The sequence below is a fragment of the Pinus tabuliformis genome, chromosome 3_1 (assembly GCF_031772625.1).
Source record: "Pinus tabuliformis cultivar Carrire ecotype Pingquan chromosome 3_1, CPIR1, whole genome shotgun sequence".
NCBI lineage: Eukaryota > Viridiplantae > Streptophyta > Pinopsida > Pinales > Pinaceae > Pinus > Pinus tabuliformis.
In genome coordinates, this window is record NC_142301.1 from 922,742,992 (window position 1) to 922,815,080 (window position 72,089).

The window sequence follows — 72,089 nt, forward strand, 5'->3', positions numbered from 1 at the left end:
ATAAAACACATAATGACATCAACACAAGAATTTAGGGTGTATAATTGCATACATGATAGATTTTTCTTTTTAATCAAATTTTTAATGTAATCCCTACTAAAAGGATAATAACACATCAGTAGAATTACCTTTTTGTAATATTTCAAAGAAATCCTAACCCTGGATAACTAGAAGTTTAAAGAGAGAGAGAAAAAAATATTTATAGAAGAGGGATTGATCACCACATCCTAGACTAGTGCCTTGGTCTAAATGGGAAATTGAGTTACCTAGGGAAAATCTAATGGTATTTCCTTGATGAGAGGGTGAGAGGGGTAAATCCTTTTCTTATTAACCTTATCAAATTCCTTAAGAGGGAGATTTTAAAGTCAAGAGATGCACAATTCATAGTACTCTTGAAGGATTAAGGAAAGCAATGTCACATGGCATAAGGAATCAATATTCAAGATAAAATAGAAATTTTAACTATGGAATATTTCAAAACCTTGATTCACATAATATAACATGCAAAATATAGAAGAAGGGCAATAAACTTACAAAATTTCCACATGAATCTCTTCAAACAATCACAAGAAACCTTCCTGAAGCAAAAATCCTTCTCCATGATAGAATCACATTGTCGCCAAGTAGAATAGAAGACAAGAGTTATCATACACTTCTAAAGAGATAGGAGTGTGGTGATGTAAGGAGGAGCAATCATGGTGGCACGAGTTACCCTTTCCTCGACTTACTTTTTCCAGCCTCTAGTGTACCTTTTACTTTAATGATTTATCTTTAGTTGGTGCATAACTTAGGAGCCCAAACTTGCTTTATGATTTTCCAATACCCATGTAAGATGTAACATTTTTCCCTCATTAGGGTTGGGAAATTCAAGAGTTCCTTTATTTAAATGGAGCATTAAATTCTTTGAGAAACTGGATGATGGCTAATGAGGGGGTAGAGATCATGCTATGATTTTTCCCAAGTGCTAAAAATTGTCCGTCCATATTTTGCATTTTACATTATCTTCCATTGTGTATTTATATGTTTTTAATGTTTTCTTAGCTACATCAACCTCCAAATCTAAGTTCCATGCCCTTACTCAAGGATGTCGATATAAGGTGTCAATCCCAATGACCAATGACTACCACCTAAGAAACGGGGTTGGATAACTGGGAGAGATGGATAGGGGTAAGTATGGGTTATATTGGACATGCTATATCAATTAGTGGCTCCCTAATAGTGTGATTATTAAGTCCCAAGGCCTCAAAGGAGGTCCTATTGCCTCAAAATCTAGCAAGCTTAGAAGAAAGATACCCTACTAGGCTTAAACTGGACCTAGGGACAACAATGGAGTAATGGCCCACTGTCACAACACAACTAAAGCCCCCCAACTATTTATGGATTTTCACCAATGGGAGAGGTCTCGGTATGTGGAAGGCCACCTAATACTAATATGTATACTCATTGGTGATTGTCATAGCTTGTTATTTATTTGATGCTTATGCACTATATCAAAATCAAATAAAGGATGTTTAGATCTGGCTTTTTTATCTTGATCATTTTATTCAAGTCCAACAAAGTGTTATTTTTTATTTCTCTCATGGTTTTGCTTTAGTTTAGTAGTCTTTGAGTTGTATTTCCCCCTTGAAATGAATGACTTTTTTTTATTTTCATGGACCTTTATTCTCTTACCGAACACAACAAAATATCCTTGGAGTTCTAGAGCAGTGACAGATTGATGGAGGCTTTTTTAGGACCAGATTATTGAATGGCATGAGCAGGAAGGAAACCATAGAACATACCTTGTTTGGGCTCCATACATGGCACGTGGTAGGGAAATATCTAGAGGAGAAAAACACCCTACCTAGAGGGAGACCCGAGGATTACAGTTGGCAAGGAAAGCACCAATGGAGGAACAACCTAACTTGGATCATTATTTTGGTCAAAGAAGATCATTTGATGATGAGGATTCCATTTCAAGGGAGAATCGAGGCTGCTTGATCAATATCTACCCTTGCAAATGGGAAATTTTATATAAAAGGGATTACAAGCATGAAAAAATGACTTATGGGATATTATAAATTATTCAAATGCATATTCCACAAATTTGCAAGCATGTTCCCAATTGAGGAGAACTTTGGGGGCAATAACACATTATTCCAATTTTAATCCATTTTCACATATTTGAAGGCATATTTCACCTTTCATGATATTTGGGGGTAAGGACACATTGTTTGAGGCATTTTCTACATATTTGGAGTGTTTCACACTTGAGAGGGGATTTATAGTGAGAAACACTTTGTTCAAGACATTTTTACATAATTGAAGGAAATATATTTGCATGAGGAGATGTCATGTGGCATTTTTGACCCTCAAATGAATAATATAAACATGTTTTAAAGGATCTCAAGAAACATAAGATGACAAGTGGCAATATGGACCCATTTTATTCATTCATAAGGCTTGTGAGTTTGAAATTGGCCACATATGAGTTTCCATCATCACAATGTACAAGCTTATGATTGTGATTGTAGTGGTTATGATGATTGGTGCATTCTAAATCACCCCCCATTAAAAGGATCTAATAAGGTTTCTTGAGAAAAGGGGAGGGGAGTGGATAGTAAAGCCCATTGCCTAGCCTCCGCCTATGTTGAAGGGAAATACCTACTTGGTTGGGCACTGGCTGATTGGTTTATTTTCATGACTTGTTTTTATGGAATCTATTGAGATCGATTTAGGGCTTGTACTGCAAACTTACACTTGGTAAAGGTCCACTAAGGCAAACTAAGCTGATCCCCTGCCAGTCAACTTTAGGCTCATATTTTGTTGTTTTTTAAAAGGTAAAATTCTATGGACGATTTATTTTGTGGCAATAAATTACAACAACTATATACATCATACTCACAACTATGAATTAGAGATCCTTATTTTAATTTTTCCTTGCAATATGTTCTTATTGTAATTTAAATGTAATATATCATTTTCTTATTTGGACAATGATCATAATTATCCTATTTAAATTTGTAAACACTTGTATGTTTTAATAGAACAAAATAGTCACGTATCCATGTAGGGATAGTGAATCAACACCCCTGTGTTTGAATATTTTCAAAGGGTTTTCTGTTACATGTCAATTTGTCGCCATGACACTTGACCAATTTATGGGTCTTTTTACCATTCGTGAACATGTTTGAATGTACTCCCTTAGTAGTCAAACAACCCAAAATATCTTGAAGCAGATGAGAAATTTGGGGAAAATAGCTGTCACACTTTGTTAAGTTTCACATGTGCTGATTTTTCGAGATTTTCTCGCGCATTCGCTAGAATGAACTTTGAGAACAGCGCAGAGCTGTGCTCTGTCTTCCACTATAAACCTGCGTAGGTGAATTCAAGAAAATAAAAATAAAAAGTACATTCTAGAAACATAGTTGGTCGAATATTTCCCAACTGAAAGCTTCCAAGTGATGGCTATTCAAACTATAACCCTCAGATGATGCATCTTAATCCCTTTTCTCATGGAAACCTAATCCCTCAATTAAGGAGTCTCATCATCCTCTTTTGGATCTGAAACTTCTTCCTCTTGGTCTATAAAATGACTAGTGGGCAGGGGGATTGGGGAGGTCAGAACTCAAAGAAGATAAAATTATGTTGTTGGTTTGAGATTGGAAAGCTTTTCATCTAAGGAGGAGATTGAAGGAATTTGGGAGGGACCTCATGACATCAAGGTGAATTTTGTAAGGCTCCTCTTTATCTTTGATCAATAGAAATGAACACTTTCTCCCATTAATTTGTCTTATTGGAATGATGAATAGTTTATAATTATCTACAATGTTTATTAAGGCAAGTTCAATTCCTATTTTCCTTGATCATTAGGTTAAGTTATGTTTGAATTATTATATCACATGTGCTTTTGATCCTTTTATGGTCTATGATTGAAGGTCTTATCAAGCATTGAGGAGATGCATCAAATCACAACAAGGGATCTTCATCGAGCATTTCGTGAGATAGGTAAGAGGCTCATCCATTAGGCTTAATTCTTATAATTCAAACAAGTCCAACTTAGGGAAAGATTCAGTTCAATTGGCTTGCTTGTTTCTAGTTTCTGTCAAGGATACAGGGAGATCGCTCTTGTCCACAAGAGGGATTTGTCTGGTGTAACAAATTGGCGACTCCGCTGGGGAACGTCTCTGTTCTTGTCTTTTTCCTTAGTCTTGCTTTCTCATTCTTCTGATTTATCTTGACATGACCCTTTATGAATTAATGACCTTTCAGATCTGTATGGTTGGTTCCTTTAATTTTTATTTTTTCTTGGGTTTATGATACCTGCGCTGTTATTGTTTGCTAACAGAGTGCAGTCCCGCACCAGTTTCCCCTTAGCAATCGGGCACATGCACTCTATTTTGTATTGCTTACCTGTGCAAAACTTGCGAATTTTTGAAAATTTGGCTTTTTCTTCAGCCCAAACCTGAGTTTTTTTTTCTTTTTCTTTTGGAAGTGTCATTATCTTTGTTTGGACTGTGTTATGTCTCTTCTGAACTCATTTGAGTGCTTTGTTAATAATTTTTTAGAATTAGGTCTCTTTGGATACACTGGTTATGGTTTTGCCTGGTTGGTTTACTGATTGATCAAAACAAGATAGGTTTTCCTTCTGCTTGTGGTATTCTTACTTTTTTATGTCAAATACACCAGTTAACCTTAATTTTTTGCTTATTTGTGATCATACTCATGTTGAATTGAAAATTAGAGTTTCTTGAGACCTAGTGCTTTTGTGAAGCAATTGTGGTCATTTTTGTTTGATAAAAGTACAATGTTGTTTTCAATTTTGGGAGTTTCTCACAATTACACCGTTGTTAACATTAAATCAAAGCATTCATAGGGAAAATGTGTTTTTCTCCAATCCTCTTGATTGATCTCTATGTACTTGAAAGTTTTGAGTGATAAAAGATAAAGAGTATTTTGATTTATTTGATATTTAGGGAGATCTGGAACTTGGTTTGTTTTCTGCATTTTCATTGCATTAAGATGAAATTGGTTGTCTTAGAAAGATTGAAACGTTGTGAGTTTTGCATTTCATTTCGGAAAAATCAAAGGAGCTCTTTATTTCCTCTAAATAGGATTTCATTGAATTTGAAAGTTGCCATTGCATTTTTGAGTGCATTAAGATTTTGATTAGTGTCATAACATCATGTGATTCACCTTCATTACCTATTGAGTAAAGAACAACTTAATAATACAGTGTTAATTAAAATTCATCTAGAATTTTACAATTTTTAGGGCTCTTTCCACCTACAATAGCTTAAGTGTAGGGCTTTGGAATAGGGAAGGAAGTAAACTTTCCAATGCCACAAACAAACAATAGAATCTTGAGTTAGGGAGAGAAAATCCAATTATTTCCATTTTTCTCTGGGAAGCTCTTCTTCTTCATGAGTTAAGAACAAGACCATGTCAAATCTGGTGAAGTGATCGTACCCACTTCATCGACCTAGATATAGTGATTTGCACGTATTACAATGGTACCAAAAGGTACGTGGGGTCATTTGAAAGTAAACCTCCAATTGATCATGTGGAGGAGCCTTCAAGGGGAATGAGCTTGTTACTCTGCCCTTGTGTGTTTGTTCGATCTGTTAGTTTCCCCCCCAGGTAAAATTGTTGTATTTGATGAACTTAGTGACTATTATCCTAGGGGTCTACCTAAGGTGACGACAGAGGGAAGGTCCCGCTGTACTTGGAACAAACATTGACTAGAATGACTTAGACTTTTTGGAGGGTAATCTTTGATCGAGATGGTTTATAGAAAAGTTACTTACACCGGACTGTTTCATTAAGCAGGTTGTCAGGGTAATTGGTTCCAAACGCTCATTTCTATAAATATTTTCACCTTGGTCACTGCGACGTTGGATTTCATCACCAACTAGTAATTATTGATCTCTGTGAAGAGTCAGTTTGTATGGTTTGAACTCTTAGATTTTTAGCGTGTGTTACTTTCTGTGTTTTTTACTTTTTTTTTAGCTTTTTTGAGATTTAATTTAATTTATTAATTTTTTTTCATTGTGGAGGAATTACAAAGACAATCATGTAGGATACTCAGGGACCCCCTGGGTATACACCGAGTCAATCAGAAAAGATAAAAGCCGAAAAATCTAAACCATCAGGATTCGGAACTGCAGCAGACACTAAAACTTCTACTATTATAGACTCTGATGTAAAAGGAATCGAAGTTAACCAACCATAAACATCTACTATCTTAGGCCTTGAAGTGACAGAATCTAAAATTGATCAAAACAGAAATTAGTATCACACTCAGGAGGAATTGATTTACAAATTACTGAACTCTTTCAAACCAAATCAGATACTGGAGACTTTTTAGATACAAATCCCATTTCTGAACCAGATATTGATGAACTTGAGTCTCATATTTTTGAACTTGAGTGTTATACGCCTTCTACAATGCATATTATAGATCCTCCACACTCATCGTGTGTGAAACTTATTATTACTAATAGTCTCCCTCCTGGTCTCATTAGCATCGAAGAACTTGTTTCAGACGAAGAGGAAGAACCAATAATTTCTACAAGTGAATTGTCAGATATCTTAGATCTTTTGTTTAGATATCTTCACCTTGACCCTTGGTATTTCACACCCTTTAACTTTTTAGGACAAGGGATTCCGCGATACACAACTCCTTACTCTACCGTACCAGGTTTTGACTAGTCTATGATGGATTCTAGAAGTACCTCATCGGATACATCTTTGTTTTCTACTTCTCTGGAGTCAACATTATATGGTGGTTTTCTACCGCCTGGATATCAGTCTTTTGCTGGAGCTTATTCAGGAGCATCTTTCTCAAATTCATCTTCAAACATGTCAACTAGTGTAATTAATCCTAGCAATGAAGGTTTGACATTCGAACAATTTATTAATATGCTTTCCGGTAATGTTGGTAATCCTTAAATCAACCTAATAGGTGGTTATTACGTGCCTGGGGGGAACTATAGTATCCTCCAGGTGGAGGACAACCTTTGGGTTGATCTTACCCTACAGTTGGGGGGAAACCCCCAGCTGTAAATTATCTTAATTATGCTCAAATTCCTCAAATAGGTTTTGGTCAACCTGTTAAGCTTCAATCCGCCGTTGGAATGCCTTACCCTGGAATGAATACAATCTGGAACCCATGGTTAAATCAATAGTAAATTCCAGTTGCTTCTCAAGTGCCCATGTATCAACCTATTCAACCTATTGGACAACCTATACAACAATTAAATTTTCAAGGTATGCCTTTTCAAGTCCAACCAACTGCCAAGGTTAATCCATCGACACCTACCCAACAACCACTCCAGCATCATGTCCTAAGTACTCCTCAAACCTTGGTTCAGTTTGTTGTACCAACAACTGTTCAGAATCCAGGTTCAAGTTCACCTCAAACTCCCATTCCAGGAGTATCGCAGGTAACTGTCCCACTTACATCACAAGTAACAATGCAACCCCTTGTTCAGTCTATCCCTTAGGTATCTGGTGTTCAATCTATTCCTACAATTCTTTCCATGCCCAAAATACTTGTTGTACAACCTAAATTCCCATATGTGCAAGTATCGTTTCAAGGGAAACCTTTCCAAGGTCAACCCTAGAGTCAGTTTGGTCAAGGTCCACCTTTTCAAACTCAATTTCTACAAGGTCGACCTTTGCGAAATCAACCGTTCCAAGGAGTCTGAGTCTTCCGTTTCAGAATCAACCATACCTAGGTCATATGTTTCAAGTACCTATGCAGCCACAATACAGTATGGCTCATCCTGGATATCTAGGAGGTATGCAGATTCCAACTGCTTAGGCTATTCTAGGATATCCTGGGTATCCTCCTCCCGATACAGGACTCGTCCCTCAGGGTTATCAATATCCATATCAGGATCCTAACCACCAGTTGCCTTTCATTGCAACTTTGGATTTTCCTGACCTCTCTCGGTCAATTGATCCTCTTATTTATTTACCATTTTGGCTAGCCATTCCTACTAAGTTTCCCAGTGACATTCTTAAGTTTTAAAGTAAGTCGGGCGAAGATCCATTAGACCATGTTATGACCTATCATCTTTGGTGCACGTCCAACTCATTAATCGACGATTCTATTAGATTACGACTTTTTCAATGAACCTTAATTGGTTTAGCATTCAAATGGTATGTAGAATTTTTGCGCGCTTCCTTCAGTACATTTAATGCCCTTACTACAACTTTTTTCACCCATTTCCAATTTCCCATTTGATATGGTAATGGAACCAAACTTTTAACCTCTTTAAAATAGTCAACGTCAACCCATATGTTAGATCACATTCATGAATGGAGACGAAGACATCGCGTGGTTAAAGTTTACATTCTAGACCAGATTTTGGCCGAATGGTTCATAAAATATCTTTTACCAGTACTAATTGAAGATGTTGCCAAAGGAGGTGTTGTAATTGAGGAGCAAGTAATTTCTCGTTCTCAATACCTTGATCTTGTTTATACTCAGTGCGGTACTTTGTATGAAAAGATCCCAGATTTACCTCGCCCTGGTCAAACTAATCCAACCTTTACATGATCACATGCCGCTAATAGTATGATTGGTTATGTAAACCAAAAATCTAAGAATAAAAAGAAAAATTCTACGAAAACTCATATTTTGTCTCTATCTAATTCACCTAAAGAAGATCCCTCTACCGAAATTACTTCAGAAATTAACGTCATAGAATCATTTACCGGCAAAGGTAAGCAATCTAGAAGTAAGAAAAAGGGAAAAGGGAAAGATAAACAAGACACTCATTCTAAGGATAAATCAAACAAGAACAAACCGTCTGATGAAAAGAAGAAACCTCATTATCCTTGCCTAATTTGTGATGAAGATCATTACACCAAGGAGTGCCCACATCATGCCGAAGTTTCTAAATTTTTCAAAGGTTCACCCACTCTTGCTGTTTTGAAGGACCCCTTTCCTTTTCAAGACAACAAAATGGTTTCTCATGACCAATCCTCCTCATCTGCATCAACATATATCATGATGATGTCTTCCAAAGTTATGGTAGCAACGAGATCCAAAGATTACACATCAAAGAGTCTTGTTGAAGATGGAGATGACTCCAATCCAGCTGGTCAAACTTCCACATCTACTCCTCCTTTTGAACCATTACATATTGAAAAACCAAACCCTGATATGATAATTCGTCCACCTCCTAAGGGTATGCTTCAAAAGTCAACCTTTAACCCTCATGTTAGGGCTTCTCAGAACTATAACATCGTCGAAGATTTGGCTATGTCACCTTCGACAATGTCGGCTCTTGAAGTGCTGCAGACTTGTCCAACACAAAGGAAGTTATTATTATCATCCATAGGAGCAGTAGATCCTCATGAATCCAATTTGATTGTTTTCGATCTCGAAAATCATGTCCCACGTCTCCCACACCAATTGGCTTTTCATATAATAATTCATGTCAAAACTCGATAGTTTTTCGAATAGTGATTGACGAAGGAGCATAGACACGTATTATGTCCATTGCCTGTTCGAAATCTTTAGGTTCTTCAATAATCAATCAATCTCCCACAACTTTGAAAGCCTTTGATGGAAGAGGTTTTTTTCCTTATGATATTTTAAATGATTTACCAATCAAATTAGAGGGTAAAATGGTTTCAATAGACGTTGAGGTTGTTGATGCTCAACTTGACTATAACATGTCGGATTTGGACTTATTCCATGTCAGAAGTAGTCTCGTCATATTTTAGGATGATCATGTTTCTTCACAAAGGAAGAACTATGAAGGTAGAACAATTATCCTACTATACCTCAGACCCTAATTGCATTGGTAGCATGCCTTTTGTTAGAAAATCAATGAATCCATATGAAGAAGTTGGTGTTAGTCTTCTCAAAGAATCACCTTTGATGTGAACTTTCACACTCCCTCCACCCAATTTCCCTCATAATGATGCCCATATTAATATGATTACATCAAGTACTTTTGAATTGGGAGATCTGTGGAAAGTACCTTCAGAGTTAGAAATAGTCTTATATGACAGTGAGATGCCTCGTAACACTTTTGAGTTAGCTTATGAGGCAATTCAGTCCTTTTACAACTCATCAACATCTGAAAACAATCAAATGAATATGGTTATTGATGAATATTCTCATTTGTCATGCTTGGAACCAATCTCTATGCCTAACCCTTTTCACATGAATTTCTTAACTGATGGAGGGATTATGGAAGTTATGACCTTGGACGAAATGCCATCGGTCGATACTCATAATCGTTCAACTTTCTTGCCATCCTTTGAAAAAATTGAGAATAATTTCTCATCTATGTGTTCGTCTGAGACTCCTAGTGATCCTTAATGTCCAATATCTACCCTTTCTTCCAATTCTGAACAGAATTTAGGGAACATATCGGTAACGATACCCATAGATATCTCAGTGAAACTAGGGATACATGAAAATATTCATATATGAGCTTCTTGTTCTTTCGAAGAGATTCAAACTTATAAAGCCCTATTTCCGGAATTTTGTGACATATTTGCCTGGTCATACAAAGAAATGCCAGGAATTGAACCTAGCATAGTTGTATATGAAGTAAAAACTTATCCGGATGCTAAGCCCATTAGATAACGATCACGTCCTATACATCCATGAAAAGATGCCCCTATCAAAATTAGGGTTGGAAAATTGTTGAAAGCAGGATTCATTTACTCCATTCCTTTAACTGATTGGGTATCAAACATTGTACCCATTAATAAAAAACAAGGAACTATTCAAGTATGTCTTGATTACATAGATATTAATAAAGCTTGTCCTAAGGACAATTATCCAACTCTGTATATCGACCAAATTGTTGATGACTGTGCTGAGAATGAAAATTTTCATTTATGAATGGATTTTCTGGCTACAATAAGATAAACATACTCGCTATCGATCAGTACAAAACCACGTTTATATGCCCATGGGGAACTTTTGTTTCTCGCAAACATCCATTTGGCCTGAAAAATGTTGGCACAACTTTTCAACGAGCAATGTCTTATGCATTCCATGATATCAAGCATATTGGTAAGCCCTATTTAAATGACCTGTCGACTCATTCAATGAAAAGGCAGGATCACACATTGCACTTAAAAAGCAAATTTCATTAGGTGTAGGCATTACAATATTCGCTTGAATCCACACAAATGTGTCCTTTATGTACAATCAGGTTGGCTTCTAGGTTTCATCGTTTCAAAAGAAGGCATTCGTGTTGACCCCCTCAAGGTGGAGGCGATTCTGAATTTGCCTGCTCCTTCTGGCCTTATACAACTCCAAATTTTGCAAGGGAAAGCAAACTTTTTGCATAGATTCATTCACAATTAAGCCGAACTAACCCAGGGTTTTACTCGATTGTTGAAAAAGGGAATTCCTTTTTTTGGGATGAGCTTGTTGATAAATATTTTGATGCATTAAGACATGCACTGACCAATCCACCATTACTGCATCCACCTGATTATCATTGATATTACTTAGTACTTAGTTGCATCCGATGCCACTATTGGCATGGTGTTAGTCCAAGAGGATGATTCTAGCAACAAACATGTGATTTATTATTTGAGTAGAAATATCACTAAAACTGAGATTAAATATGCACATGTGGAGAAGATATCCTTGGCAACTGTCCAAGTTGTTCAACGATTCCATCACTATATACTTCTCCGAAAAACAACTTTCATTTCAGATTGCAACCCTATGATGTATATTCTCACTAAGCAATTTATAGGGGAAAATACTCCAAGCGGATAGTTATATTACAAGAGTTTGATTTAGAATTTGAAAAATCTAAATCAAAGAAATCTTTGGTTTTCGCCGAACTATTGTGTGACTTTCCTCATACTGATATATAAAGTATAGCAGAAGATTCCTTTGCTAATGAATCTCTCTTTCTTTTTAGTACGTCATATCCGTGGTATGGAGATATCATTAAATATCTCCAAACACAAGCTTTTAGGCCCGAGTTATCTAAAACTGATCCAATCCCAACAATACAATATTATTGGTGACACTCTTTACTGTTGTGGTACTGATTCTATATTATGACGTTGTTTGACTCTCCAAGAGGTCGAAAAAAATTAAATGACTACCATTCTGGAGCATGTGGCAGCCATATGTCTGGGTATACTATTTCCCAAAAGATATTACATGCTGGTTATTTTTGGCCTTCAATGTTTAAAGATTGCATTACTGCAATCCGCAAATTCCATAATTGCCAAATCTACGATCGTAAAATGTGAGCACCTCCAGCTCCTCTTTACTCTATCATAGTTGTCGATCCTTTTGCCAAATGGGGCATCGATTTCGTCACCTGTAACCTCACTCAGATGAGGGGAATGGGTATATTATCCTTGTAGTTTATTACTTTACGAAATGGGCCGAGGCGATGCCTACATATAGAGATGACAGTGAAAATGCAACAATTTTCATTTTCAATCATGTGATTGCTTGGTTTGGTGTCCCACAAGCTATTCTTACAGACCATGGTAGTCATTTATGTAACTTTATGATGGTTGAACTATCTTCACAGCTCGGCCTACACCATGCTAGCTCTACTCCTTACTATCCCCAAGCTAATGGTCAGGTTGAAGCTGTCAATAAAGTTTTAACTAATATGATTAAACAAATAGTTGGTATTCATAAAGGAAACTGGAATTCCATGCTATTTTAAGCATTGTGGGCTTACCGTACTACTGCAAAAACATCGATGGGTTTTACTCCTTTCCAACTTGTTTATGGTTTGGAAGCAGTTTTACCCATTGAATGTGAAATCCCATCCTTGAAACTAGCGATCGAATTACTGCCTACTACCTCTGCAGACAAAGAATGTTTTTGTACATTTAGCACGTTTAGATGAAAATCAACGTGATGCTGCACCGGTTAGCGAAGCAAACAAAAAACGCATCAAAGCTCAATTCGATCAAAACGTTAATCCTCGTTCATATTTAGAAGGTGAACTAGTCTTGGTTTATGATCAAGCTCATGACAAGTTAGGTGCAGGAAAGTTTGAACCCATGTGGCATGGCCCTTACATCATAAAACACGTATTAGCTAAAGGAGCCTATGAGCTGGTTGATTATGATGGTATTCCTTTGGGAAAGCCCATAAATGGTCTTTACCTAAAGAAATATTATGCATAAAATTTTGGTGGAGATTTGTACATTATTTACCGTTTTTTAGGTATGTGTGATAGTTAATGTTTTTCACATTTTCTACTACTTCTCCTGCTTATCTTGTTTTGCACTTGATTTGCAGATGTCGACGTTCCCTCAGACTTACATTGGATTTGCTGATGGCGCTAGTCGTAGTACTCAAAATTTATCCTCCGCAACCTGGGTTATCTATTCACCTAGTGATGAGCTAGTCTCTATTCATGGAATATGCCTCGGTCAAACAACAAATAACATAGCAGAATATATCGCAGTCATTGAGCTATTAGTTGATGCCATTACATTTAGTATCCGGCGTTTGATCACTAGGTTAGATTCATAGCTCATAGTATTACATTTAAACAGTGCCTATACAGTAAGGAGTCCAACAATGTTAAGAATGTTTTTACGGGTTCGTCTTTTGGAAAGGCAATTTGATTATATCGAATATCAACACATTCTAAGATATTAAAACACATTGATATATGCATTGGCTAATCATGTGTTAAATAGATATTTGCAACATTTGTAAATTAGAAACAATATTCATTCATACATTGATCAAGATAAATAGTAGGAAAAAGTAGTATTTTTTCATTAAAATAGAGTTTGCATAGAAGTGTGTCTACAAAATATGTCATCCGAGAACATAAGGCCTCATGGCCTTTTATTTTCCGAAAATGCTTACACCAAAAATAAAAAATATGGTCCTAGAAACTAGAAAAACTAAGCATGATGATGCTCATGATAGCAAACGACAACACGAGCAACTCGACGCAATAATCGTCTAAGTGGCCCTAGAACCCCAGCTACATGTCTTTGATAAGGGTGAGGAATGTCATCCGTCCTAGTCTCTGGGATATCCAAAGTCAACCTCTTGAGGTTGTGTTCCAACTCTATCAGAATCTCTTCTGCCTCCGGGTTAGCTGCCACAACCACTAATGGATGCTCGCCTCGTCTATCAAATCACCTCAATCTGAATGGTTGGTTTGGGCCCACATCCGCACATGCATTTCAAATAATTAACCTTTGAAGACAAAAACACATAAAAAATTAAAAAATTGAAAATATGTCAAAATGATAAATTTTCACCTAGATCACCCCATTGAGTTCTGGTTGGAAGCGGGATATCGGGATCACCTCTGTAATCCATCTCGACATATGGAAAGTCCTTGATTGGAACGATATGCTAGCCTAGCTAGTAAAAAAACTCAGGAGTATACCTCACTACTAGTCCATTGCCTCCATGACGTGCCATAAGTGCAACCCACCTCATCATGCGTGGATCCCTAGGTTCCCCCTCATCTGCTAGAATCTGCTGTGGCTGGAGAAGAGGAATCCTCTCTAGGGCGAAAGTAATAAGAATGGCGCCATAACTGAAATTATTCAGTTTCCCATTCTTGCATCTAGTCAGTTGTCCCTTCATGTTTACCACCACTGCCTCGCACCAGTTGAACACCGTGGATTCCCAACATTCCACGATAGTCTGCATTTGTGCCCGTGTGGCTAAATGAAGGGCACACTGCCACACAACTTGCTAACAGTGAAAGTAATGGTCCTTAGGGGCAAGAGCTCGATGGTTTGAATATCAATTCTGCCATCCTTGGGTGGTGCACCCCTGCAAAAGCGTTGTAGATACCCATCAAGAATATCTCCTCCTATCCTCTACCTAAATAATGAAATGTCGGCTCTTGACGAGACAATCCAATCAAGAAATAGATGTCATCGACGTCAATGTTAACACGATGATATGCAATCATGAAATATTGTTCTTGGACATTCCAGGTTCTTACCAGCCATGTCATCAGATCTACTTGAGCTTTTATCATCAGAATAAGCCAATATTTCAGGAGGCCACAAATTCTTAGAGCCTGCACGGTAGATGGATTTTCCAAAGCTTCCAAATCATTGGCTTCATGCCCTCTTTCCCGCCAATCCATTTTGAACAACCAATTAGCCTGAAATGACCATTTTAAAAGGATTATAATCATTTTTGAAAACCATCTCATGTTTCTTAGGCCCAAATATTGCAAAAAAATAAACCCTCGCCACTTGCGCTGCCGCCATTTTGTTGACAGGCCGCGATTTTCCATGTGGAAATTTTTACATGTCTGAACGAGCTCGACTAAAAGAAATCAGCGCAGGGCTGAGGGTGCATTTTTTGACATAATCTTGCCCCAAAAAATGAATTGAAAGCTTAAAATGGAATTTTGAACGGATTAAAAGCTAAGTTAAGAAGAGATCTTCTTCCTGGAAGAAGCGGTTCGTGATTTCGTACACTAGTTAGCTCAGGATCAGTCCTGGAAATCTGGTACTAAAAACTCCTCTCTCTGCTCTTAAATGGTAAAAATTCAAATGGTGAAAAATAATTTACTTTTCCCACTTTTATAGGGTTTTTAAGCCAAAAAATATTATTTTTTATATTTAAAATCTTTTAGGAGGGAAAATCTTATATTTTTGAGCAGTTATAATGATTTATTGAGTTTCAATGTGCAGGATAGGATACAAAGCGAGGATAACTCATTTTGACTATTTAGCATACTTTTATCACTTTTCATGCTCTTAAAAAATTACGAAAAGAGAAAATCATAGAGTCCTCTTTTTAGCCCTTTTCAGACTCTTTTAAAAATGAAAATATTGCCAAGTACTTGCTTGTTCAAACTTATAAGAGTAAATGAACAATCATCCACTCAGTATAAGTTTACCCCTTTTACGGACTGAGTTAGGACTATTTACAAAAAATGTATACGTTGATCGAACATGGTCAATAGAGTTCTCTCTTGTATTATTTTATCCTTTTTCATACCTAAGGGACTAAAACTTACAAAAAAGAACCTGATGGAGTCTACTTATGTTTTTCTTCTGACTCTCTAAAACTGAAAAAGGGCGAGCTTTACTTTCTCCGATCTCGTTAAAATTTTACGGTAAAAGAACTAAATGAGTTTCCTTTTTTTGTGTCTTTTTCAAAATCTTTAAAAGAAAACGACATTGAGTTACTCCTTTATTGTACTCGTAAAAACAAAAGAATATAAGACGCGTTAAGCATAACTAGACCGAACCATTCCTTCTTAGGGTTCGTTAAAAATACTTTGATGGAATCATCTGAAGGATGAGCTTACAGTCCAAGCATATGTTATCCTCCTCAAGCTTGTAAAAAATGAAGAGGTACTTGCCAGTAATGGTGGGGAAAATTGGGAAAAAGGTGTCCATTTTACATTGTCATTTCTAAAGGTCGCATGTTTCTCTTGAACATGACACTCCGTCACACTCATGTCTAGCTTGGGAAATCCATTTGTCTTACAATTAATTGAACCTTATTGAAATTATTCATGTTTTTTGGTATTATCGTTAAGTCAAATGCTGCCAAGTCCATTGTCATGTCGTTATGTGTTCAAGAGAAGTTCAACCTCGGTTCAAAGTTCCTTTGCAAATTCTAGCCTTCAATCACGTCAGCCATCCTTGAGTCAGTCCTTGCAAAATATTTCAAAACTTGATATTATGTTTCGTGTCATTCGTATGACGGGTCACTTCCTATTGACTTCAGCTCATTATCTAGGAAGTTGATCTAGAAACCTTTAGTGCCTTGAGCCCTACATGCCTTAATGGCAGGTTTCTTGCCTTCGATGATATGTTCTCCTCATTAGCCTTCAATTGAACAATTATATGAGTTTTCGACTTCAGATAACTTATTCGCACTTCATAAATTGTACTGGAACTACCTTGAGAACCGTTGTCATTATTGGTGGTTTCTCTTGCACTTGTTAGCAATTCACATCATTGACTGGTAATCAAGTGGTTTCTTCCATGTTCGACTTCAGAATATTCACTCGCATGGTTAGATTCATACTGTGGATCGAGAGATGGAGATCAAGACCCTGGATCTAGTTTCATCAATCTAGGTTGCGAGGAGATTTTATATTCATGATTATGTAGACCCATTTATGACAGATGGTTGTGTCCATGCTATGTCTACTATCTATATGATTTTGGTTTTTCCATACTTGTTCATTGAGTTCGCTTTACTCTGAGTATGGGAATGCCTACCTCAATGATGATTATTGATATACATTTTCATTGTAATCCATGCATGTTCCCTTCAGGTTTCCGACCATTGTCTCTGATCTGGTCCTTGGAATGATAAAGCACTTCAATCTTTTAATCTTGTTTTATAGACTTTGCACTTTATGGGGCAATCTGTTACATGTCAATTTGTCGCCATGACACTTGATCAATTCATGGGTCTTTTTACCATCTGTGAACATGTTTGAATGAAGTCCCTTATAGTTCAAACAACCTAAAATATCTTGAAGTAGATGAGAAATTTGGGGAAAAGAGTTGTCACACCTTGTTAAGTTTCACTTGCGCTGATTTTTTTAGATTTTCCCACACATTCGCTGGAATTAACTCTTAGAATAGCGTAAAGCTATGCTTTGTCTGCCACTCTAAAACCACACAGGTGAATTCAAGAATGTAAAAATAAAAAGTACATTCTAGAAACATAGTTGGTCGAATATTACCCAACTGAAAGCTTCGAGGTGATGAATATTTGAACTACAACCCTCAGATGATGCATCTTAATCTCTTTTCTCATGGAAACCTAATCCCTCAATTAAGAAGTCTCATCCTCCTCTTTTGGATCTGAAATTTCTTCCTCTTGGCCTATAAAATGACTAGAGGGCAGGGGGATTGGGAAGGTCAAAACTCAGAGAAGAGAAACTTATGCTGTTGGTTTGAGATTGGAAAGCTTGTCATCTAAGGATGAGAGTGAAGGCATTTGGGAGGGACCTCAGTGCATCAAGGCGAAGGTTGTAAGGCTCCTATTTATCTTTGATCAATACAAATGAACACTTTCTCCCATTAATTTGTCTTATTGGAATGATGCGTGGTTTATAATTATTTATAATGTTTATTATGGAAATTTCAATTCCTAATTTCCTTGATCATTAGGTTAAGTTTTGTTTGAATTATTATATCGCATGTGATTTTGATCCTTTTATGGTCTATTATTGCAGGTCTTATCAAGCATTGAGGAGCTGCATCAAATCACAACAAGGGATATTCATCGAGCATTTTGTGAAATAGGTAAAAGGCTCATCCATTAGCCTTAATTCTTATAATTCAAACAAGTTCAACTTAGGGAAAGAGTCAGTTCAATTGTCTTGCTTAATGTTTCTAGTTTCCGTCAAGGATCTAGGGAGATCTCTCTTGTCCACAAGAGGGATTTTTCTGGTGTAACATTTTCTAAGCCATAACATTAAATTCTTGACATAGTTAACTAGTATAACAAGGATAAATGAGTATAATATGTGTCCAACAACTTAACATAATAATGAAAAAGTCATTTCCAAAGCACCTATATTGTGTATTTGATAGGGTATTTTCCTACTAAAAGTTACTGATTACTCTGGACTCATTTTTATTAGCTAAAAAGCATCCCTGTATAATAGTGGCATGTAGATATTGTCCCAAATTCTCATACTTGTTCCAATTTAACATTGAATCTAGAAGCCCTAGGAAGGACATGAAGACAAAACCTAGACATAGAAAGCATCTATAATCATTATATAGTATCTTATAGTACTTTACAGATTGTCTATTCATCTAGATTTCTTTTGGGAATGTCTTCAAATGGAAAACAATGTGTTCCATAATATATAACCATGGCATTTGGTAAAAAACCAACATGACCAACCCAATTTCTATTGAGATATCTTTACATCTATCCATACAAATTTTCAGCCATTCAATAATGGGGGATCATTTGAAGACCTAGATAGATTTCTTCCTATCCCTTCTGGTTTCTCAATAATGGTGAATCATATATGGATCTCGATATCTCCTAATATATAAATATATTTCTCCTCTTATCAATACCAATTGTTGTATTATCAACTCTTACCCAACCTTAATTTCTCAGAGAATCTCCTTTCTTTTATTGTGTTATTTTTCAAATCAATTCCTTGTTACTGTAGTCTCGTGTCAATGATCAATGATATGCTGAAATTTTAGTTCATAACTTCATTTTCAAGATGTTATTAGATTACTTTTCTTATTTGATTAATGTCTAAATGGTATATTTATTGTTTATATGGCCATAAATAAAAATAAGAGAATATTTCGTTACTCCCAAAAAATGCCACTTATATTAACAAAAGGGATACAAAGTACAATTCAGTTCACACCTTTCTAGAGTACAACAAAAAGTTCATTAAGATGGATTGAATTCTAAGATTTGAGAATCTAGCATCCTTCTTAATTAGAGGCATAGTTTCCTTGGCAATAAGACTGGCCTTAAGTTTTGCATACATCATCCCATGAAAGTACTCTAGATAAGATAACACAATTTTATCAGTGCACAATAATTACCACACTAGTAGGTTGATTGGTCTCAAAAGTACATAATTATTAAATGCAACATGACATCTAAACCTCTAAATAGAGTATAACAAACAAGGTTAATCCAATTCTGAATTCCTTGGAAGCATGGAGGAAGAAGTGCATAAAAAGTCCCAAACAAGGCTTCCTTCCACAAAAAATGCCTTGTACAAGATATGGTTCCAGGATGTCCAAATCAAGTCCCAACAAGCACTGATAGTTCCAAAAACTATGTCAGATTGTCTTATCTCCCACGTGTGGACAAGGTGCATCTCTTGAGCCAAATTTTTCAGGTCTAGTTTTCAAAGGTAAACCGTGGTAAACCACCATCCAAGTGAAAACCCTTAACCTGTATGAGGCTTTGTGCTCCCATTATGTAGTCAAACACATAATCCATTTCCTTTCCACATCTTTAGTGTCTAGTCTCTGGTTAATAATTTCCTTGAAATAAAATATACATGACAAGGCTTGTAAATCTAAATTGGCATCTTATAACATTAATGCCAATTCCTCCAACTAGGACCAGGAGTTTTATTGTTTCATTTTTAGGGATGAGGCTAAGCAATTACTGACTTGCAAGCATGCCTTCTCTAAGGTTGTACTAATTCTCTAAGGTTTTCTTTCTCCTTTTGTTAGAATATTAATAGGAGCTACTTTTGCATCCCCACTAGACAAATGTCATAGGGATGAAGCTTAGTAATTCATGACTTGCAAGCCTTTCTGCTCTAAGGGGATACTTATTCTTTAAGGCTCCTTTTATGTGTTTCTTAGAGTAGTAATAGGAGCTGCTTTTGCACCCCCACTAGGTACTCATACTAGATGTAATTTGAGTCACATTGACCTAGTTATTGCGGTCATTATTTGGAAATTAATAAATTTAACTCATCTAAGTAAAATATTTTTCTTGAGAAATTAAGGTCCAAATTTCATGTGCTTAATGATATGATCCCAAAGGTCACCCCACACCAAAATCCCTTTCTTGGCCAACCTCTTAGGTGAGAGTCTCATTATGTGAGATAGAGGAGTGTTCTAGAGATTCTAGAGTTAAATGGTTTGGCTACACAAATAAAAACCTGTAACAAAGTTCTTTGTCATGCTTTTAGCAAAAATGCACCAGGGAAAATATATTTTCTACGCCAAAACTTGGAAAGGGATTTCTATCTTCTAATTTTTTCAATTGTCTAAATATAATGAGAAATACAATGGTGATAGTCTATAGATGATATATGGATCATGATTTATGATTTTTTAATTGTTATGTTGTATTGTTTTGTATATGATTTTAAACTTCTCAGTGCTTTATCGTTAATGTTTCAAGTTTCATATATTATAGTTTAAAATTTTTAATATTTTTGGTGAGCTCCTCTATGTTGAAGATCTTGACATCCCCTATGACATTTCCTAAGATTTGGGGGGTTCTTCTACTTATCATTTGGATGCATTTCCATGCTAATGTATTCTCGTGTCTAGAAAAATTGGTGGAACATTGCAATAAGGACATCAAGGTATTGTGAAGAAATGACATAACATAGAAGGATTTAACTAGAGAATAAAAACAACAAGAGAGTCAAACAAAGTTGTCCACCCTATTCTACAACCGTTATTGCAACCGAACTACAAGTAATTTCTAGCAATATATATTCATTAATGTGTGAAAAAATGGAAGCCACACTTACATAAAAACCCCTATAGTTATATTCCCCTTCACGAATATTCTATTAGGATCTAGAGAGGAGTTCTCTCACAAATCCAACTATAACAAATGATGGAGAGAGCTACTCCTTAAATGGAGTCTAAATCCATCTCCTTTTACAATAAAATATGATTTTTTTCCTTGATCCACTAATCTCTCCGAAAACAACAATAAAATAAGCTTGGAATGTTCTAGATCCATGCCTTGCTCTAAGGGAAAACAATAAAATATTGCATCCTTAACCTCGATAACTGATCTCCATTAAAGTAGCAATATGTGGTTATAAATAATAAAATACTATAAAAAATCACTTAGATTTTTCTTAGGCAAATATATTCTCCATTTTTAGACTTCTTTTGGCTTGAATCAAACCTTTTTCATGCAATTGCCATTTCTAGACCAACATATCCTCATAGGAAAGCATCTTTCCCCTTTTATTCCTGCTTAAAGTATTCATATATCTTCTAACATGCCACACATCCTTCCTTGATGCTTGTGCAAGATGAGCCAAAAAATTTAACATCGTCTTCATGAATGTGTTCCTCAAACTAGGTTAAATTTTTTATTAAGAGTAGGCTACCTCAAAACAAGCATTAGTCCTTCTAGAATCATGCCATATAGAAAGGGTTGTCCTTCTTGGTTCTCGTGCATGGACATTTTTTGACCATGTCAAGGGGTGCGAATAATTATAATTGCCTTTTTCTTCAATTTTGGGATGCTCCTCAAATCAAGTATAAAGTTGCCACCTTACCACCCTTTAGGGCATCTTGCCCATTGATTTTTATCATAAAATAAGTGTTGGAGGCTTTCCTAAGTAGATTGGTCCTCATCCATGGTGAATACATTTCTGGCATCAATCAATGATTTGATCATACGCTAAAAATGGACCTAGAATGAAGGGTTCCAGCTTATAGATTTGGAAATATACCTTACTACAGAACCTCCAAGATAATGCTGCTGATACAAGTTTCCAGTCTATGCAACTACTTTGCTATTTTAAACTTCACGTGGAACATAAATGTATAGTTGTCCCCCATTGTTGGATCTTTGTTTCCTTTAAAACACTAGTAATGTCTGTAATATGCCCGGTCCTTGTCACAACAAAGTGTAAGGCTTGCTTAAGCAACAAAAATATAGATAAAACAAGGCTACATACTTCATCACAATATAATTCAATGTGGTTACCATTAGTCTTCATCCCATAGATGGAATTCATGACTTTATTCCTCAAAGCATGCTCATTATACATAGGTTCAAAGGTCACCACAATGTTGTTGGCCACTAAATAGTGGTGACAATAATGTTGTTGGCCAATATTCAAAATCCCTTTATATGCCCTTATGTTTGATCAGAGACATTATTCCTCCTCCCCATATCCTATGTAATGCTCGGTGCCACTGCTTTGCACAAAATAAATTTGAAACTACCTCATCCAATTTATGTAGTGTTCAATTATGATTGGGCTATTAACTGATTTTGCGTCAGAAGTTACATCATTATTATGTTGTTGATGCACAAAAGCAAAGTAAATAATTAAGAAAATACTAAATCAAGTAATATAATCCAACAATACAAATCCTTGTGGTATCCCAAGGCCTGCCATGAAAGATAAGTTACAACCTTTTCCAGGCTTTCCAAATTCTCTTAAAAATAGTAGAATTTGCATTGTTAAAATCCATCTGAGTGCCTAACATGTCACAAACTGAAATGGACTATGCAATTCACTAACATGCTCACCATGAATTTTTTTTAATTTGAGAAGCCTCTTCCAGTGCTCGTCACTGAATATTCAATATCTGTTACTCTTGCTAAGCACTAAGTTATATTTACTTCGAAATTCAAAATTTTAATTTTTAGGTGCAACAAAGAAATCTTTTAGTGCAGTGGCTTCAATGAGATCTTCTAGGATGCACAAAAGGAAGTAAGAGGCCTTCATTGTTCAACAAACTAAAGTTTTCCCTTCCATGATCCTGAAAAGGATCAAATCTTTTTAGCCCTTGTTTGTTACTTCTTGAAGGTTACTGTTGCTTTGACCATATCATATTTGATTGTGTCATGAGCTCCCTTCTTATTTTTTCTGCCTTAGCCCCAAAAGCATGATTTTCCCAGAAAGATCTTTTTGGAGTTGTCAATCATACATTTTTTTGGAGTCCCTTGCACAAATGGAATTATTTAATTGGATTTGTAACTTCTAAGAATAACTACATTTCCATGAATTGGCTCATTATCATATTGAAATTGGCCTTTGCTATCTTGCAATATGAGTGTGTACGCTGTACCTTATTGTGAATCAAGAGTCTAGGAGAAAATAATGCTTTTGTTTATTTTCTTGTGTGGATCTTGGATTTGTTGCCTCTTTAAGGCTTAAATCATTATAGTTTTCTACCATATGAGTCGTTTTTATGAATCCTTATTGGTGGAATGATGAATCCTGCCATTGAAAATTTCCTAAATTGTAATGCCCTCAACTATAATATGCTAAAAGTAGGTTCTCATGATGTGGTACTAAATTTTGCCCCATGTTTGGGCAAATTCAGAACATATACTAAAAAAATTTAGGCATTGTCTTTTGACTGCGAATTTTTGACTCTTGACAATGAAGAATTTGATTCCAAACCCTCTCCTTTAATTAATACTTGAATATTTTTGCAATTACTTGGTTCCCCTCTAGATCCATTCACCTAGTTAGCGATTTGATATAGTATATCTTTCTTTTGGACTATTTCCTAGTGTCAAAGGCCTGAAGAGAAAGCCTTGGGTCAATCAGTACTTGCTTTCTATTTATTACACGAGTTCATAGTTTCCTTGGTATTTTTCTCAAATTTTAGTCAAGATTTTCTATGTGGTAAGAGTTCTATTATATGATCTTCTGGCTTGGATTCTAGAGACCATAGGATGATTTTAATTTCTTCTTCGAATTTCTATTTAAATCTCTTTCATTTTGACAGTGTATAATTACTCTATCTATCTGCACGTTTAGAAGTTGATTTGGGAAAGGGATATATGCTACTTTAGCTAAGATTAAGATTGAATTCTTTCACTAGAATTTGCTTGCTTTAGAGGTTTAGCTTCACTATTCAAATTGAAAGACAATTTGGTAAACTATAGGAAAGTAGAAAAGAATTGGGATGTGTGTTATCTCGTTCAATACCTTACCTACTAATACTTGATTATCTAGTTATGGATGATTGGGTTCTGTTGACGGTGCTGGACCCGCCAACATTCAGGGGATCTCCTCGGTATGAAGTCCCAACTAGACCTCACACCATTTGGCGTAGGAGTCCCATCCAGTATGATGGCCCGGTTGTCATTATCTTAAAGATTTGCCTTAGCTCTTGCTTGTCAACACATGAGAGTGGTTTACTTTGTCTTCGAAAAACGAGGTTCACATGCCTGGTGAGTGCTTAGTGTCGCTTGTGTCAAGGTTCTTTCACTACAGAGGGAGAGGGTGAGAGTGAGTTTCAAGTCAAAAGGGAATAGTCCCAACTCTGTTAGAGCCACACAACACAGTAGGACATGCGCAACTTCTGGCAAAGTAGTTGACCTGAAATGGAGCAGATTAGTAATGCTGTGCTAATTTCCCATTTAGATTAAAACCCAAGATGCTTATCATTTGCTTATCAAGTGCTTAAGGATTCAATACTTTTGCTTAATTAACTAATTCCCATGAGAGTTTCTTATGTAAATGTTAGAAACAATTTAACATAAAACATATGTTGAACAACAACAAAATAACAACAAATAACATCAAACTACAACACATAGCAAGCACATGATAAAGGAGTTCACCCCCCCGGGCTACGTCTCCTTGGTCCAGCTTCCAATGGCTTGGGCCTCTCTATTATGCTCAAATTACAACAAAAGTGTGTTTACAATTCTCAAATGCCTCTAAAACCTGTCTCAATGAGTTTAGAATACTAAAAAATGGCTATCCAACCTCTTTTTACATCCCATTTGGATAAGAAATGAAGAAGTTATGACTTCTCCCAGTTCTTCCACTATTTGTTCCATAAATTGCTTCAAAACCGACCAATAAACCCATTTTCGCTCCAAAGTTTGATAATGGAGTGAGAAATTTGCTGCACGACAGGCTATATCTTGTCAGCCGTATCACAAACTACAATCGACAGGTGCAGTAGGCTCTTACGGTCTTGTTAACACAACAAAACATTACGATTGCGATATCGCAGAATCGTCGGGGATATTTAACTGTAACATATAAAATCCAGTGTCTGGGTTCCATCGCTCACAATCGGTGAATTTCAGTAGCCGAAGGTCTTGTTAACATGACGGAACATTGCGATACGATATCGGCGGACCTGACGAGATATTAAATCGCAACCTATAGCGACATCACATTTCACAATGTTAACGACAGAATGTTGTGCGATGCGATATTGTCGGACACGACGGGAAATTAAGATGTGAAAATCCCGTGTCTGGGTAATTTATCACATCACAACTTGGTAATTGCCAGGGGCCGATTATGACTTGTTCTCCCCTTGCCGATCTGCGATGGCCTTATCACATCGTAACCCTGAACCTGCCGGGGCCGATTTGTAACGCCTTTCCGCCTTGCGACTGCGATTTACAAAATGCGGGGGCAATGGAAGCCTACCACTTTGCGCCTCCTCATTCACTAAAGACCTTGCCACATCATCCCAATCTTGCCATGTAGACAAGTCAAACTTAAACTTTGACTTGCTCTAACTTTTGCATACGAACTCAGATTTGAGTATCGTTCACACCGTTGGATTCAGAATGAAGAGATCTTCAATCTGAAGCTGAGTTTAATAAGATTCTAAAACTTTGATTTTTGAGCATAATTCTGAGCACCTGATCATTCCTCCCCACTAGAAGCCTATTAGACCCCAAAATATTTATATTCAGTTATTGAACAGATGAGGGTACTGTTCCCTCACCTTACCCACTTCAATCCATTTGGAATTTGATGGATGTGTACCTTTGAGACCAACCTAAAGATAATCAATACTTCCCCTTTTAGTTGTCCTTGTCCTTCTGTCAAGTATATTGTCTTACTGAAGCACATCGAGGAATTCTAGAGAAAAGTCTTCAATAGATGGAATTTGAACATTCTCTCCCCGTGGAACACAAAGTTTTCCAAATGATACAAAAATTTATCATGAACATGGTAGCATAATTCCTCAACTTGGTGGCCTTGACTCAAGTTTAAATATACCTCTTGAAAGTTAGCATCATGTGCATATTTCTCAACATAACTTTCTGGTAAAATAGAATGATTCTTGAGTAAAATGGCTACATTAACAATCGGTCTAGAAAGCATATTAGCAACTTTGTTATAAATACCTTTCTTGTACCTGATTACCATGTGGAATCGTTGTAAGAATCCCATCCAACGAAAGTGTCTTGATTGTTGCAATTTTGTTTGAGATTGCAGATATTGCAAAGGTTGATGATCGGTGTGAATAATGGTTTCTTTTCCCATCAAGCAATGCTTCCATTTCTTCACAATTTGCACAAATGCATAAAGATCTTTATCATATGTAGGATAATTAATAACAACACCATTAAAATTTTTAGAATGCAATGAAATGGGCTTACCATGGTGTAAAAGAACTGCACCCATGGTGTAGTCACTTTCATCTGTTTGTATTTCAAAGGGTTGTTTCAAGTCCAACAATGCTAAAACTGGGGTTGAACCGATATTTTGTTTTAAAGCATCAAATGTTTTTTGATGTTGGCCTCCCCACTGGAAGACAACCTTCATACTGGTCAAAGCATGTAGTGGAGCTACTATGGAAGAGAAATTGGTAATGCACTTCCTCCAATATTATGCTGCTCCAAGAAAACTCCTTACTTCTATGACTGATTTGAGTATTTGCCAATTCACAATGACCGAAACTTTAGAGGGGTCAATCTTCAACTCACCTCCTCCAACTATGTGGCCCAAATACACTAAGGAATTTTTCCCGAATTCACATTTAGACATCTTCAGAAATAACTGTTCTTTTCTCATGACATCCAAAACTTTCTTCACATGCTTGACATGTTCTTCTCGTGATTTGCTGAATATCAAAATATCATCTAAATAGACAATTACAAATTCATCAAGAAATGATCTTAAAACATCATTCATAACTCTCATGAATGTAGTTGGAGCGTTGTAAAGACTGAAAGGCAAAACCAACCACTCAAACAATCCCTGTTTGGTTTTAAAAGCAATCTTCCAAATATCCTCCTCGACTATTCTAACTTGATGGTATCCACTTCTCAAGTCTAGTTTAGTGAAATATTTTGCATTCTTCAACTGATCTAGTAAATCATCTATTCTGGGCAGTGGGTATCATTTCTTTATGGTAGTTTTATTCAAAGCTTGATAATCTACACACATGCGCCAGGTTCCATCTTTCTTGGGTACCAAAAAAATTAGTGAACCACATGGTGAAGTAGAGGGAAGAATTACACCTTTATCTAACAATTCCTAGATTTGTTTCTTAATTTCTAAAATTTCCAAAATTGACATTCGATACATACTGATATTTGGGAGTGGACAATCTTGCTGTAGCTGAATTTCGTGCCGAATTCCCCTTTTTGGTGGCAATCCCTTTGGTTCTTGAAACATGTCTCCATAACGATTGACCACATCAACCAATTCAACTTTCATCTTCATGTCACCTCCTGCAAAGGATTCATGCTCTGTGTCATTCTTTTGCTTGATCATAAGGAGCACAAGATTCTTGTTGGAATTGACCAATCGCTTCATTTGCCCTGCACTTGCCAAAGACAGATTAAGCTTTCTACGATGGCTCTCACAATATACTCCACTCCATCTTTGAACAAATGATATTTGTTCTCAAATCTATGGAAAATGGCTTTCCTATCATACAAATACGAGCTTCCCAACAAAATCCCAGAAATATCTAATGGCACAACGTCTAATTCGACTTCATCAACGAAATTGGCAGTGATTGCAAACCTGAAAACACATTTCCGTGTGACCTGCAAATTGGCATCCTTGGTTATCCAACCCAACAGATATGGTTTATGATGAGGCACAATTTCTAGATTCAACTTCTTGACCAAGTCTGTAGAAATTAAATTTGCCTGGGATCCACTGTCAAACAACGTATCAATTTTGGTGTGTTTGGAAATAACTCGGATATGGAACAACTCTATTCTGTTTTCCTCATTTGAAACATTATTGGAGTTATTTGTTGTGCTGGTGCTTGCCACAGCTTCCTCTTTTCTTGTCTTTGCCACGACTTTCCCTTTAGTGACTGTGGTTGCAATCTTCGCTTCATCACCTGAGTCAGAACCTAAGTCTTGTTGTGCAACAAAATTTATCTTCTATTTCCCTCTATTGTTAGATTTCTTCGGTCTTAATTCAGGATGAAGCTTCAAAGAATGCGCTTCATCATGACCCTCTTTAGAACAATTCTTGCACATGGGTTTCTCCCCTTCTTTCTTAACAGAATCATTTTTCTTTTGCTTTCCTTTAAATTTCTTCCCCTTTTCACCGCTTTGAAATGACTTCTTCTTACCTTCTTCCTGTACATTTTCCCCTTTTGCTTCAAGGTGTGTAGCTTTAACACATACCTCATCAAGATTCGTGGGACTAAACATAAGAATGGTATGTCAAAGAGAGCTATGCAACCCTGCTATGTATTTCAACAAGGTATCTTGTGACTGTAAGTCTACTCCTAGCATAAGAGCTCTTTTCCTAAATTCTTGAGTATACTCTCACACATTTTGACCTTTTAATTGTCTGAAATTTTTCCAATTCATGATAGTTTTTTTCATATGGGCTAAAGGGTAGAATTGTCTTTTTATAGCGACAATGAAATCAGACCAAGTAATAGAGATCTTACCATGTTTTTTGATCTCATCTTGAGTCCTTGATTCCCACCATACAAGTGTCACACCCTCCATTCTCAATGAAGCCAATTGAATTTTGATATCATCCTATTGAAGGTTCTGAATTATACAATACACCTCCAACTAACAAATCCATTTATCCAGCATCTCTGCATTAACTTCACCATTGTACATAAGCAACTTGAATTTAACATCAATCTTTAGGAAAGGGGACCTACCAATCCCTTGTGAATAATGATGACGAGTATGAGTAGCGGTGGTATTAGTGGAAGAGTGGGAATATGCTTTCGAAGAAGAAGATGACAAAGATGGTGGAGATGGTGGAGGCCTGTTTCCATTCCCACTACCTCCTTTTCATTACTTCCTCCTAAAGAACATTCTCCTTTGGGAGGCTTCGAGCTTTATCCTTTCAATCTGATGTTCCTCTCTTCATAGAGGACCTTCACCATCTTTGTCATATCAAGGAGAGCCTTTCTGAAGGTCTTCTCATCTTCTGTCATTATAGGTTCTCCTTCATGAGAAATTATCTTTGGAGACTCAATTGCAACTTCTGCAACTTGAGAACGTACTAGTGTATAATACTTTGGCAACCTTGCTCTTCTTACACTTGACCTAATTTTAGGGCTTTCAACCAACTTACCTTCACCTATTTTGAGCTTTAACCTTGTAAGCATGACATAAACTTGCAAACAGTTAAATTCTTCTTTCACAAAGAAAATCTAGTAAGAAAAAACCAATGCTCTGATACCAACTTGATTTGAAATGGAGCAGATTAGTAATGCTGTGCTAATTCCCCATTTTGATTAAAACCCAAGATGCTTATCATTTGCTTATCAAGTGCTTAAGGATTCAATACTTTTGCTTAGTTAACTAATTCCAATGAGAGTTTCTTATGTAAATGTTAGAAACAATTAAAATTAAAAAAAAGCTGAACAACCGAAAAATAACAGCAAATAACATCAAAATACAACACACAACAAGCACATGATAAAGGAGTTCACCCCTCCTGGGCTACGTTTCCTTGGTCCAGCTTCTAATGGCTTGGGCCTCTATATTATGCTCAAATTACAACAAAAGTGTGTTTACAATGCTCAAATGCCTCTGAAACCTATATCAATGAGTTCATAATACTAAAAAATGGCTATCCAACCTCTTTTTGCATTCCATTTGGATAATAATTGAAGAAGTTATGACTTCTCCCAGTTCTTCCACAAATTGCTCCAAAATCGACCAAAAACCCCATTTTCGCTCCAAAATCTGCTAACGGAGCAAGAAATTTTCCGCACCGCGGGCTATATCCTGTTGGCCGTATCAAAAATCACAATCGGCAAGTGCTGTGGGCTCTTACGGTCTTGTTAACACAACAAAACGTTGCGATTGCAATATCGCAGACCCGCTAGGGATATTTAATTGTAACATAAAAAATCCTGCGTCTAGGGTCCATCGCTCATTGAAATCGGAGAAGTTCAGTGGTTGAAGGTCTTGTTAACATGGTGGAACATCGCGATGTGATATTGGAGAACTCGACGAGATATTAAATCACAACCTATAGCGGCATCGCATCAGGGAACTATCGCATTTCGCAATGTTAATGACAGAATGTTGTGCGATGCGAAATCGACAGAACTGACGGGACTTAAACTGTGACATATAAAATCCTGCATCTGGGTAATTTATTGCATTGTAATATGATAACTTCCGGGGGCCGATTCTGACTTGTTCTCCCCTCGTTGATTTGCGATTGCGATATGCAATGACCTTATCGCATCACAACCCTGAACCTGTTGAGGCTGATTTGTAACGCCTTTTCGCCTTGTAACTGTGATTTGTGAAATGCAGGGGCCAATGGAAGCCTAACACTTGGCGCCTCTTCATTCACTGAAGACCTTGCCTCATCATCCCAATCCTGCCATGTAGACAAGTCAAACTTTAACTTTGACTTGCTCTAACTTCTGCATATGAACTTAGATTTGAGTACCGTTCACACCGTTGGATTTAGAATGACGAGCTATTTAGTCTGAAGCCGAGTTTGACAAGATTTCGACACTTTTATTTTTGAGCACCTGATCAGTAGTCCACACGGATGTGGAAGTCACAACACAAAGTGAACAAATAACATGTACAACACCCACCGGAATAGTCCATGCGAGTGCGACGGTCGTTATAACAACTTTACGAGAATGAGTCTGTCGAGTGTCCGACGGAATAGTCCACATGGGCGAGACAATGTTAACAACTGATACAACACGTTTCCAACATCATATATACTAAAACAACTAAAATAGTTCAACTGTCTTAATACATGTTAAAGCAACATGCATTACAAGCGTCAAAAGAATAGTCTTACAAATGAATACAATACATGTGTGAAAACGTGCTGGCTTGTTAACAGGCTTATGAATTAAGCGAAAGTTCCAGGACACATCGATACACCATACATCACTAAACCCAATAACGGGGCGTTGGAGCCATTGCTCATTCCTCAAATAAAAGACTACAAACTCTCAAGGCTGTGTGCGAGGAGCCAAGGTGAAAAGTATTTTGCATGTAAAAATGAGGGGTATATATAGCCAAGGGTGAACTTGATCCTTGTGACTCTTCGACTTCCCTCATGACTATTTGACTTACATGACTCTTCAACTTTACATGTGGGCCTCTTGCACTTCCACGTTACATTACATTGATTACAACATTATGGCCCACAATAGTGATGTGGTTGAGATGACGCATGACATGACTCGATATGACAGTGCTGGTATGTTCATGCTGATGATGGTGTTCATGTCGAGTTGCAGTGCTACTGAGTGATGAGTGTGATCTTGGTGTATCATAGCTTCACTTCCGCATGGCATGGTGTGCGGAGTCTTCGATGGTCTTGGTGTTCACTTGATGTTGCATGTGCATGTATCCCCTTCGTGGGTACTTAGCATGTTTCATGTGTTCATCCGTTCATGAACAAGTCTCCTAGGATGCACTCCTTATTAATCTCGTTCATCGTCACACCATGTCTCATCCATGTACTTGTATCTGCAATCACTCATGATGAGATGACATCAAATCTAGAAATCTCCTAGCCTGCCATGATGCATCATCTTTCTTTTTCGGGTGTAGGTGACCGGGAGAGAGGATGAGGCTCTGAAACTACGCAAACTACATTTCAGGCCGGGATGCATGCTCTGGGGAACTGTCAAAGGAAATTGCGCAGAGATCACTGGGAGGCTAAGATGAGCAGTCCGGAAGAACAATGACATTCTTTGGGATCTGGCTCAGTTGGGAGGCAAAACTGCGCAATTCTTTCATGGAGGCAGTGCGGGCATTAGGGATGACACTGGCAGTGAAAACTACGTAGATTCTCAAGGGAGGATGGGAGCAGGCTGCAGGAGCTTGCTGGCCAAAACTGCACAAAATTGGGAGGCAGGCATGTGGGACATGTTTAAACAGTTTCCGGGCTGAGCAGGGTGTCGAGCAGCTAGAGGACAGTCCAAGAAAACTGCGCAGTATTTAGGAGGAGCAGTAGGCCGACTGACAGAGGGACTGGCTAACAGAACTGCACAAATTTTGGGGACAATGCAATGACAGGCACTGAGTGCTTGTCCCTCATGTATGCGCAGTTTCTTTAGTCAATGGAGGTGGGCATGCTGACGGCTTCTGCACAATTTTTTGGAGGAGTGAAGCCCAGGTCATTGGATGGTCAAACTCTCCAGTTGACGAGCGGGAGGCTTGATAGATTAGTTTGTAGGTAGCGCATAATGAGATGGCTTCTTGGGCAAATTTTGTGTTGTTATGGGTGGCAGTCATCCAGGTCAATTCGAGGATTGGGCAATGCAGACTACATGGGAGGCAACCTCAAGCTTTGCACAATTTTGGGCAGCAGTACATGATCATTGAGGGCTGAGACTGTGCAATGTAGCTTAGTGGAGGTCCGACTGGTGGAGGGTGGTCTGGTCAACAGATCTTCGCTAAAACGACTAAGTGTGTGAATGAGTGAACTCATGCATGCATGACCTTGCGAACACAAACTCAACATGACTCAACAACAAGACACCTCAAACCAACAAGACAACATACACTCAATGTGACTGACCAATGGTGAGACTCGAGAGCGACAAGTGCGACACTTGAGATAGATCGTTGAACGACCACAACGACACTTTCCCGACATTGAATACAACTTTGTGTGTGAGTGTGACAGATGCTTACGTAGTGAATACAACTTGCACACACGAAGATGGACCTTGAACATAGCTAGAACATGACTGCAAGCATGACATTGTGACCAACATGCTAAAAGATGTTCGGTGAACGGTCAAGCGAGGAGGGTGTAAATAATTGACATGAGCTCATGGGATGAGCCCGAGTGTTTGCAAACATCAAGGAAAAAACCAAGGGCAGATTCGAAATTAGATGCATGCCAAAATTTTGGAGGGTGCTGCAGCCGCTACAACAAGTTCAAAGGTCATCTTAATAAAGAATGGAATCATAGGTAGTCCAAGTTAATTTTACTAGTGTGAGGCTTAGACTATGTTGCAAAAATGGCATTTTTTTCTTCAGCAGAGTAGATAGAAACAACATATAAGGGTAATAAGGGAGAATGGGGCATTTATATAGGAGAGACATAGTGGGCACATCCATTGGAAAATAATGCATGCATTATCCTAAAATTAATTAATGTTCGGATTGTGATTATACCTAATTTTTTTAAATTATTAGCAACAATTGACTACTTTACACTTGACCCTGGAGAATATTGGAAGCTCCTTTGATTTTTCTTATTTGTAAATATTTTCATGTATTTTTTTACGATTAGTGGAATATTTACACAATTATGGTTGTTTTGTCAACATTATGTAATAAGAGCTCTTCATTGAATAGCTCAGGTTGCTTGACTATTTGAATCTTATTGAGAGAAGAGTAGACTCATGCATGGTATTTTGTAGTGAAATAAGATATATTTGACCCATTCATGGTGTTACTGGGATCTTTGTTTGACCCATGTACAATTTTTTCCTTTTGTTTGAAATTCGTCATGTAGCAAAATGTATCATAGTTTTTCTTATTTTAGCTCGTTTATTTTTATCTTTTTTGATCGAGAGCACCTACCTTGCAAGCAAGAGGTCGGTGGTTCAATTCCATCATGCCCTAACATAAATTAATCACTGAAGAAACAAAAGATTAACATTTTGTATTTTTGTTTCTAAAGAGAATTTTTTAGTCTCATCCTAGTTATTATCTCTCAAGATACAATAACTCCGATTAAAGACATACTGTCCCTATAGAGACAATATGTCTTTAATAATAGCTAGAGTTCCTTGGGAGACAAAAATGAATTGTCTCTTAAGAGGCAATAATAATTGTGTTCTATATTATCTTTATAGACACACTTTTTTAAATCAATATTTAAGACAATTTATTTATTTATTAATATTATTATTATTATTATTTTTTTATTTTATTTATTTTATTTTATTTATTTTTATTTTTATTTTTATTTTTATTTTTTTATTTTATTTTATTTTTATTTTTATTTATTTATTTATTTTTTATCTCAAGTTAAGACAATTTACTCAAAAATTGTCTTAAAACCCCCCTTTTTGTAGTAGTGGATTGACCTTTAATGACAATACACTTAACCTTTTGGCTTGAGAAGCTATGACTCGGGGGCATTTAAGCTGTCAAAGTCACTTGGGGATCGTACCCAGCATGGCCCACACCAGCCCTTAATGTGGTCGTTTTTTTTCCTATGGAGTTTCAAACCAATGGCCTTCACATCACAAAGTGCCTTAACAATACACCCCATCATTGTGTATTTTATGCCCCATGGGCACGAAGATATATATATAATTTTAATTACATTATGTTGTGTATTTAATCAAACATTATTGCACCAAGAGACACTCTCCAACCCAGTATGGAAGATATGTTGTAATGTCCTATCTTGTAAACATTTTGACTCAGTCAAATTACATAAAAATAAAATAAAATTAATAAGTGAAAACATTTTTATTCCTTCAAAATAAAATAAAAATAATTAAAAAATACTTTAAAATAAAAAAACTTCATATTATTTACCATTGTATTGACCCATGGTATTCATGTGGAATATAGCCTATTTAAAGAGGGAAATTAAACCGGCCTAGATCTATCTTAACTCCTGAAGGGATCAAATCTTCTGAGCAAAGAGATTTCATCCCATAAAATAAAAATTAATAATTAAAATAAAATCAACCTAAATCCATTTTAACTCCATATTGACTAAGTGCAGAGAGATATCAAATTTGGTGAGGTGCAAATCTCTTTTAGAGTGAAAAGAGATTTGGTTCCTCTAAGTAATTGATAGATGTGAAATTACGATAAATCTAAACTAGTTAATAATTAAAAATTTAAGTTAAATTTTTAATTTCTTTTTATCAACCAATTATTTATATCTCATATAATACAATACTTTGATTTAAAAAATATAATTATTAATTTTAAAATTATTAAATTTAAAATCTTTAATTTTTTTAATCTAATTTTCTCTAATTTATACTTAATCAGGTCGTTACTACTTTTTCAATGCAAACATTAAACATTCTTAATCATTACTTACTATTAATTAATTTTTTTTTACTATCACCTAAATAATTTTATTATCTACAATTATTCAACCATACAAAATTAAACTTTCAATATATTAATTAAATTATTTAAATAAAAGATATTAATTAAATTATCTAAATAAAAGATGAAAAAACTAATATAAAGGTTTTGATAAACCAAATAATTTATTGTCCAAAAATTATTCAACTACATATGGTCTAAAATCTCATTCCATTTTTTTTTATAAAAAAATATTTAACCATATAAAACTAAACTTTCAATATATCAATTAAATTATCAAAATAAAAGTAATGAAAAAACTAATATAAAATTTTTAATAAACCAAATAATTTACTATCACAATTATTCAACTACATGTAATCTAAAATCTCATTCCACAATCTCATTCCATTTATTTTATTATCGTTAAAATAAAAATAAAATAGCTATATTATTAAAAAAAACTTAAAAAAATAAAAAATAAAAATAACTATATTGTATTAACCAGAAAAAAACAATTAAAGTAAAATTGATGGCTTTATTAACGTTTATATTTTTTTACCAGTTAAGGTTTTTTAATATATATTTTTGATAGAATTAATAGTTTTATTAACATTTATATTTAACAATTTAAAGTTTCTTTATATTTTTTGCCATTTAAGGTTTTTTAATATATATATTTTGATAGAATTAATAGCTTTATTAACATTTATATTTAACCATTTAAAGTTTCCTAATAATATTTTACAAATTTGAAAATTTAATTTTCATACAAACCATTTCATTTTTTATTTTAAAGATGGTAGCATCTCGCCTTTTTGAAATCTCTTTCATAGGTTAAAAAACAGCCAACATGGTAGCATTTTATTTCTAACATCTCATTTTAATTAATCATTAACCTTAGTTCATTCCTTCTTTTGTAATGCCTCTGTGAGATACATAATTGACCATTTATAGTTTACATGAAGCACGACGCATCAATTGTAAGAGTATATTATTGTAAGAGTGTATTATCTCATTTTGAAATGTTTATTTAAGCTTATGTCTCATTATTATTTTTTTTTTTGGTTTTTTTTTTGTTTTTTTAATTATAAAAGTAATAATTATTAATAATTATAATCATAAATATTTTGCAGATTTTGAAAATATTTTAAAATTTAACAACAAAAAGAAAGTTAAACAATTAACTTTTCTTAAATCAATTTCAAATATCTAAAAAAAACTTAAAATCTATGTAAATTCACCAAACACTCAAACCATATTATGAGGCTTTCATTAATAAAAGAGAATACTATATAAATAGTTGAAGCTCAAATGCAATTCAACTTATTTTCTCATTGCCAATATAGATAGCGAACTTAAATATCATGGAAATAATAAATTTTCAAGAAAATTCTTATTATTTCAATTATGGTCCAAGTTACAACATAATAAAATTAGATTTTCATGAAAGACGATGAGGATCCTAAAGTTCTCACATCTCATCTGATTGAGCTGAGAGACTCATTCTACAACCCAGTGTGAGGGGATGTGTAAGTTTGTTGGTCTTTGAGTTGATACCGGCCCCTTTAAAATAATAAACTATGCTCAAAATTATTTGAAGATCCATGTTAATTAATTTATATAGATATCACCTTCATATATATATATCCATATATAAAAAAAATATCTCTATAAAATATTTTAATGTCATTATGTATATATTATATATCATTTAAAAAAAATTATGTACATATCATGAAAAATAAGTTCTTATGGTTATAATGTTTATTTGGTGTATATATACTCTATATAACATTCAAAAGTATAATTTAAACAATGAAAAATTACATATTGTATTTTGCACTTTAAAAAAGTTTACACATGAAAAAATTTGATCCCTCTCGGCTCATATTAGATAATTACTTAAAATAGATCTATGCTAGTTTACGACCAAATTAACTGAATTTTCTATCACCATTTGATTATAACAATATTCTCATCTAAAAGTTGAATTTGAAATCAAGTAACCTAATGGAATGAGATTGTGTTCTCCTTGTATGTTGATATGAGTATGTTAATATTTTTTTTTTACTTATATATTATTATTATTTAGTGATGTATAGTTAGAAACATGTTATTATTTTTATTAGTGGTTTTTTTAAATTATGATGTATTGCTTGATATTCAATGAACAAATATTATTGGAAAAAAAACAAAGATTGTTTTGAACAATAAAAATATAGCCATGGATACAAATTGCTAACATAAATTATTTTATCTAGGTGCTTTATGTAAATAGATCATGCATTGGTTTAATGCCTTCATAATGTTTATGATGGACCTTTGAAATATATATTTTTAGGATTCGATAAAGTAATTTTCATATTAGCTAAGAAATATTTGACTATGCATGTGCTTTTTTATTTTATAGGAATGAGATTGTAATGATTAGGATGTTCTAGACATTTGTGCACTTTTGAATTTGCTCTAAATTTTAAAGTGTCGAATACTTTTATCTAGACAGGGAAATATCTAAAACTTGACAGATTTTTTAGAAATTTTAAATGAACTTTATTGTTGTCCATTAATTTGGGATTAAATTACACGTTATTTATGTCTAGATGGCAAGTTAAACTTTTAAAGAATTTTTGAATTATGGAATAATATTAATGTTTTTATGTAGCAATTATGTGTTTTTCTTTCTTTTTCAAAACAAGTGGAAAGCAATAAAAAGACAAATGGGAACTAGAAGGAATTAAAGAACGTTACAACTTTTGTTATTTGCAATTGTGGTGTTTAATAGTATTTAATGTCTAAACACTTAAAGACAATTATAAGGGTTTTCAAATACTTTTAGATACTTAGATTTTACTTTTTTGGCCAATTGACATTTGGTATGATTTGAAGTACAATGTCTAATCTGCTTACAATTGTGTTAGGGTCCTAGTGTTTGAGGTCAAATGTATTTGCCTCATTCATTGATTTTCAATTTTTGAGTAGCATTTTAGCCTATGGCTACTGCTGCTGTCATAGTCTCAAAGTCATTATTTGACATCATTGAAATTGTGAAAGAGTCTCAGTCAATGGGAGTTATGAGGTCACATGTTTATAAAGTCAATTAGGGTTAAAGGGGAATTTGTGTCAATCTAAGGTTCCGTTGGTTATGAGGTATGGTCATTAAAATATTCCGCCAATTATGATCTATACTTTTATTCTTATTTTATTTACCCCCTTACTTTCCCATCCCATACCCTATTTCCCTTCCCTTCATACATACACCCCTTCATTCCCATCCCATATACATTTACATACCCCTCCCCCTTTCATTCCAAACCTATCCTCTAAACATTACTATCCACATTCTCATATTCACTCTTACCATCACTACACACCCTCATGCCTAATCATTATTTATGTATCATACCCCTAAACTTAATCATTTCCCATAACCCCTACATTCATGACAAGTCAAGCAAGAGACAAAGTTAAATCAATCAAGTGACAAGGTGATTGGATTAATGACTACACAAAAAGACATAATTCAAAGGCGCAATTCAAATTTTCCTACCGCCCTCATCTCATCTCACTATTCACTCATGCAAATTGCGCTTATTTAGAGAACATAGTATCAATACACAAGTTCAAGGATCGAACCCAACAAGCACACTTTTAACAAATTGAGTGGATCATCACTGTAAAAGGTCGTTGCGTAAGTGCTACCCAGTCTGGAAGGTGCACAGTTGCTACACAATCGCTGCACAACATTCCTCGATTGATCTGAACTTAAACAAGAACGCAACAACTTACATATATAATCTTAAATACAGAGATGTAGCAGAAAAACACTCCATTTCATTAATAGAAAAATACTGAACTATGATTACAAACAAAATGGAAATAAGATAGCTCGGGCGATGGTAGCTTATCTTTGAGAAGAGATGTGGAGGCTACATGCCTCTGAAATGTGTTACAATGAGGCTCAAAGGCCTATTTATTATGGAGAAACAATGGAAACCCTAAACATTGAAAAACCTAACCCTAGGAGATGAAGCACCAAAACTGTGGGCCCCATTTGGGTAAATTGGTACATCAACTTCCTGGGGTCGTGAATTTGGCATACAAGCTCCATTTGGCTATCATAATACCTCGTTTCGAAGATATCAAAGAGAAGGTCAAAAACGAACTAGAAATATATTTTAGGACAATTTTAACCTCTCTGTTTTCCCTAAAAACGTCGTTTAGGGCCTCAAAATGGCTTCGGAAGTTCAGGGCCCAAAAAACTTCCAAAAATAGTAAACTGTGCTACAATTAAGGAAACTGAAAAACTGAAAGAGACAGTGTCAGGGGTCCAAGTGGAATAGGTAGGTGGCCACCAATATCCTCCTGGATCATTCCTCCCCCCTTAGGAAGCAATGGTACCCATTGCATTGAGTGCCTCCATGAGATGGGGACACTTCAGTTGAACTTGGTCCCTGGTGAGCCACTTGCCTTGGTGAAGGAGTTGGCCAGCTTTGAAAACTCGATACAGCTGGATATTCTGCTGGCGAGTGTTCTTGATTTGTGTGTTGATGATCCCGATCAGTGGTGGCCTATTCCATGCAGTCTAGGTTTAGCTCTGTTGGTGTGAGTTGTTTTGCAATGTCAGATGTGTCCAACAATGGTGGAAAGTATGGTCGAAGGTAGTCTACATTGAACACTGGTTGCAGACCAAGGAACGGTGGAATGCTAAGCTCGAAGGCAACATCCCCTACAGCCTTGGTGATGGTGTATGGTCCATATCGAAGTGGGTGAGGCTTGCGGTGTGGTACAGTGAGGCGCTCCTTCTGCAATGTAGCCAAACTTTGTCGCCCACCTGGAACTTGTGCGGCACCCGATGATGATCATGGTGTTACTTGTACTTAGCATTGGATCTATCCAATATATCATGGACCTGTTGGCGAATGTATTGAATGCGCTCAATGAAGCTGTTAGCCATGTAGTCTTCGGGATGGACATGAGACGAATCTGCCCGAGTAGCTACAAATGGTATGGCCACGTCAATGGGACATAATGGCTAAAATCCTAGCCCTACCTAAAAGGGGTTGTGGCCTATTGAGTTGTGGAGAGCTCTGTTGTATTTGTGCTGGACATAGGGGAGGCTTTCATCCCATGTGCGTGGATGCTTTGAGTTGTACATGCGTAGAATGTTTATGATCATCCTGTTGACAACCTCTGTTTGGCCACCAGTTTGGGGATGGAAAATCGTGGACTTAGTAAGTTTTGTATCCATCATCGACCAAAGACTTGACCAAAATACACTCACGAATCTGCTCTCTCAATCTGAGACAATGGATTGTAGGATCCCAAAGTGTACCCACACATGTTCAAAGAAGAGCTTAGTAGTGGCCTTTGCTGTGATACTCTTCTTGCAGGCCGCCATGATGGCCATCTTAGAGAATTTGTCAGTGACCACAAAAACACAATTGTTGCTGTGCTTAGTAGAAGGAAGGCCCGACATGTAATCCATGGAGACAGATTCCCAAGGCCGACTAGGAGTAGGTAGAGGAGTATACATGCCTTGATTCTTGATGGTTGGTTTGGAAATGGCGCAGGTGGTGCAGGATCTAATGTACTTCCCAACATCCTAACGAATTTTCGGCCAATAAAAATATTTCTGCAATACCGCCACTATTTTCTCTACTCTGAAATGTCCAGCAAATTGAATGTAGTGCGCCTCCCAAATAATCTTGGCACGCTCGATTGAAGGAACAAAGATGTGCCCCAAGTGGCATAACAATGCATCCTGAAGTTGAAAATTTGGAACTTGCTTCCCTTCTAGGAGTGTTTGGTATGTGCTGTCGAATTTTGGATCATTCTTGTAAAGATGTGGCCACCTCGATGTCTCGTGCCCACAGGAGTCGAGCACAGTGATTAGCGCCATGACTAGTGGTCTGCTGAGGCAATCAATGACATTATTGGTGCTTCCCTTCTTATACTTAATGTTCAAATGGAACTGTTGCACATAGGTGGACCATTTATGATGACGATCATTCTGCAACTTCCCTTGTGTTTGTATAAACTATAGACACTGGTGGTCTGTGTGGATGGTCGTTTCCTTCCCCAGAATGTAATGCTTCCATTGACGGCAGGCCTGCACAATGGAATACATTTCTTTGTCGTAAGTGGGCTACTTTCGGGATGTGTCTGAAAGTGTCTCACTGTGGTAAGCCACTAGATGCCCATGCTGATAAGAACCGCACCAATAACATAGTCGGAGGCATCTGTCTCAATCTTAAATGGTTGTTGCAGGTATGGTAATGTGAGCATTGGTGTAGAAAAGAGGCGATTCTTCAGCTCATAGAATGCTTGCTGTTGGGTTTCATACAAAAAAACTTTCCTTTTTCTTCGCCCTTGGTGACTTGACTTAAAGGCCAAGTGATATGGGAGAACCCAAAGACAAACCTACGGTAGAAGTTGGCAAGACCCAAAAAGCTGCGGAGCTCTGTTAGAGTGGTCAGGGTTGGCCAATCCCAAATGACTTATATCTTGGATGGGTCCACATGAACATCCTTCTCATCAATTATGTACCCAAAATATTGAACCTGGGTCAGGCCAAAGGTGCATTTCTTCAAGTTAGCACACAAGTTGTGTTGTCGCAGGGTTTGAAGGACCTGTCAAATAGCTGAAGATAAAGATGTCATCTAAATACACCACCACGAATGCATTGGTGAAGGGTCGCAAGATGTTGTCCATCAGTCTCATGAAGGTTGCAGGGGAATTTGTCAATTCGAACAGTATGACCAACCATTCGAAAAGGCCCTCCTTGGATTTGAAGGCAATATTCCACACATTAGAGGGTTCAATAGGCACTTGGTGATAACCTGACTTCAAGTTAATCTTGCTAAAATATTTGGCCCCCTTGAGTTGGTCAAAAAGGTCATGAATCCACGGGATTAGGTACCTATTCCGGATAATGATCTTATTCAACGCTCGGTAGTCAACACAGAGTCTTCAGGTCCCATCCTTCTTCTTTACCAGTACAATCGGGCTCCCATAAGGTGATGAGCTTGGCCTGATGTGCCCTTTCTACAATAGTTCCAAAATTTGTCTCCTGATCTCATTGTTCTCTAGAACAGAGCACTGATAGATAGGCCCATTGGGCAGCGATGCGCCCGGGGTCAGATCGATGGAGTGCTTGACCTGACAATGCAGATGTACCCCTGTAGGTTAGGCGAAAATATCCCTGTACTCCTTCACAACCTTGTCCATCTACTGCTGCTGTGCAGAGGAGCCCTGCTTGGAAGCCGGGGCCACAACCTTCTTCTCGCCCTGAGGGCGAATCATAAGGAAAACAAATTTCGTAGTTTGGGAAATGATCTTACTGCATTGCTTTGCAATGATCAAAGAGATGGTGGTAGGCGGGGCAACCTCTAGTATCCTGTACAACTTGTTGGCTAAGGTAATAATCACAGAGCGATGTCTAGAATCATATACATCATGCCGCTTCCACAAGTATGGTTGTCCTAACAATACATCACAAAATTCAAGAGGAGCAACATCACACCATACCTCATTCGCGAAGGGCTTGATGCTGTAGGGAAGGCAACACTGCTGGCTGACGCGAAGATCTCGTCCTTGGTGAAGCCACCCGATGGTGTATGGTTGTGGATGTACTGTAGTCTTTAGGCTCAGCTGCTTCACGACCTCTGCTGAAATGAGGTTCTTTTGGCTCTCACTGTCGACAATGAACTGCAACGGAGAACCCTTCACCCACATCTGTGAGTGGAAGAGGTGTTCCCCCTCCTCTGGATCTTCAGGCTCAATCTTCTGGATCTTGGTGGTGGTCACAGTGGCACTGGGCTTTGCATCAATGATCTGCTTCCCTTTATCAGTTCCCTTATTGGGTTCTGATTCAGAGTCGGAACATGCGTCTGATTCAGAAGCCTTCAGCTTGGCCACTAGTGACTGCTTGGCCCGACACTCACTTGTATTGTGATTGGAGCTCTTATGGAATTCACACCATTTTCCTGTGTCCTTCCTTGTCTTCATGGTGTTGTTATTTTCTTGCGGCCTCGATGGGCTGTCCTGGGTAGCCCCTCCTTAGCTTGGTCCTTTGTTTTGTGGTTTGGGGGCACCTTTTCCTTGCTTTGGATTTGTAGATCCAAAGTCCTGCTTTTTTTGTTTAAACTTCTGCTCAATCTTGACAGCGTATCGGTACACCATGCCGAGCGAGGAAATGTCAAAGAACTCCACCTCATCCTGGATGTACTTGTGTAGACAACCGTAGTACTTAAGCACCAAATGCCACTCAATATCCTTGATACCCAGCTTTGTGCGAAGGGTATGGAAAATATTTGTGAACACTGACACATCTTGGTCCCTTCCCTGCCGCAACGTGGTCCCCTTTATCTATTTATATTCATAGCTCCCGATAGGGTAATATTGTTCCTTGATGGCATCTCGGAAAGAATCCCAAGTGGGTGCGACTGAAAACAGTGAGGGTTCACTCTCGTCCTTTTGTTCACAGTAGGTTTCCCACTAGTCCTTGACATGTTGGGTGGCTTTGAGAAGTGAAAAAGTAATCTTTTCCCTATTGGAAAAGTTATGAACTGAAAAATATCCTTCCAACAGATTTAGCCATTTATCTACAACGTCTGCATCTATCAGGCCTTCAAATATGGGAATATCAAAGTTAACTTGTACCTTAAAAGGAGTGGCACCTCTAGACTAGCTACTGGATGAAGATGCATTGCCTGTGGGTGGCTGTCGAAGGATATGGGAAAAGTTATCCATCATTGCATCCCTTTATCGCTCGAGGGCTTCCTCGAGCAACATTTTGAAAGGATCTCCTACCCCCTCGACTTTCTTTTCTTCCGCCATGGGAGGTCGTCGGGATTTTCAAGGCTGATCTTGCAACGTTTCAACTAGATCGAGCCCTAAATCCCTATACCCTGACCTCGTTGGGGACATGCAAAGAAAAACAAAGAAAGAGCAGACCACTCTGATACCAATGATCCAAAATTAAACAAGAACGCAACAACTTACAGATATAATCATAAATACATATATGCAACATAAAAACACTTAATTTCATTAATAGAAAAATACCGAACTATGATTACAAACAGAATGGAAATAAGATAGCTTGGGTGATGGTAGCTTATCTTTGAGAAGAGATGTGGTGGTTACATGCCTTTGATCTGTGTTACAATGAGGTTCAAAGGCCTATTTATTATTGAGAAACAATGGAAAACCCTAAACATCCAAAAACCTAACCCTAGGAGATGAAGCGCCAAAACTGTGGACTCCTTTTGGGTAAATTGGTACATCAACTTCCCGGGGTTGTAACTTTGGCATACAATCTCCGTTTTTCTATCATAATACCACGTTTTCAAGATCTTGAAGAGAAGGCCAAAAATAATTGGAAAGAAAATTTGAGGCATTTTCAATCTCTCTGTTTTCCCTAAAAATGTTGTTTAAGGCCTCAAAACAACTCCGGAAGTTCAGGCACTGAAAAACTGCCAAAAATAGTAAATTTTGTTACAATTAAGGAAACCAAAAAACTGAAAGAGACAATGTTGGGGGTCTAAGTGGAATAGGAGGGTGGCCACCAATATCCTCCTGGATCACCGACACCCTGCAGAGCATGTACACAGTCAAAAAATTGGTTCTCATCAAGGTCTGGGGTAGGATACATTACCCTTAATCACAACCTGTGTTTAAAGCTTAACTTGGATCAATTAAACTTTGGTGAGTTTGCTTCTACCTAACCGCTGTGTAATCCCCTGTTTCATTTCGGTTCAAACTTAGGGATCAAACCGTAGATCTGGGGTTTGTGTAAGTGTTGTCGAAGTTGAGGGGGTTGGGTGAAAAGTCCGTAAAGGTATTTAATGAAATAGTTCTTACACCTACCTCAGTATGCCCTTTCCATATTATTGTGCAACGTGTTGTAAACAAGACTGTTGAGTCTTAGTTATTTTCATTGTGCTGTCCACTTAGGTATAGTGATGTCATATCACCATCTAACCAGCGTGCCATGAGTTCCACTAAGAACTTTAAAGACACATGGCTACCACTGCTGGCAGAAACAAAACCACATGAGGGGACGCAATGCACTTTGAGCCCAGAAACCTAGACCTTGTAAATTCTAATCCATTTATTAAAGTGGCCTTTGAAAACACTGGTTGCATTTCTTTTTGTGAGAAGATACAATCTCATGGCCACCATGTACAACTTGCAAGCATGTTTGCTTTAAATTTCAAGGAGGACAGAGTCAAGTTGGGTAATCTAGAGTTTGTCATTACAGAGAAGACTGTTTCTGATGCTACAACCATTCCTTTGCAAGGGGAAAACTAGTTTAAGGGGTAGGAGTTAGATGCAACCTATTTCAAGGAGTTTGTTAAGCCTTAGTTTAAAGACAAATATGATACAACATTTCCCAAAACTTACCTACTAAACCATTACAGTCAGCTGCTCAAAGTCATCCAGAGGTATTTTACTTGTGAGGGTAGGTTTAGTAAGGTATACCAATATCATATCAGACTTCTCATGCACTTTACTACCAAGAAGAGTCTTAATTTTCCATACTATTTGTTTAAAAGTTTGGGTAAAATGGTTGAGAGAGTGCAGGCAAAGAGAGACAGACATATGCCTAGTTTGTTCCATTTTTCCTTAATTAAGTTGTTAGTGTTGCATGAACTGGAGAAGAGGAAGATATCATGGGAAAGCTTCTTGTCAAGTGTGGGTCTGCTACTTCATGTAGACATCTCCCCAATGGAGACACCTCAAGAAGAATAAGAGCCTAATAATGAAGCAATAGTGAAATAAATAATGGAATATTTGATTAGGGATAAGAAGTCAACTAGAAAAGGGAAAGAAAAGGTGTCAGTAGCAGAGGAAACACAATTTGTGTTTAGACAAAGAACTAGATTGGGAACCAAGCAAGTCACTGAGGAGCCAACTCCTCAAAAAACTGTTACTATTCCAGAAGATAGGTTAGAGAAAGACACTTGTGAAGCACAAAATGTTCAAATGGAAGAAGACAAAGACAATAAAATTGAAAAACTACAGGATGATCTTGCTAAAGCACACATTTAGATTGCCTATTTGCAAAAGGAGAATAGGGAACTTAGGCATACAACCTCATAGAAAACTCAACAAGTATAGGGTAACACATCTAAAGGGCCTTCTAAACCTACTGCATAAGAGATAAGAGAAAGGCAAGCAGGTGATAAATATTGAAGACACAGAAGAACCTAAAATGAAACCAAGGAAACCTGTGACTAGAGCAACAAAGTCTACAATTGTGTGGAAAGCGCAGATGAAGGAGGTATTTCAATCAGTAGAAAAACCTAAGTTTGACCAATGGAGAGAATACTAGAGACTATTAGGGGAGATTGAAGAATGCCAACTACAAGCTATGCAGATAGCCCAAGATAATGAAGATTTCAAAAAATATGTTAATCATTTAGTTGTGGAAGCTGATAAAGGTATAATCGAAGCTACTGAGGCACTTCACAGAGCACAAGTGCTGCTAAAGTGGGCCCTCCCTGCAAGAAGACAGTTAAAACAATATTACATCAGAAATTTGATCATGAGGAGGAGATTGAGACTCATGAAACAAAAACTGTCAAAAGCTATGAGACTATTGAAAAAGTATAAACAAGCATCTGGAGCATTTGGAAGTGTGCCAAAGCCACAATCAAAGCCACAACCACAGTCACAGTTAATCAAATAAATTGAGACCCCTTGCAAGGATACCAAAGCATCATCTAGTAAGAAAAGAAGGAGGTGATGTATTTGAAACATATCTTGTTAGCTACTGGAGGTTTCTTTTTGTGTTTGCTAGAGTTTTTCATCATTGCGCAACAAGACTCTTTTTGCAGTTTTGTGGAGACATCATAGATACATTTTGCAATTTTGGATGATGTTGGGATAACACAGAGGTTCAGGTGATTGGTTGTCAATTTTGGTTTTGTTTGGAGCGGGAAAACATGGCTCAACCACAGGTTTAAATTTTGCTGCGCATGTGCTGCACATGTGTTGCACAAAAGTGGAATTGAGTAGTTTGGAGCCTGTATGTGCACAGGAACGTGTAGAATGAGTCCCTCCACCTCAGCCACCTAGTCATCACCCTTAATCAACCAATTGTTCGTCAGTGCTAGAGGTGTGCATGCCTAGCTGGAGTTGAAGCGTAACCCTCCACTACTATGCAACTTAGATACTTGTTGTTTCTATTTTTGTCTTTGGTTCTAATTCCACTGTATTGCTCTTTGAGGAGGTGGATAACATTAAAATTGAATGGATAAGTCATTAGTTGGATAGGAAAAGGTATTTTTCATTTTTAAGGATAAAAACTGTAGTTTTATGTTAGCTTCGTTTAGTTTTTCTTATACAAAAAACATTATGTTGCTAAGTTAGTTTGTTTTGATCCACTCAGTGGATAAGTGATGCAATGTATATGGGCCTGTTGTGCTAAAAAATGTATTTAAGGCCACATAGAACATGAAGAAAATGTTCAGTTTTGGGAGAAGACTAGTGTATGTGTGTGTATTTTCTTCAATAAAGTTATTAGTGTTATGTTTTCCATATTAGCCAGAGATTCATGTGGTATGCATTTTTAGTTCTATGTTATTTTTTCCTTGTTCTATGCAATACATATATCTGTTTCTTTTTCATTCCTATGCCACTGCTAAAACAATTTTTTATAATTCATCTTATTTGATGTCCTAAAGGATTGTTATCTTTCAAGATTATAATGGAATACACTCTGAGTTAAGTGCTCCATTCCCTGGGGTGGCAGGAGGGGGAGGGATTCTCATTAATCTTGAAGGAATCATTGAATTTAGTTATGCTTGGGGGCTAGACCGGAAGACCAATAACCAAGATGAAGCTTATGGAATGCTCTTGGGACTAAACCTCGCACAAAGAAATGGGATAAAAAAGATTCAGGTGTTAGGAGACTCCATGATCGTTATAAGGCATATGATTAACACTTCAAAGGCTAAGATCTCTAACCTGAATCAAATCATTATGAGAGCCCAAAACTTTCTCCCTACTTTCAACTCAATGCCCTTCTATCATCTCTTGAGGGGAAATAGCCATGATGCTGATAGACAGGCTAATAAGGCATGCCATTTGGAGGAGGAAAATGTGTAATAAACGATGTCGTGAGCACAACAAAAATTCCTTAAGAAAATGAAAAGAGATATATGTATGTCAGAAATAAAGTCTCAAAGGATAGCTAAGGAAGTAGAAAAGTCGCATCTAACATACCATAAAAGTATGGAGCCCCCCCCCCGCCCCCCCTCCTTCCTATCCCTCCCCACATCCCTCCCACCTCCCTTCCCCTTTCTCCCATTCCCCCTTCCCTTCCTCATTACCCTCCCCTTTTCCCTTACCTATGGCCCCTCCCCTTTCTCCTTTGTCCCTTTGCGTTATAAACACCACCTTAGGTTCCTCCTCCCCTTGTCGCATTACCTCTGCAAGCTCCTGCCATCCACGAGGAATCGTGGCAAGACAGACATCCAGGCTCACTTGAAACGTGGCGTCATATGGAAATTTTGTACCACACCTATTTCAAGATTAAGTTATAGTGCGTGACCTCACTGTTTTTGCCCTGGTTCTTGGATAATTTGGCAACGCAACAACTCGGGCGTCTACATGGATTTGAGACTTATGGAGCAAAATTTAATGTAGGACCTGTTGTGGTAAAATCACAACCCCCCCATTTTTGACTTGTTCAACTCAAATAATGGGGACCCTTTCTATAAAAATTTTGGCTAAACACCTTTTTGGATTTTTATTTAGTTGATTTCCCTACGCTTTTGTTAATTTTTCATTTGCTTTGGATTCTTGTTTTGATTGCTTTGTTAAAATCGATTTTTTTATAAGCTTCCCATTGACGCTTGTTTCACCTCATTTGGTCAACTGGTTCATAAATGGCACTCCTTTGAAGTCTCATCATTTATCTAGCTTGGGTTAAAAATGCATAAAATGTACAATATTACATTTTGTAAATAAATTAGCTCAATAATGAATTCATTTTAAATATTAACCCCTAGTGAATTTTTATTAACATTTTTCGATATTTTTACTTAAGCAGCCAAATTATTAAACATCGGGATTTAAGAAATTTACTCCAATTTCCAAATCAATTACTAATCTTAAAAAACCCATAATATCCAAGTGTAAAAAACCCATAATATCCAAGTGGCTGTAGTTTATTTTTATTCTTTTTATTTATTTTACAAGTGGTTGTAGTTTAGAAACTAAAATTTATAAAATAAAATCAAAATAAAATTGATATTTAATGTTAAATTTTAATTTAATTTAATTAATTAATAATTAATTTAATTAAAATAAAATTCAATACATAAAATATCAATATAATAAAAAATATATAATACAAATTTTTTGATCGCATCGAAGGCTTTGATCGTATCGGGAGTTTTCAAGTGACATATTTTTAAAACCCTGATCCCGATCATAAAAAAGTGCATGCATCGCATCGGGGGTTTTTCACTTGACACATTTTTTGAAACCCCAATAATATTCATTCCCCCGACTTACTGATGCGAAGGGACATATCGCATCGAAGCTTTCCAACATAACAAGTTAACAATCCTCCCGACACCTCCATACCCCGATCCCCGATAAGCATAATTCAAAAGGCATTTATTAAAGTTTCATAATCCATTCATTTGGGTTTAAAAACTCACTCATACGTGAGTGGAGCAAATGAAGTAAGGTAGGTTAGTTTTATTTATTTATTTAAAATAGTTTACATATTTAATAATAAGTTTTAAATTAATTAGAATTAATTATTTATTAGAATTTAATTAATTTGATTAAAAATTAAATATCATTTAGATTAATATTAATCAGTTTTTTAATTAGATTAAATTTGTTTATAAATAAATAATTATATTAATTAATTAGATTAATTTGTTAATTATATTAGTTAATTATAATAGTTAGTTAGATATTAATTAATAAATAGTTTATTAATAATTAGTTTAGTTTATAATTAGCAATTAAATTAGAATTAATTAGAGACTAATTTAGGATTAGTTTTTAATTACAATATTTTTAGCCCAGCAACAGAATTTCCAGATTCATGCCAGATTTGACCCATCAACTTTGGAGGCTCATAGATTGAGTTATACTTGGCCAAATGAGGCCCAGGACAGCTCATTGGAAAGAGAAAATCAAGGAGAACATTTTTGAGGAGGTTTCACTAATAGATTTAATCATTTATTGGGTCAAAAAATTAGACAGAAGATCAAGCTCCGAATTTTGAAAACAAAATCAATTTTTTGAGTTATTTTCTTCATTTTCATTTGTCCAAAGCCTCTTCTAATTGCAGATCCATTGGTTAATAATATCTTTGGCCAATTAAACCACCCCAAACATCAATAGAGAGCTTATATTTTATTTTCAATTATTTATTTAAATAAAATTTGATTGGATTTGATTTAATTGCGAGAAATGATATTTTGATTGCATCTTAATTTATTTTGATTTCTTTTTGCAGGAAAATAGTGGAAGAAATATGGAGAAAAGGATCTCAATCAATGAGAATGCTCCAGCAATTGAAGATCAGGATTTTTGAGCAAATAAAATTGGATTTGACAGATTTCTCTTCAACAAACTTTCCTCTCAAGAATTCCTTCACAAATATTATAAATAACAGATTGCAGAATGTAATAAGGCGTTGCTCTCCTCTGCAATTTTAGACTTCTAAAGACACTACTGTAATATGAATTTAGAGTTGTAGGTGGGAGGAGTGGAATCTCAGATCTGGGGTTTATTGAGGATTTTCCCTTTGTATCTTGAATTATGCATGAAGGGCAAAGTTTGCACTATTGTGGCTTTAGCTTTGAAAGTAGAAGTTCAAGAAATGTAAAGAGCTGTTGGAGACCAAGGACAGAGAAATGGATGCAATAAATTGGTATTTCTAATACTACTATTTCAAATATCAGTTTCATTTTTATGGTAACATGAATGTCTCATTTTATTCATGTTTGTGCACTATTGTCAATATGGGTAATTTGTCTCAATGTTGTTATTATCTATCTCCGCTCTTATCATTTAATTTCTAATTTCTGAGTAACTATTTACTCAGAAATCTATCTTATTAAAACTAATTTATTGATTGGTAATGTGTTGTGAACTATTTCCACACATTATTGTTTAATTATTAGATTTACTGATTTGATAATCAATATCATTTATGTGAACTATTTCCTGAGTGTTGTTGGTTTATTAGTTCAGTTAAGAGGTCTCAATAGGATGTGTTTTGGTATCCATAATATCAGTTAATTGAACTACTTCATTAACTTGATATTCATTATAAACAAGACATGTTTAAATCCCAATACTTTAAATATCTTGCTCTTAGTTGGGTTAGATCTATATTTGCCTAATTAAGATAGGATTTAGATTAGTTTCTTTTGCTTGCATCATAGAATAAGCTTGCATTTAGAGTAAATTCTACATTCTTTTAAGTCCTCTTCTTGAAGAGGCAAAATTTTAGTTGTGGCTTGGCTGAACCCAAATCAGCTTAAGGATCATTCTCTTGCCTGATCAGCAAGAAGAAGTGATCTGATATCCCTGTCTATTGGTAGTTAAAGATACATCATAAACCAATAGCGATAGGGAGAAGGTAACTGGACCTAGTTAAACCAGTCGGAGCCACCACACCAAACGGAAAAGGAGCTGCTTTAAGGTTCGGACTGGGTGGTTATCCCCCATTGTTGTTGTAGCAATTTTCGAGGCATCAACAGGACCTCAGTGAAGTTGGGCTCGCTCGTGGGAGAATTGTGGGGATGATTGATATAGATCACGAGCTTGGTGGGAAATTATTGTAGGATGGTAGAATTATGATGGAATACTTAGGGGATCTCGGTTGCAACAATCTCCTCGCTCATCTCTGCATCACCTCTCAGCGAGACAACAATTATAAAGTGAAAACTGGTATGTGGATTTTGTTTGTTTTAAGGTTTGTGAGTGGGATGATGGCCTCTACGAAAGCCTGATGGTTAGAGCCGAGGCTGTTGTGTATCAGTTTCAGTGTCACAAAGGTTGGGAATTATGCTGTGAAAATTTGAAATGAGGGTAGGAAGGTCTAGCCGTTTGATGTTCTAAAGGAAAATAAAGAAATTCTGAGTATAATTGGAAGGTCACAGGTACTGGATGGTCTGGGCTTGGGTTGTTTTGAGTGTTTACGGTTAGATTGGATTTGGGACACTGGATGGGTTTTTAATTCTCTACAGAGGACGGAGGAGAATTGGAGTCGGTGAGAGGTTGGGAGGTGCATACTTTCCGAGGAAAAGGGAAGTCTTTGGAGGCCAAGAGAGGGTGCCTGGCTGTGGGAGATCATGGAAAACAGTGAAAATTTCTGGAGCCTGATAAAAAGTGAGGCTTTGGATGCCAACATGCAGGGTACATAAGACAGCTATTAGTCGGGCACGCGGGGAAGCCACAAACCACGGTTTGGTGGGCTGAGGGATGGTTCCTCGGGGCAGGGTGGAAGATACATACCCTCCTGTCACACCTATTCTCAAGACCATTGGGACCTAAGGGAAGCACTGTCAGAACTCCAATGCAACATGCACCAACAAATGCATGAGAATATGACCATGCAAGAACGAGAGATTGAGAAACGAGAGTGCATTAGGAAATTGGAGGACGAAGTGGATGCACTGCACCATCAGCTGGAAAATTTGAAGATCAAGGTGGAAGCCATGGAGGATGGCATGGAGGCAAACATGGAGGGCGTGACAGACCAAGAGAATTCCAAAGACTTAGAAGATGCCTCCCCTGGCCTGGATCTAAACTGCCTAGCTCCTATGGATATCTGACCACCTCTGTATTGGTTTTGTTTTTGTTTTATCAAAATGATGAACTGTAAATGTATATACCTCTTATTTAAATTCTGTCGAAGTTATAGTTGTAGATATCCCAAAATGGGAAAATTTTGTAAGAACGATAGCCATATCTACGAAAATAGTCTAGATGGGCCAAGAAATTTTTATCAGCTTGTTGAAGCATGTATAAATTGATGTAAAGACCCAATTTTGTTGTGAACGGGCACGACTTTTTTTATATAATCTATACTCATTCTGGTTAAAAAAAAAGTGCTCCATTCCCATTTTCTTCCCAATATTTGATCAAGTTTTATGTCGTAGAATTCAAAATTTATTTAATGCTTTGTGCATGTGATTAAATATCAATCTGTATCCTTTTATTTATTCAAATATGCTCACTATACTACTTCATATGTTATAGCTTGTAATCTTACCTACCTTGCCTCTATTATAATAGGTTTTCATGTATGCATTAATACTTTATGTTAGGATCTGAATTATTTTTGCATACAGTGGTCCTCCCTCTCAAGTTTTCCAACTACCATATTCAACAAAGTTACCTCTACGGACTTGGTCTCTGTTGCATGTCACCGGGCTTAATTGTTTCTTACACCTAAAAATTTTCGAGTGAGGGAGTCCCCTTCTGTTAGAAAAGACCAATTTCTAGCCCAAAGAGGTCCATCGTTACACCTGTAAACCTTTCTTAGCCTAGAGGTAATTATATGGTGCTAACAAATTGAACATATTTGACTAACGAAATTAGTTTTTAGAACACCTTTCCTGGTATTATTTATTGTAGTTGATACTAACAAGCCTTTAAAGAGTAGTATTATTTACATTGTAGAATCATTATTTGACTTGATGATATACTAGATTCAGGTGATGTCTGCTAGTTTGGGTGGAACCTATTATAGAACAGTGCTATGCAATTATGAATGATTTTGAGTCATGGAATGTGTAGTTTTGGAATTTTCAAAGTTTTTACACAAACTTATAAAAGAGGAGGAGATTGATAATCAAAAATTGCATTATGCAAATAAAAATAGAAGAGGAAAAATAATGAGTGGTTTGATTGCAATTTCCATGGTAGTTGGATTAGTTGCAATTTTAATTGGTGCAAATGTTTATGTTGTTCCATGTAATATCTTTGTTCAAATAAGAGAATAGTGAATGACTGTCAAAAGGCAACATGAAGCCATATTTTTTTTATGTGATTTAGATGAGAAATTTGTTGATTCATTATGTCTCACGTGAGAAAGAATTTTCATAAATTGTACTGCTAAAATCAACAGATATTAAATGCTTTCTTAAATCTCATATTCATTTTTGTTGTGTATATATACTTGGAATCGATATTCGAAGATGAGTGGCTTTGGAGGCTTAAATTATTGCATTTCTAGACAATTTTGGTGCAATATGTTTTTCTCAAATTGACACATTTACTATAGTGCATATGCAATTTAAGGTAGTTATAGAACTATGATTAATATTAAGCAATCATTTTTATTTGTAATTTATGTAGTCATGTGTGGTTAAAATGTTATTTGTTATTTATGGCATAGTAGATAATGTTTTCAATGGCTAGAAAACAATATGATACAAAGTTTGCAATTTAATGTAGTTATAGAACTATGATTACTATTGGGCAATAATTGTTTATTTGTGCTTTCTTTAGTCATGTGTCACTAGAATGTTGTTTATTTCTTATGACATAGTAGGTAATGCTTTCAGTGGCTAGTAAACAATATGATACAAAATCACATTACCCATTTTTGGTCATTGTTATTTGCAGAAAATGGATTAAAAATACACACACACACACATATATTTTCTCTGGTATCATTGGATGCATTGTTAATTTGTCTTTGTACACAACTTGCATAAATTCATGGCTATGGTGCTATTAATACTGTTGTGCCTTGCATACATTGTTGGTGATTCTCATGTAGTCTCATTCTAAGTATGTCAATCTCTTAATGATCAATTTGTGATCACAAATACATTTGAACTAAGTATAGTGTATGCATGAACACAAAGTATATAGAACTGATGTAATTAATTTTATTATGTCATAAATCATAGAGAGATAATTTAGATAAAGTAATTCTAAAATGATATATATAACAAAAAACTATAATTTTCATAGCAAAAAAAAGTTGCATAGGTATTTGTCGAAAAAACAACAATATGTGGTGTGTTTTATTGATCAAAACACTTACAATTTTTCTTTGGCGCTTATTCCTACATATAGATATTAATTATTAGTTTTTATATTTTCACTTTTTCCATTAACTCCATGCATTGTTTTTTGTCTACCAATTATGCCTGGGTTTTGTTCTTGCATATGCACACACTAGCTATGGAACTTTGTCCAATTGCTATGACGTGGATATGTAAAAACATACAGTGTTCATGTGTTAGCCATAGGTATGCTCAAACAATTAGAGCTATACCCATTTGCACCAAGTCCTAAAAAACAAATATTACATTATGCTAGGAAGCTAAATACTTTACATTTTATTTCATAGCATATTTCCTTTATAATGCAACAATAGGTTAGTAACTTAGACATGGTGCAATTGATAGTTTTATAGTAATACACATTTGAATATGTTTATTATTTCAATAAAGTTATGAATATGATAATAGTTTTAAGTATTTTTTATGCTTGTTATCTTAAATTAGAGTTGTTTATTATAGAAAGCTATATTGTAATTTGTTTTAGAAGCTAATAATTGGATTCTATTTTATTTATACATTTTGAAATGAATTTAAGTAATTGTCAAATATTTTTTAGGAATTTTGCAAATTAAATATCATGTTTTGAAATTTGTTAAAATGATAATAATGTTTTTGTTGCTATTATTTTAAATTGCATGAATGTCTTTAGTTTGAAATTATGTTTCAATTGCAAAAAATGCAATCTTCAAGGTTCCTTATGACCATTTCATTCTCTTTTGTCACGGTGCCAGGTACTCATTTTCGGAGTATTGTGAAACAAAAAAACAGGGAGAGAAGATAGTCACAAAGACAATGTAGACTAGATAATATATAAGGTTTAAAATTTTCCTAGTATCATATGTACTGATTGAACATTCAATGCAATCCATACTCTTAATGCTATAAATCATTGTCACATTTGGACAATTCGTTAGTTTTTCTCAATATAATTTATGGCAATGAAAACTAGTTTTGTGTTGAAAGGATCAAAATTGCAAGAGTTTGATCACAAGTTATCTAGATTCAATCTACATAGATTAGAGAATTTCTTATATTATCTTGGTCACTTTATTTGACTCATTTGTTGTTCTTCTTCACTTTCACTATAGTTCAATTGAAATACGACATGGAATTGTAAACCAATTTCGAAATTGCTTATCTCATGGACATGATGCTGCTTTGCATTTATTTCATACATAATTGACTCATGAATACCTCCAGGATATTCATCATGTTAATGATCTTGAAATGTACTTGAAAGGATTGTCTACACCTTCTTCTATTTGTGCTTGATCTACAATTAACTTATTAAGGGATGCATTTTGTATCAAATGGTTCTCCAAGTGGTTGTTAGTTCCATTCAATGTTTGGCTATTTACAAATGACCAAGCATATCTACGATTCAATTTAGACGTTCATGGCTATCAATATAATATTTTTCTACATAACAAAATCCTGCATGTGGACATTTTGAACCACTGTTGCTACATAACATAGTAGATAGTATAGCTTCAATAAATAGAATGATTGGCCCATGCATTTTCCCATACCAATTCTCACATGGACAGTTTGACATATTGTCAATTGAGAAAATCTTATTTGAACAAGACTTCATGATCTATCAAAAAAATTTCAATGATTGTCATGACTCTTTGTTTGATTCTATTTGCACGCTTGCACCACGCTTTGATATGTCTAAAATATCAGAAAAGCAATTGCACAAACTTTTTACAATTGTTTCATTTACAATGATGATAGAGATATCAATTGCTTACAACAAAACCTGAGTGCTAAAAACATTGAACAAGAGCAATGTATCAATGATTGGCAAGCTTATATTATAAATTCAATTCCATATGCAGATGGACATATAGGGGGAAAAGGGTTTTGCGATACAATGGATATGTGAACTCCTTGATGTTAGCATATATTTCTAGAATATAGAAACAAAAGATATTTCCTTGAGATTCTATTCATCAAAAACTTGATCCAAAGTCTTGTACCTTATGCATGTACCAATATCTACAACACATGCACATTTCCATGCAATTCTGGAAATTCAGAATATTGAGAATATTAGTGACATTGACAATTCACTGCAAATGCTCCAAGGAATCTCAAAAAGAGATAACTGCAAGCCTACCTCAAGTGTACCTTGTAGATATCTTGTTAGCAAAGAATCTAGGTTTACTAGATGTTCTACTCAATTAAAGCATTTGTTAATTGACAACACAATATCAAAAAAAATGAAAATTTGTTGTAGTATCAAAGGATTCCACATCATCAAATGAGGACAATAATCCTTATTCAATGGAGTCACAAAATAACAAATAAGTCTCTACTTCTTTTTCCAATGCCTATAGTAATTGGTACACTCACTTACATCAATTGCAATCTGCAATACGAGCACAAGGTGCTATAATACAAGAAGAACAAAAGCAACATGTAAAGTAAAATAAAGAAATTGAGGCATATTTGCAGTCAATCCAAGACACACCTACATATGCATGTTGCACAGGAACATGGAATCTATTAACAAAGACATATTATCTACTATTTTCTATCTTTAGACTTCAAAACCATTAAACTCAATGAACAAATATGCAAATCTTGTAACAATGGAATACTCAATGAAAAAGTCCCTACATCTGCATGGCTTCTTCATATTCGACAAAATGAAAAATTGATGTCCGTTGCACAATTGACATATTTGGAAGAGAGGTTAGTGGCACCAAGGATGGATTTTACAAAAATAAGCCAACTTGTCTATAAAAGATCATAAATTGGATTAAAAAGAATAAGCATAAATGTTCCTTCCAGTCTAGATAGAATTCAAAGAGCATTGCCTAGAGATATTGATGACAATATGACATTGGGAATTATGTTAAAAATAAAATTGGAATACAAGAATGCCTATTTGTATGGAAATATTCAACCCAAGAAAGTGATGTGTGCATTACTTGACTTGTGAAACACATCTCTATACAAGAGCGAACAAATAATAATCAACTATGAATGGAAAAAACATTTTGATCAAAGTATACAAGATCATTAGAAGGATAGTCCAAAAATGAAGTAACTAGACTCACCAAATGCAGATAATGACCTAGAGCAAGAAACTGAAACACTTGTACATGGTTATCTAGAGGCCCACCTTATCCATGATCTTGATACAGTAATAATATAGATTGCACGCCTTGAAGGGTTTCGTCCCTTAGGAACTTTTCAAGACAAATTATATGAAGAACTGAACTTTTCGACGTTGTTCTTTGGATCAAGTCTCCCTATCGATGTTATAAATATCTTTTTTTATAAAAAAATTGCACAATGGGCACTGTTGCACATTTCTGGTGCCTTTTCAACACATATTAGAAACATATTTTTTAAAATCAATTCGTATTTTGATAAACTAGGTTTCTAACTGAGCTTGGATTTCTATTCAAAAAGGAGAGCTAAAAGGACAAAAACTAGTTGCTAAAGACGTTAAAAATAAAAGCAATCTTTAGAAATGATTAAAGTCACCAATTGCATATCAATGTTTAAGAAGCATTCACACATCGCATGAATTTTTTTAACATTTAAGAAAATATATATTGCAATGATACGACAACTTGGTCCACCGACTTTCTTTGTGACATTCACTAGTGCTGAGCATCTTTGGGAACCATTGATAAATGAATTAAAAATACACAGTACTGACTCCATAACAAATGAGGCAAAGAACTTCGATGATAAATGCATTGACTCATTGATCAAATTCCAATTGGTCATATGTAGTCAATATTATAGGCATAGAATCTCGTCACTACGTTCCTTGATAACAAAAAACAATGAATTATTTGGTCAAGTGCAAGATTATTTTTTATTACAGAATTCCAAAGTAGAGGAACAGAGCATGACCATGGATTTATTTGGATTCAAAATGCGCCAATATATTAATAATCCCCTGATTTCAATGTCATAGGTTTCATTGATCAATATTTGACTTGTGATTCAACAATTTTGTTGAATCAAATGATTCAATTTCAGACTCATCACCACACAAAAACTTGCAAAAAACATAAAAATTCTAGTTGTAGATTTGGTTTCCCTATCCCACCAATTGATGAAACTTGTATCTTTCTTTTTGGTAGGTAAGCACCCACGAGGGATTTGAACCAGTGACCTATCACAAGGAGTGCCTTAATAGTGCACCCATTCACCGTCAATCCAAAGCCCCGTGGGCTGAAACTTGTATCTTTCATCCTTTGTGCAATGAAAACAATGATATTAAAACAATGAAAAATAATTTTTCACTTTTTACAGGACAAATCCTATTCAAAGAACATAACATTTGCCACGTTTTAGCCGATCTTGGAATTACAAAACAAGAATACATCGTGCTCTTATGATTTTGTATTACTTAGCCAATTTCACTGCTCAAAATAAATCCTTGCGATGTGTGGATAAATGCATTTGCAAAAAAAATCCCTTCGTTGTGGCAAGGAAAAACATATGCTCGATTTATTTTAGATGCCTATGCTGTTGCTGCATATTGCAACTCTTATATGAAAAAAATGGATCGCTCCATGATAACTGCATTAAAGAAAATTCGAGAAAATTGCATATCTTGCAGAGACAACAAAATTGAAACTATTGGTAAGCTTGGAAACACATTGCTAAATACGCAACAAATTTCAAGTCTACAAGCAATCCACATTGCTCTATGGTTGCCTATATATTCAACTTCTAGAAAAATAATTTTCATTAACACTACTCCAGCTGAAAAACAAACATATGTTCTAAAAATACCTATTTTTTTAGAACAAGAACCCGATTATTCTGAATATATTATTTGCATGACAAACTTTGATAGATATGTTACACGTCCCATTTCCCTTGAGTAAGTTTGCTTGGAAGAATATGTTTCCTCTTATTTAATCACAAAAACAACATAAAAGAAAGAAAGCATCCATGTGTCATAAGATTCATTCGATACAATGAACACATGGATCCAAAAAACCATTATAGAGAAAAAATGATGCTTTACATCCCATACAGGGAGTCTAAATACACATTAAAGAAAAATGAAGAAACATGGGTTGAAGCATACTTTTCACATAAACACATTATCGATGTCACAAAAAAATAATTTTCTCGTTTAGTCGCACCATGGTGTGATATTGAAACTGCTTCCACTAGAATTTCATCCCAAAGTGACGAGATATTTATGCTTCACTTTCCATTAGAAACTAACAATAGGGTTTGTTCTAATGAAAAATATGACATTCAACAAGATTTGCAAGAGAAAATGCAATTCAAAAACACTCAAACAAAGTACACAAAAAACAATTAATTCATTAAACATCCATTTGTTTTGGACACATTGGCATACCATGAAATTATGAGACAATTAAATCAAGAGCAACAATCAGTAATCAAACAAATAGTTGTATGGAAAAAGAATAATCCTGGTAACCATTTCTATTTGTTTATCACTGGAGGTGCATGTATAGGAAAAACATTCACTGCACAAGCACTTTACCATGCACCCATACGACTTTATAACAAAGACTTATAAAGTGACCCTTTGAAAAAAAAGGTCTAATACTTGCATTTACTGGAAAAACTACATATATTGCACATGGTGTTACAGTCCATTCAACTTTTCATTTGCCACTTTCACCATGTCACATGGTGCCATTGGCTTCTAACACACTCGATGTATTGAGCAAAGAATACAAACAACTTAAATTTCTGTTGATAGATGAGGCTTCATTAATTGGGTCTCAATTGCTTTATAGCATTGAAAAACGACTCTGCGAAATTATGCATACTCCATCTTCCTTGTTTGGGAATATTGACATAATAATTTGTGGTGACCTATGTCAAGCACAACTTGTACATGATCGTTGGATATTTGAACAACCACATCTTAAAGAAACTAGTGATCCTTACAACTTTTGGAAAGAAAATGTGAAAACTTATGAACTAAAACAGGTAATGCGACAAGACAATAAAGAATTTGTATCCATCTTAAACAGAATCAAGACATATTCACATGCTGATGATGATCTTGCATTCTTGAACAAACATTGTTATAGATCGACAACAAATGATCCAACTTTTCCATACCTGTTTTATTTAAACAAGAATGTACATGAACATAATGAAAGAATGTTGTCTCTCATCAACAAAGAAGCAATTATATTAAATGCATATGATAGAAAAATTGACTCAACAAATATAAATCGCAATAAATAGATCAAACTGCAGTTGCCATCTTCTATTGTGTTGAAAGAAAATATGCTTGTTGAACTAATTGATGGAAATTACAATATTCAAGATGTCTTGGTGAATGGTGCTAAAGGAATTTTTAGAGCATTAACAACATTTGAAAATGGCACAATTTTTGGATCAAATTTGCTGATCTAGTTGTTGGCACTATTCAACGGGAAATAATGGCGCATCTGTAAAAGGATGAAATAATGTCTACATGGACACCTGTTACTAGAGTTTGTATGAATAATGAATCAAACAACAACATTAGTTTTACAAGAGAACAATTTCCTGTTCAACTAGCATGTGCATGAGCTATACATCGATCACAAGGGTTAATAATGGACAAACTGGATTTTGACCCAAAAGGAGTTAGGAAACATGGACTTTTTTATATTGCACTTTCTCATGTAAAATATATTAAGTCTTTGTATTTATTAAACAAATTGGAACATAGTAACTTTTCTCTCAATGAAGAAGTTTCTATTGAGCTAAATAGACTTAGACAAAGTGCCTCCTATGAGCTTGAATATAGCATATATCAAAATAAAACAAGTGACAATTTGACAATATGTTCATTGAACACTCATAGTTTATCCTTGCATTTCAAAGATATCATTGTTGACTATGATCTAATGAGTATTGGAATTCTTTGTTTCCAAGAAATAAAAGCAAAATCACCTCCATCGAATCCATTATTGTCTAGCAAATATGACTACATACATTTATACCATTTACATGGAATTCTCACATACTACAGAAAAAATATTGTTGTTGAGAATCATTTCACTTATACAAAAGACCAAAGTGAATAAAAAATTGCAACATTCCATGTTGAAAAAAAAACCATTATATATTGCACAAAATGTAAAGATTGAAGAAATAATTAATTTCATCAAATTCATTTTAGAGAAAACATGCAACAACTACCCAATTGTGCTTGTTGGTGATTTCAATTTGGACATGTTGCAAACTAGCCATCAACAAAAAAAATACTTTCATTTATGCAAAATAATGGCTTCAATTTTCATACAAAAAAACCAACAACTGACTATAGCTCAATGCTAGATCACTTTTGGACAAACCTTTCAGCTAGTACTATTTCTTTCCATGTCTTCGATGCTTATTGGACAGATCATCATACAATTTTTCTTACCATATCTTTGTTGTCACCTTGAGTCATTTTTCCAATGTTCGTATTCTACAATTTCATTGTTGACTTGTCACATTTGCAAATGTGCACCTTTGACATATGCCTTCACTTGCAAATATTGAGAAACAAAGAAATTCTGCACAACAAAAAACAAGAAAACAAAAAAACATGCAAATATCAAATTCCTTCAAGTCTTCGAACCATGAACATAAATTTCTTATGGTTGTCTTATAAAACTATAATTTTTTATGCCATGCTTGGCATGCAATTTACACATTTTTTTTCTCACTTTGTTGCATTTTGCTCCATATAATGAATAATATTCCCATATGATTATTAGCCTATTAGAATTTCCAATTCTAGGAGAGACATCCAAATATATTGATAGCTCCCATTAATATGGAAATCTTCCATTTTGTCTTTCCAAAAACGATCAAACTCAGTAGGAATGCATCCAAGATCAGGGTAATATAAATACTCACCATACGAGAGCTTCTTCAGAGATATTCTTATTAAAGGAACATATGAGTCTACTGCTAGAATTTTGACCAAATAGGATCGGCCAGTTCCCATAGGACCTATCAGTTAAATCCCTTGGAAAGTAATGATCCTGAGTGGAGTGAGAAAGGGGTTCCATGAATTCTTTAGCTTGTAGTTCACATTTCTTTATTTCTTGTGCAACTGCTTTTGATTAAAAAAAAGAAAAGAAATGTGCCCATGGTAATTCTTAATAACACATTTCCAGAAATGAACTATATGTATATTTGTCAATGAAATCTATAAAACATTTTCTTTATTGTAACTTATGCACATTTACTACATGGCCACCAACAATGGCTAATAGTACCATAAAAGAAGAATTCATGTATATATAATTTATCATTATAGAGTATACATTGTTTTAAATGTTCTTTATACACTTGTCTCTAACTTGATGACTTGCATTTTCATTTTTTGGCAATGATTGTTCCAGTCATTTGGAACAATATCATGGAAACATCTAGCTCTAGCAAACAATTATTGGAAAATGAGAATCCAAAAAGGCTAGGTTTGTGCTACACTAAATGTTTATATAGTCAAATGACATGTTTGCATTAAATCAATGTCATTTTTTTTAAGCATGTTGTTTTGACTTTGCATACAAGCAGAGCAAAAACAATGGAATAAACATCCTCATCAATCATTGAAATATGCTCAGGAGCATATGAAAAAACTTTTGAAGGCGATATATTGTTTATTTATGGGCCAATATATACTAAAAGTCCTAAATCTCCTGCAAAGGCGCGACTACTCCACGTTGATTTGGTTGATAGCCACGACTAAATGACTTAGATCAGAGTTAACAAGGGAAGTAATCTTATAGAGCATTTCGAAAACATGTTTACTGTTGGAAATAATGTTCAAATTATAGAATTTGCGATAAGAAACAAGGGTATTTATGACCGAGGAGACGCAAATGTTGCATAGTGTTACAAGACAAAACCATGGTTGAATCAATTGCACAGGTTTGCAAAAAACGCAGACTGGCTCCAGATACAACAATACACAGTCTTGTTGTCTCAAGTGATACATATGCAGTTGGTTCAATAGGAGCAATAGTAATAGGCTTCCACCAAAATAACAAGCAACTAGAACTCAATATAAAAGATGGTGAAGTTGTAGAGGACAATGCAATTGTAAGTCTGTTGCTAGAATAACTATACTTGCATTTTGAACAAAAAGCTAATAGTTTCTTTGAAACTGTGTTATTGTATCTTTGTTTTGCATTGTTATCAAGGTAGCAATTATCTCATTATTTTTTTCATAGACTGCTTAACCAAAAATATGTTGCCTGATTGACTGCAACTGTTATTGAACGATAGTCATAGAGAGCATTTTTTTAAAATACAGTATGAATTGGCATCAAATATGACTCCACTCTATTTGTTCAAAAGCATTGTTAGAAATGATGTGAAAGAGAGTCAACAGTTACCCTTTGGATCAACAATGTTTCTTGAGCCATTTAATGATGAATTTGCAAGAGCGCATTTATTGTCTTTTGTAATGTCAAGAACACAGGTGTATATTTACTAATAGATTTTTTGTTCAAGTAACAATAGTTTTAGTTTGATGTACAAAATATTGGATTTTGATAATACATATTCGACCTAACAATTCAATTTTCCTTGGGGAAAAAACAAAGATTTGGGGAGTGTTGGAAGCCAAAAATGTTCTCTCCTCCTTTTCAACAAATTTGCAATAAATGCAAACAACTTGTTCATCCAACCACATATAAATGCACAATTTGTAAAGATGGCACAACATTTAACTATGAGCACAATGTTGAATGCATGCTGGAAACAGAGAATTGCAAAATTGATTGTATGTTGATGCCACAACTAAAAGAACATTTCCCAGTTATTGCTAAGACAAGCTTTCAGGAATACATGCAAAGCATATCATCTACAATTTTCAATTTAAGAAAACTTTGTATTCGAGGTCTTTTTACTTTAACAATTAACAACATTATTGCTAAGATAAAAGAGTTGTGACCAACAAACAAAATCTTCTTTCGTACATCAAGTTCATACATTTTGACACTTAAGTTATTCCTGCTCTCTTCATTTTTGTATTTCATGTATGGCACCAATTCATAATTCAAAAATACTTGCAAAAATAGTAATATATACTTTTGCTTTTATTACAGGTTGCAGAATTACAAAACACAAAAAATATTTAGTCAAGTGCTTTCTGGATATGTGCTGCAATATCTCAATCAAGAATACTTTCTTTTGTTTTGATAACTAGGTCTTGTTTCTCTTTTTCTTGCTCTAGATGAAAACAAAGAGCAAAATGTACACTATGCAATATGATATTTCAGTGATATCAAAATTTCTATAAGACTATGGTCTTATTCTTTGTTAATAAGGACATTAGATCTTAGTTCCATAATAACATAATATAACCCTAGAATAGTTAGTATGTCATATTATATATATGCTCATGTTTTTCTCTCCACTATTAAAATATTGGCTTCGATTCTCATTTGCTGTAAATTCTGGAATTGTGTTATGTTAAGAAAAAAAAGAAAGAAAGAAGGAAACAAAAAATTTCCATGTGTATCAATGTGTTCATTTATGTATATGCACAATTGAATGCTCTATGTTAAAATAAGGCACTACAGGAGAATTGAGATAGTTATTTTTTCATTTTATTTTTCCATAGATCCAATCGTCCTTATTTTCCTATTTGCATAACTTTTTTTCATGTAGTGTTCATTTTATAATTAGTTTTTTTTGTTCCTATTTTCTGAGCTATATAGTGTTGCGATGCAGTTATATACAATTGCAAATTTATTGTGCAATGAATTAAGAGATTTTGTATCTCGTTTCTCTTTTTATTTTTTTATTTTTATTTTTTATTTTTTCTTATTAAAATGCATTTCAACTCAGGGAAAAAGAAGAAGAAAGAAATTGAAGATTTAAATATAATCTAGGAAGATTGCGGTTTTGTTAATACTAGCTACTTGGACTATGCTACTCAATTATTTTTTACTTGTTTTTTGTGACACATATATGGAAACCAATGTGCATAGTTACTAGAGCAACTTCTTCTTTCGAAAATTTCTGCCAACCCAGTGCATCATTTTGTTAATAGGACCATAATATCTCAGTTGCACAAACACATTGTATACTTACAAAAAAATCATTATACCATATTATATACATACGCATGTTTTGCTTTTCACTGTTACAATATTAACTTGAATTCTCATTTTTCTGTAAATTGTGAAATTGTTTTGTCTTAAGGAAAAGAACACTGCAAGTATCTCAATTGCTTGATTTCTATATATGTTCAATGAAATGTTCTATGTAAAAAAAATGGCATCTACATGGGCATCCAAACATTTGTGTGTGTGTGTGTGTGTTTTCACATATATCAAATCTTCCAAAAATTTTATTTTTATATTTGCACAAGTGTTTTTCGCAGGTTGTGTGCTTCTGTTAATTGACTTTCTTGCACATGGATTTTTATTTCCTAAGCTATATAGTGTTGCATTGCAGTTATATATAATTGCGAATTTATTATCTAATGAATTAACAAAATGTGCATCTTATTTCTGTTTTCTAATTTTCTTTGTTTCCTCTTGTAATGCATATCAACTTGCAAAAAATTGCAAATTTAGCTATAGTATAAGGAAATTGTGGTTCTTCTAATGCTAAGTGCTATAACAATGATGTCAGATAATTTTTTGGCTCTTTGTCATCAATGATACATGGTCACGTGCATGCATCGTTTCTGTAGCCACTTGTTTTTCCATTTCAAGCTAATAGCTTATTGTTTACCATAACACATGTTAATAGTTTCCAATGTTTGGTCTATGATAATGATTCTTTGATGGATGGTGAATGATATATGTACTATTTGAAATCAATGATCCCTTTTTTGTAGCACACTGTCATTGCTATGAATAATAAATATATTAGTTATTTTGAACTGTGAGCTCTTATGATAAATTTTTCATTGACCTATGTAATCAATCTTACTTGGAGATTATGACAGATTTTAGTTTCTCCCTATCATAGTGTTTTGTAACAATATTGTGTTAGATATTTTATGTATTTATTATTTAGCATATACAATTTAGTATTCTAGATATATTGTAAACAAGAGATTGAGAAATTTGTAAAATAATCTCTGAATCATTGGTAACTTGATTTCTTATTTTCGATCTCTCATGTCACTCTGGAGTCTTTGCTTTCAGTGTAACAATGTGGAACTCATTATGGTTGATAAAAATATCAGTAAAATTGTATGTTTTTACACACCTACTTCTGAAATGTTGAAAGTTCTTCAATCGTTGAATAAAGTGCTTTTATCCCTGTATTAATTAAGCATAGTAGAACTATGTTCAATGTTAATTCAATTTCATTTAGCCCTGAATTGGAGCCAGAAACTGCTATTTGCATCAATACACCAATCAAAAACATATGTCATATGAGCATTTTAAAACAAAATTACGGAGTATAATAGAAAATGTGTCTACAATTGCTCTCCAACCACCTGTTTTTATTGTGCCAATATTATCAATGAGTCAATGAACTGAGGTCAGTGCCGATCCAAAACACGTGCCACACACTTCAAACAATGGAGTGACTAAAAACATAAATTTATGGATAAAGAGGTATGCGTTTTTTAGACACTTATTACCTATTATTTAATATTGTTGGGAAGTTTTATGAAATACACTTTGAGTACACTCATCTGCCATTTGATGTACTTAGTATAACAGTATTATGCATCCACATAATCATGATACAATTAATAATGCACTCATTTCTGAAACTGAAACTAGTCTGCATGTATTGCACATTTTAATATTTTAATGTTAATATGATAATTAATCTCACAATGGATAATTTTCCCTATAATTTTGTGATTTTCAATCTTAGTATTTTTTTTATCATGTGATTTTGCAAATAATTCATTCGGTTTCCTTTCTTATGGGTTTCGCATTATATTGTTTTTTTCTTGCAAAATGGTACAAGTTGCTACACTAGCTCAATCCAAAAACTAGAAAAACAACAATAATGTGAAACTCATTTCTAGGTAAACCAGGAAGTCATAAATAACATGTTTTACTCTTGTCCTTTTTGAACTTTTTTTCTTTACATTGATACTAAGGTCTTTTTTTCACAAGACAAATTATGATATATTGATTTTTGTACTAGGCCTCTACAAGGTCTCCCTATGTGCTTCGGCTCAATATTGATATCTAGTGAAATCTAATTATTGTTGTTGTAATACAACAATAAAAAAAGAAAACATGCTTTCATGTACAAGGGAAAAAATGCTCTTTGTCACATATTAAGCAATCTATACATGGTTATGTTTGATGTGTGCTTATATTGTCTCAGTTTCCAACCTTGCAGGAAATTTCATGGTTCTCGAATACTAGAACCACCATGTGTTCTGGATACTCTTCTATTTCCCTCGTTGTTATCATAACAAAATTTTCAGGTTTGCCTTGTTTTTCATATCACCTTGTATTTTCTCATCCAATTTAACTAGAGGTATATAAATGGTATTTCGTGAGTGAACTATGAATAAAAAAAAATATTCATTAACATTAAGTCAATCTAAGGATCCTTGGGCATAGAAAGCATCTCTATGCAACCCTAATAAAAGTGCTTATTAATAGATTTTTGTTAACAAAGGACACAACACATTTCCAGGATTATGATTGAAATAAAGGCAAATGTTATTAAGCTATTTCCTTTTATGTACCTGGTCAATGTTTGATCCAAAAATGGATCTTGAATAAACCTCTAAGTCTAAAAGACTTCATGCAAGAGGTAAAATGTGCCAAATGGCACAAATCCTTTGTAAATCAGAGGAAAATGAAAGTCACAGGCTGCCCTCAGAAATAGTCTCATTGCAGAGATCTCCTCATTCTGAATCCAACGCAACTTGAATGGGCGAAAATGGACTCCGGATGAAGGAGTTATTGTAAAATGAAAATTTCCCAATGTCCTTAGAAAAGGAGGCAATTTCATTAAATTTTGAACTATATTGAAAATTTTGATTATAGGATCACAGGCCAATCCATAGCTGACACATGGCAGACTGGGATTGGGTCATGTGGCCCACTCTGATTGGTCTAAGAAGCATTGATATCGCATCGACGGATGGCTATATAAAGGAGGAACCTCAGGTCTTAAGGCATCACGACATGCGATTGCCGAAATATCACATCGCTTAAATCCAAAGGAAAAGGACTTACCCACAGGCACAGTGACTTGCTAATGTGCGATTGTCGATATCGATGGATCGCAGTCGATGCTGGCATAGTCCCTATTAAATGAAGAGGCCTCAGGCATGGCGATCCCCAGGCGGACCTGATGGCACTATAAAGCGGGATTAAGAATGTTTCAAGTCCGATATATTGTGTTTTATGTGGATTTCCCGTGTTTTCACATCGTTCTCTTTGTAAATAGAGAAAGACTGTTACTAATGATTTCAAGCACTGATTGCCCTCATGTGTGGCAGAAATAGGTGGCCGCCTGCCAAAAGTGTGTTATGCAATGATTATTGAACGCCAAAGAAGGGATTTGAGTAGACATGGCCAAAAGTTGCAGAGCCCAAAAGGGAAAACCAAAAGGCAACGCGATTTGGCTTTTAAGCCGTGAATGTCAAAGACACAGGGCTGCTTGGTTGTTGAATGGTGGCCAAGTTCTTGTTTGATGCTAAATTGTTGATGGTGGCCAAGCACAAGCGGGCAACGCTGAGATAGAGCAGAAGCAAAAAAAAAAAGAAGGCTGCTGAGTTTGTTGTTGACAGTGGCCGAGTTGCTGTTGCTATTGTTGTTAGGGTTTTGTTGTAAAGAAGAAGCCAAAGAGGCAGCGCAGAAGCAAAAGAGTAGCTGAGGGAGCCTTTGGGGTCACTTGAAGTTCAAGTGAAAAGCCAGAGAGTTGAAGGTTGCAGAAGGCAGAAAGAAGCCATAGCTTCAAGAGCAAGAGCCAAAGAGCTAAGAGCCAGAGCTAAGAGGCAGAGCCAAGAGCCATAACTAGAGCCAAAGAGCCAGAGTCAGCGCCAAGAGCCAGAACCAAGAGCCAAGAGCCAGAGATTCAAGATCTAGAGGGGATTAAATGGTGTCTGAACCCACTGTTTTTGTGTAGAACAACAGGAGTTGAGTCAAAGACTTGTAAAAAAGACTTACACCATAATCCCGGAGAGACTAGTCGAATTAACTAGAGCTCACGGAGACGTAGCCGAAGAGTTGTGGGTGAACTCCAAATTAATATTGCTGTTTATGTGTTTGCTTTATTGTTGCATTATCTCTGCTGCTTTATTTATTGTTATATGCATTTATATATCAGTTTAAGCACATTCACATATCAGTAAAAACAACAGATTTTAAAGCAAATAATCAGTTAAAAACAAATATAGGCATACACCTATATTTTCAAATATTTCTTAATTCGCATTAGTTAATCAAATAGACATGGGAAAATTCAAGCTTTGGAAGTGGGAGAGGTTCTTGTAAGCTAGACAAGAAACCTAAGTGCCCCATTTTCAGATTAGGTGGTATCAGAGCTTAATATTGATTGAACACACCTTTAAGAAGGTTATATCAGAATGCTTGATTGACAGAGCAAAGACTGCTTGTCTGAAAGGTGTTTGAACAACAAGAGGCTGATTGTATGCTTGTTTGCAGACTGACTATTTGCTGAGTTTTCAGAGGTGGAGGGAAAGCTATTGATAGCTCAGTCCAAGAAGGACCAGAAGGAGAAGGGATGAAGGCATTCTTTTATCCAAAGGACCTCAAGGCAATCTTTAGAGCACAAGAGGTTTGTTGCCAAACATTGCTTAAATAAGCTCTTTATTTATCTTGTTGAAATTTTTTTTGTTCATTGGCATAATGGCAACTTCTACAAGTGGGTCCTCAAATTCTACTCTCTTCGCAAGACTGTTTGATGAAGAAATGAAGTAAGAATTGTCCACCATGATGGATATGGTGAGAGAAATGTATGACGATGGAAGGAAGATCAACATGCTTGGAAAGCAGTTGAATTCCATGAAGGAAGAGAAGCATTTTCTTGCTGACAAATTGCAGGAAATGGAGAGGCAACTTCATATTGCAAATATGAACCTGAAAAGGATGCATGAGTTGGAAACAAAACTCTTTGTTGCCCAAGAAGCCTTAGTCAAGTACCAGCTTGAAGAAGAGGTAAGCCATTCCAGTTTGTCTTCAAATTCCTCTAAGAATGCTTATATTGGTTCTTTTGAAAAACATACTAAAGGCATAGGTTCCAAGCTAATGTCCAAGATGGGCTATGAAGGAAAGGGCTTGGGAAAGCATGCACAAGGTATTGTTGAACCAATAATGGTTGAGGAAAGGCCTAAATATTTGGGTCTTGGCTATGGATAGTCTTATGGAGAGAATTCCAAAGCTACCATGAAAGCCATTGAAACAGTCCCAAGAAGGAGTTTCATT